At 38.4% G+C, this 71,731-nt stretch overlaps 5 protein-coding genes across 5 annotated transcripts in view; all 5 read right to left on the bottom strand.

Moving 5' to 3' along the window:
• Positions 1-1,926, bottom strand: part of LOC146639298 (adhesion G protein-coupled receptor G1-like) — a 14,280-nt gene extending 12,354 nt beyond the window's left edge. Inside the window, exons 1-4 of the mRNA XM_085351587.1 lie at positions 1,760-1,926; positions 1,381-1,435; positions 545-629; positions 274-402 (exon numbers count right to left, since the gene is read on the bottom strand). Of these exons, the coding sequence (XP_085207713.1) occupies positions 274-402; positions 545-629; positions 1,381-1,435; positions 1,760-1,817 (327 nt within the window). The 5' untranslated portion in view covers positions 1,818-1,926. The remainder of the gene's footprint in view (positions 1-273; positions 403-544; positions 630-1,380; positions 1,436-1,759) is intronic.
• Positions 1,927-5,615: 3,689 nt separating this feature from the next.
• Positions 5,616-9,710, bottom strand: LOC146639297 (adhesion G protein-coupled receptor G2-like). The gene is made up of 4 exons (XM_085351575.1): positions 9,566-9,710; positions 6,777-6,882; positions 5,817-6,145; positions 5,616-5,728 (listed from the first exon to the last, which is right to left on the bottom strand). The coding sequence occupies exons 1-4, from the start codon at positions 9,693-9,695 to the stop codon at positions 5,616-5,618; spliced, it is 678 nt and encodes a 225-aa protein (XP_085207701.1). The 5' UTR covers positions 9,696-9,710.
• Positions 9,711-17,053: 7,343 nt separating this feature from the next.
• Positions 17,054-22,766, bottom strand: LOC146639296 (adhesion G protein-coupled receptor G2-like). The gene is made up of 11 exons (XM_085351163.1): positions 22,683-22,766; positions 22,171-22,284; positions 21,392-21,517; positions 20,592-20,637; positions 20,338-20,432; positions 20,128-20,243; positions 19,560-19,828; positions 19,395-19,479; positions 19,043-19,172; positions 17,772-17,928; positions 17,054-17,148 (listed from the first exon to the last, which is right to left on the bottom strand). The coding sequence occupies exons 1-11, from the start codon at positions 22,764-22,766 to the stop codon at positions 17,054-17,056; spliced, it is 1,317 nt and encodes a 438-aa protein (XP_085207289.1).
• A 15,418-nt stretch (positions 22,767-38,184) lies between these two features.
• On the bottom strand, positions 38,185-50,404 carry LOC146639295 (adhesion G protein-coupled receptor G1-like). Its single transcript, XM_085351564.1, has 12 exons — positions 50,352-50,404; positions 50,022-50,163; positions 49,645-49,761; positions 45,230-45,355; positions 44,896-44,941; positions 44,686-44,780; positions 41,944-42,077; positions 41,356-41,624; positions 39,516-39,612; positions 39,092-39,221; positions 38,768-38,924; positions 38,185-38,294 (listed from the first exon to the last, which is right to left on the bottom strand). The coding sequence occupies exons 1-12, from the start codon at positions 50,402-50,404 to the stop codon at positions 38,185-38,187; spliced, it is 1,476 nt and encodes a 491-aa protein (XP_085207690.1).
• A 9,157-nt stretch (positions 50,405-59,561) lies between these two features.
• On the bottom strand, positions 59,562-67,088 carry LOC146639294 (adhesion G protein-coupled receptor G2-like). The gene is made up of 11 exons (XM_085351162.1): positions 66,954-67,088; positions 66,441-66,557; positions 65,572-65,694; positions 65,345-65,390; positions 65,069-65,163; positions 63,120-63,241; positions 62,741-63,009; positions 62,574-62,670; positions 61,289-61,418; positions 60,746-60,902; positions 59,562-59,656 (listed from the first exon to the last, which is right to left on the bottom strand). Exons 1-11 carry the CDS (start codon positions 67,086-67,088, stop codon positions 59,562-59,564), a joined length of 1,386 nt encoding a protein of 461 aa, XP_085207288.1.
• Between the last annotated feature and the right edge of the window lie 4,643 nt (positions 67,089-71,731).

The following is a 71,731-nucleotide window of genomic DNA, read 5'->3' as shown; positions in this document are numbered from 1 at the left end:
TCAGAATGCATTACTTTTCTGAAATAAACATTTTAAAGTCTAATAAAGTTGTTTGTACACTGGTTGAGGAATTTGTCATATAAGACAAATATAAGACAAACATTTTAGACTAAATTAAAGCAAACATTTCTCATTGTGGCCCTCAGTGAAAACAACTCTTTATTAAAGGAGCAACTTTTAATCATTTTTCATGATAAGCAACAGCTGATTGTGAAGAGACTCTGCTCGTGGGAATATTTAAGTTTTTTTTCTGTTGCTTTTAGCGTTACCAACCTTAAAATAACTGCTGTTTATTACAGAGGCCACCACCAGGACATCCACCTCAGGCACATTTCCTATGCTTCTCTGGAGAGCTGATGATGGGATGTGAACTCTATGTTCAAATGTAGGACTCACATCAACCTAAAAAGCATACACGAAAACATAACTTTAAAAAATGTGTTGGTTGTCAGTAATTAGAGTTCATTAATACAAAAATACAGAAATTCAGATCAAATGTAACTTTTTCACTTCTAAAAAGCACTTCAGCTCCAAATGACCTCACCTCTTGAAGCGAGTCTACTTTGAGTTGTTTGATGCCTGTCAAGGAGCGGCCTGTTTTGCAGGTCATAATTCGATCCTCGTAACAACTACCAACAGATATTTAACATAGTTCAGATATATAAACATGCAAACAGGGATATAACTGAGGATAAAAAAGACAAACTAATGCAAAGAGATGAGAAGTAAGATCAATTATTTCATAGTGGACCTTTCTCTGCTATTTGATTACTTCATTTGTTCATGGATATACATTTAAAGGAGAAAAAATGAAACTGCAAGAATTTGAGATGAACAGAAATAGATTCTGTTGTATTTGGTTTAAGCATCCTTCAGTGCTTTTCAATTTGCACAAAATAATGCTGAGCTGTGAAACTCTGACAATAATTAAATAATAATGTCCATATTATCACAGTATCACATTCTACAGCTTTGTCAATTCCAAGCAGCTAACAAAATCCAAAAAGAAAAATAAGAAAGAAATATAAAAAGTACAGTAAATCATCCAAATAATGTTTCTAGATAAATCAAGTATGTAACAAGTTTAAATACACGCCAACATACACAATACACTTAAACAATAATACAAAATTATGGTTATTCCAAAGTGTTACACTGTGTTCTTGTTTGAAACAGCAGTATTTGTTACAATGAGTATATGTTAGAGGCTGTATACTAATACTCTAATGATTCTTATTTGATGATGAAGCCATGTAAAACCACTGAAAAGCAGCCACTGTTGAAAACAATTAACAAGTACTGACAGCATTTATTCATTCATGTAGGACAATTTATTTTTCACAAACAGGAATGCGACATGTACAGTAGAAGCTGCATTACCCTATCCATGATGGGTCACTGTCTCGGCATTCTTTAAGAACATTTTCACAGAAGTCTGTCAAAGTAAAACACACAGAAAAGGAAAGACCAAAATTAGCATAATGAATACATTTAAACAAGACTGGAAGCTGATAAAACGTCTAAGTGGCATCTAACTCCAGAGACACATGAGAGACAAGATGTTATTTTACAAGTATTTGATCAGCACTTGATAAAATTGCAGGTAGTTTTGTGAAACTGGTTGACTTAGAGTCTTTAATAGCTATTGGTAACAAAGAAGCTGGGTAATTTTACTTTTTCAAGGATTCATGACTTTGAGATTCACTTCACAAGTATACTCCTTTCAACATAAGAGTGATAACATGGTAGGTTTACTCACCAATAGCTCGGGACATAGAAAAACAGAGGGCTGTTGTGATAAAAAGTATAATCCACATTGCGTCTCACTCATCAACAGATATAGATTTGCTGTAAGAGGTCCAGAGGGTATTTTTCTGTCTGGTTGACGTTTGCTGAATGAGGGGGAGTTTCATATCTACATATATCACATGCTTTAACAGATCTGTGGTTCACAGCTCAGAAAAGGAAATGACTCACATCAGGCAATTTCTTTCAGTGCTACCACAATAATCAAGTACTTTTAAGTACTAAAGAAGTGCTGATACTTACAGCTTGCTGAGGAAGTAAAACAGGAACTTGCGCCACACCAGTTCTACAGGTTGCAGCACACAGTAAAATAAGATGCAAATCTTTGAAAATAAAGTCTTTGGAGGTAACTGGACTGCTGTATTTTTCTATTCTTCCTGACCTGTTTCTCTTTACATAGTCTATTTCATTTCTAATCAGAATAGCTCATGTATTATTCCAAAAATTCCGTTAGTAGTGGTTTGCTTTAAACTTACCTTAGATCTAATGAGGTTTGGTGTGATGGACTTGTGGTATTACAGGTTTATCATTTTAAGTAGTGGCAAGGAAAGTTTTCTGTTCTTCCTCTGCTAGTGGGTAACCAGATCGACAAGAAGATGTGTCAGACACCTTCATAAAGACATGCACAAATTATTCAAAATTATATATCAGGTCTAAGAACTTCAACAGATGTCATGAAAAGTGTAGCACTCCACCCGTTATACTGAGTCTAAACCCTCTTACATCAGTTTAGACCCACTATTTTGGGTGTTGGATTAGTTATTGCATCAGATTCCACAATGGTTTTGGTATGGACAGGAATCAAGGAAACTAACCATAAACCCCTTGCCTGCATGTTACACTTAAACACTAATGAAAGAATTGATCCCAGACAACTTAAGCACAAGAACAGAACATTTACTGTACTTTGGTGCAGCATAAAAATGTACAAAAACACACATTTTTTATAAATTCAAATGATATCACAGTTACTTTAGAAAATGAAATATCCATCCATCCATCCATCCATCCATCCATCCATCCATTCGCTTCCGCTTATCCTTTTCAGGGTCGCAGGGGCGCTGGAGCCTATCCCAGCTGTCATAGGGCGAGAGGCGGGGTACACCCTGGACAGGTCGCCAGTCTGTCGCAGGGCCAACACACAGGGACAGACATTCATTCGCACATTCACACCTATAGTGACAATTTGGATTATCCAATTAACCTATCCCCACAAGAAAATGAAATAGATATTTTAAATTAAATAATACCATATGAAATATTATTAAGCAACACAGAAGCAGGTTATCACATCTTGGTGGTGTTGTGCCAAAATGTGATTGCCTGTCAAAAACTGATTTTCGGTATTTACCAAGAAGCGATGGCCCGTAGTTACACTGCTACCCCCCCCCCCACCCCCCCCCCCCCCCCCCCAAACAAAAAAAAAACAAAAAAGCAAACCACACTTGTTGGCCTATGCTATGTGAAATGTGTCAAATATATCCCTCATGAATGATATCAAGTCATCTTGAGCCACAAACAACATTCCTATCACAAGGTAGAAGCCACAATCAGTTTTTGGCAAAGTGCCTTTTAGTTTACTGTCCAGTTAAAAAGTCTCGTTGACATTAAAAAATGGCTTTTTAAGAGTAATCTGGCGAAGAGGACAACAGAAATTGCAACAAATATAGCAAGAGTTCTATAAAGATATTTTAAGTGGCCAAAAAGTACTGGACTGGTTATGTATGTACAGTAACATACATGCAGTCATAAAGATATAAAGTCATAACTGTTATTTTATTTTTATTTTTATGCATAACCCCTTTGTAAATCCTGTTCACTAAAGTCCCTTGACCAATATAAGTAAAGACACTGCACATAAAAATGGAAACACAGTGGCTCTGTCGGTGGCTGCTCACCAGTCCACTGAATCCAGTTCTCGGCTCCTCCTGAGGACACTGCGCTGTCTGTGCTACAGCGCGCCAGCAAGTCACTTTACAGCAGTCCATATCAGGGTCCGCTGATCAGACGAGTTGTCGCGACCAACCTTTAACCTTAGCAGTTGCAGTTGAAAACACCTTTCTACACTGTGGTGCGACTCTCGGAAATGTCACCTCACACTGTTAACGTCTGGTCACACACAAACAAAGCCAAGTATGTCGCACGTGTTGAACTGACACCCGTGTGTTTCTCCGCTATACGTTCTCTCCTTCTCAGTCTCCGCTCAAAACTAATATGCTACCTTCACAGATCTCTAGAACATTCGAAGTTGCATACGAGGGAATTATATTTTGTGATTCATATGATAGTTTTGTTGCTCTAATTAACTACATTTACCTTTGTGACGTATTAAAATGCATATTACATTTAGATTATATTTAGATCACATGGGTTTAACTGTGAATACCATATATTATTGTTGCATTTAATCCCATGGGAATTTTGAGTACTTACTCCGGAATTCTCATCTCTTACCTTTGGCCCCTTTGGCCAAACCTCAGAGAACTATTACAACCCACTGAGGTTGAGAAAAGAACTGAGGATTTAAACATGTAGAAGTTAAGAAAGTTGATTTCTCTAAAAAAATGTCAAACTGAAAACAGACCACTGTTGCACCCTTTATTTGAAGTCTGGCATAAATGGTGCATTAAATGCTGTAATAATAAAAATTGAGTCTCTCTGGACCACACCAGGAAAGGAAGAAAAGTTAAATCTCCATAAGGAGTTCATTGCAATGGATCTATTTTACTCTTTTTCCGGATCTTTTCCAGATGTTAATATTAGTTCACTAGCTCAGCTTTGCAAAATCCACAGTTCGGTAAATTGTTTATCATATGCATGGTATTACATATCTCAATGAATTCTGAATAAATCAGTCAGACCGACTTATCACACTGATGACATCACTATATTATAAATCGGTCTTATAAAGAATTGTTATCTATTTAACAGGGGGTTGTCCAAAGGTCACTGGGCTATTGGTGCATGTGCTGAAATGAAAGCACAGTTAACCTAACATTAACCTGGATGGATACAGAGATATTTTTCACTAGCATATTACATTTTGAAGAAATGGTCTAATTCTTCAGTGTGTCGTGTGAGAAAGTCTGAAAAGGGCAAAGTTAATCATGTGTTCAGGCCCATAGAAACTTAACAACACTTCAGTGGGGTGGTTGTGGTTCATGTGGTAGAGCAGATCAGCTACTGATTGGAAGGTTGGCGGTTTGATCCTTGGCTTCCCCAGTCTGCATGTCAAATATCCTTGGGCAAGATACTGACCCCAAGTTGCCCTCTGATATGTTAATTGGAGTGTGAATGTAGATTAGTTTGCACTTGAGCTTAGAAGTGCTTGGGTAAATGAGGCATGTTGTATAGAGTGCTTTATGTACTCCGGGAGAGTAGAAAAGCGCTATATAAGAATCAGTCCATTACCAGTCTACCATATATCATGTACAACTTTATTCAGAAGCATACATCAGAATATACTTTAATCTCTAAGGAAATTATGTGGGTTATAGTTGCTCCAAGACACTAACAGTAACAGACTAAAGTAATTAAATATGTTACAGAGTTTTTTTTTTTTTAAAAATTAAGAAATAGCTCTAATATATACAAATTGCTCAATTATACATATCAAGAATATTAGAGGTAAAATATATATGATTGACTAAACAGAAAAAAATAAATAAACAGAATATAAACAGAAAAAATATTAAATCATATAGACAATACAGACATACTATAAAGCAATAGTATTTAAAGTTTCAGTGTGTTTTTAAATCTAACATAACAGAAGATTACATGTAGAGCAGAAATGGTAGAGAGTAACTCTAATCAGATTTGATTTCTGTAGTTCTCACAGGAGCTGAAGATGTTCGGTCCTCCTTAGCCCTCTTTCTCTGCTTCTTTGCTGACAGACAAATCCACAGGAAGATAAAGAAACCTTATCAAGAAAACCAGAGAAACAAATGAACAGATCAGACACAAAATGCCCAAATCACTTGCACACAAACACAAACCACTAAACTGACCTTGTGTGGAGTTGAGGATACAGAAAAGGTAGAGAATGGGGTAGTTGATATATCCAGAACCCAGGAAGGCCAGGCCCCAGGTGGTACCCATCAGGCAGGTAAGACCAAACAATGTTAGGCCACTCTTACAGGATGCGTTAAGCCTCTCTCGGTCTCCCCACAATTTCCCCTTAGCTGTGGCTCCTGTCTTTAAGGTAGTCTGTAACACTTGTTTCATCTTACATATGCTAGAAGCCACTGCCATGAGAATGCCAGTGTTAAAGATAAAAACAAGGGTGAAATATACCAGGTTCAAGGAGTAGAAGAAGGTGTCGTCAGTGATCCAGCAGCTGTAAAACAGGCAGAGCTGTCAAAGTACAGTTTCAAAATCTGTGGCTGCATAGTCTGCCTACAGTCCAGCATACAAAGAACAGAAACAGTATAATTTCATAATGATATGAAACTTGGTTGTTGGTACTTTATGGTTTCAGCAGTACGCACTTCTTTGTAAGACAGATCTTACTTTAATAGGCAGGAACATCCTGTAAAGAACATTTTTTCCAGTGCGTTATTTAATTTATTTGCTATCCTGATTACAAACTACATAATGTTCAGCAGGTTTTTAAATATGTCTGTGTGGCATGAAAATTCTCACCGTGGCTACGTCTACACTAGCCTGGATAAATTTGAAAACTAAAATGTGTCATCGTTTTCGAAAAGGCTCCGGGTTCGTTGTCTACACTGCGACGTGAAAACTGCATTTTCAAATGTATCTGCTTTGGAGAGTGTTTTCAAAATGCTCCATTTGCCAGTGTGGATGGAAGGCCAAAACGCTTTCAAATAAAAACGTATTCATGTGGACATGGCCTGTGTCATGTGTAGCAGACAGGTTGCCCTGCAAACTCAGTCATGGTTTTGGATTCCTATTGCTAAAGGCGCATAGTGCTAGTTTATAGTCTTGCCAAAAGCAGGTTTACTTACATCGAACTAGTTTGGTTGGTGTCAGCCATGGTCATCTGTTTAACTCCATAAAACTGTTTGCAATCCATCACTCCTACAGAGACTGCCACAATTACAGCAGGAATACCTAAGAAGCACACAATAAGACACAGACACAGTTTAACACCAAGTTATTTACTATCAAAGAGGCACCCAGCATATGAAAGACTTCATTCATAAGTTTAGGGAAATCTGGCAGTCAAGTGAGTCTGAAGAAGTCAGACATATTTCTAAGAGATGTTGTTCAGTTTTAACAGTGTTCATTAATCATACAGTGAATGTAGAAGGAAATCTCAAAAGGGGTGGCTACTAGGGCTGGTATTGATATTCTTTAAGCTGGCATACACTGTGCGATTTTTTTCAGTCGCGTTATTCAGCTTCTGCTCAAACTTCACAATTGACTCAGAGGTGTTACATCCCCCAGGAGGATGTCTCTTCTCCCTACTAACTCTTTGTTTCGTCTAGGCTCCACCTCCTCTGTCCTGATTGGATGCTGCTCAGAGTCCGGCTAATTGTTAATCAGCAGAGCACTACTTAAGGCCTGTGGAGCTGTGCTTCTGTGCCCTCTGGCCATTTTGGTTGCCATACCTGTACAGGCTGGCATGCCTTTGTGATTTGTATGAGCATTGTTGTTTTCATGTTCAGACTGCTTGTAGGGGAGAGCTGCCTTTTGTTTTGACATCCCGTTTTCTCCTGTTTATGTGTTGTTAGGTAGGTTATGGTTATAGGTTGTATATTTTGTTTTCTTTGGAGTTAGGTAAGTTTCTTTTATTTTTACATCAGGGATGTTTTGTTTGTTATGTTGGCCATGGCTCTCCCTGAAGTTATACCTCAGTCTGAACCCAAATCTCATCACCAGCATTAAATAAACCTTTTAAAGTTACCATCTTGGCTCCTCCTTCACTATCCACCTTTATGTTCGTCCCTTCAACCCCCTAGACTAGCCAGGGGACGTAACACAGGGGTTAATCGTTCGTAGTTCACGATGCAGGTTCACACAGATTTCGCAGCTGCTCTGTTCCCAAGTTCTACTGCGTGACTGACAGCCTTGAGTTTGAAATCCGCTTCATAATCATGTCTCTTAACAGGTGTCATTTGTGGTCCTTATACACACACAATATGGCAATATTACGTTGAAGCACAGTACGTATCACTCTGCGAGGCTCCTGACTACGGTAGCCGTAATGCTCCGACAATTCCAGCAAGTGGTGCAGCAATGTAGCTTAACAAAGTCGTACTAAAACATTTTTGACAGATTTCTGAGTGCTGTGTACCACATAAAATCGGTCCGTGGTCAGTAAGCACAACCAGAATTTATAAATAAGGCGCACTATCGATTTTTGAGAAAATGAAAGGATTTTAGTGTAAGCTTATAGTCCGAAAAATACGGTATACGAGTTTGGTAAGGTGGTTTGTTTCGGGGCAGGAGGCTGGGAGACTTTGCGGTCTACAGCACGCAGTTTCACACAGTCTTCATTTTGCACTTTATGGCGCTGTTGTAAATGGTGAAAATACTATTAGTCCTCCAGCCTTTAGTCGGGATTAGGGGTGGGTTTTGATTATCGATTTATTGATTAAAATCGATTCTAGCTTGGATAGCGTGATATCGATTCATTAAAATGCTGAATCGAATTTTAAATATACATTTATTTTGCTCGAAACGCCTGAATCTCAGGTTAAACATCAAAAAACTTCAACAACCACCAAACAGCTAAAACAGTAAACGACAGCAGGTACAGGGATTCTGCACAAAGATGTAAACACAAAACGCGGACCCACCGACTGATCAGAATCAGTGAGATGTCGCCTTTCTCACCTGACAGCACGGGCATGGACACGCCGTCGGGGCTGAAAGCCGAAAGCTTTGTGTTTACGTCCTTTTTGCGCTCGATTCTGATGCTGCAGGTTTTTATCTCTCTCCAAACAATATTGACTGAACCAGCAGCAAAAGAAGATCGCTTCACATTTCGCTTCACATAAACATCGTCATGAATTCCCTCTGACTTTTGCTGTTTTGCTTCCACCATGATAAAATCATGCTTAGTGCAGAGCTCTCTCTCTCTCAGGAATTGTTTCCCGTCTAAAACGCTCTGTTTTCTGCATTATTCACTTGCTTCGCTCTCTAATAAAACCTCTGTAACTTTGCTCTGCTTCACTTCAGTAGCATCAGTTAATGTTCATATGCTGATTAATGGTTTTCTTGCAAGCAGTTGATCGTTGTTTACGTGCCTCACCCTCCCTCCCTCCCTCCCTCCTTGTTCTCAATTCTTTAACTTCCTCATTTCTATTTAGTGCATGGGGATCGGCCAGGCCTGGGAGCCATCGCCAGTCCCCTTCGAGGCCTTCCCCAAACCGCAGCTCAATTCGTGTCAAAGCATTCACTTTTACCTACCAGTACTTTGTCAAACCTAATATGAGGACGTGGGCCCAGCTAGTGAATTCAGTGAAGTAGAGAGGGGAGTCAGAGTAACGTAGCGTAGGCAAAAGTGGGAGAAAGAGAGGTAAACTTGCAGCTCCACAAGTATAATTATAACATAGCATAGACTATATCGATATAAACAATATTGTCACATCAAATATCTCTTATAAAAATATATCGATATATTTAAAAACTTGATATATCACCCAGCCCTAGTAGCTACCCATACTTTCACATTCAATAGTGATTGCAGCCATTGTCTACATGATCTCTGGTTCAGTGCAAGTTTCCTCATAAACCCTTTCCTCTTTTCTCATGTAGTAAATACCGTTGAAAATTTTGCAATACTCACCCCAACCCGCAAGTGAAAGTTTCAGTAGGTAGTGTTTGTAGTAGGTGTTAAACACCTTGATCAGCATTAGATAGAGGTGAAGTCCCTCTATGGCCATCCAGGTGAAACTGCAGAGCAAGGAGTAATGCATGAATGCTGCAACAAACACACACACGCCCTCTAGGTCCAGTGTAGCTCCCCACTCAGTCAGCAGGAAGGATGAATTGAGCAGAAACAAGGCCCCACTCAGGGATACGTGAATAGATAGTGAGTAGTCCAGTTTGTGGTTACTGAAGAGGAGACAAATAAAAAAACAATCAGATATGTGAAGTCCACAGACAAGCACATTATTATGCATGCTAATTTTATGATACATACCGACTGAAAGCATACATCAAAAGAGACAAAGCAGTAAAGAAAGCTGACAGACCGCAGCCTATGTAACTGATGTATGACAATATTTTCCAGTGGACTGCTGCAATTTGACCGCTTATCTGCAAAAGTGATGAAAATTGTCTGTAGTTTACATATTTACTTTTACCAATATCTAAAAACAAGTGAGAAAATTAGGAAATAGGGGATTTTCAGTCGCACCTAACCTCTGGAACCCATATTGAATAAAGATCTCTATAATTAGATTTATTTTTCTTATATCTTAAAACTGAAAGCGGCTAAAAACAAGAAGTTCATCAGGAACAACTTACCAGAAGAACAGCAAACGGTGTAGTATGGTCACAATAGCACGCAATGTCCTGTTCATCTGATTGGTTGAAGCTTTGAGTCTCACATCCATCAGTTTTCCAGGGTGAGCCTAAAAAATAAGTAAAACTTCGTTCTTTGTACTTGAACAGTTTCCTATTTTAAGTGCAGTAATCTATACATCCGTGCCTTTTCATTACTGCTTTCTTAACTTCACTTAAGCATATGCAAAATTTTTAAAAGGCAAGAGATAGAATGTGGGGCAGGCCGCCAGTCCATCACAGGCCTAACTGAGGATGCACATCCACAGATGTGGATCCACACATCCACATCTAGAGACGAAATACAATACAATACAACTTTTGTATAGTACATTTAAAACCAGAGATACACCAAAGTGCTTCACAAAATCCAATAAAACAGTAGCAAAATACAAAAGCAGATAAGCTAGCAGGTGGGAGGCATTGATTAACCAAGCATACAAGTACGCAGATAAGCAAGTAAGACTTAAAGATAAAATTGATAAAACAATATAAGCAAAAGAGGAAAATGGGAGGGCAAGAAAGTACACTTAAAAGGCATGCTCTAGGAAGCCGGGAAGGCTAAACTAAAAAGGTGGGTTTTCAATCGAGACTTGAAGGTCTGGCTTTAGTCAGACGAGCGAATAGCATGAGGGAGGTTGTTCCAGAGGTTAGGTGCGACTGAAGCGAAGGCACGGTCACCTCTGGTTTTCAGCTGTGACCTAGGATGCACCAAGAGAAATTGGTCAGATGATCTCAGTGTTCTACTGGGAATATACACACTGAGGAGATCAATAAAGTAGCTAGGTGCGATATCATTTACGGCTTTAGAGGTGAGCAGTAGGATTTTGAAATCAATGTGGTATTTAATTGGAAGCCAGTGGAAGCCAGAGAGAATTGGGGTGATAAACTCAAGCCTACCAGTACCAGTTAGAAGGCGAGCCGCGGCATTTTGGGCGAGTTTCAATCTATGAAGCAGGGCAGAACGGTGTGTTTGTAGTAGAAATGAGTGTAGTAGAAATGAGTGTACAAAGAGGTTAGAGTACTGAATAGAAACACCCCCCTCCCCAGGAAGAACATGCAGAAATAAAACAGGAAGCTCTCAACAAAAGATTAGATTAGAGGTTACAACGACTGCATCAAAATACAGTTATGCTTGTCTCTGCAGCAATGTTGCACTGTGTCTATTACACTACATGTCCTAATTCACGTACAAAGATCCATTTACTTACACCAAACTACAGGAGTTTTAAAACACCATGTTTATAAAGCCAATATAGCGTAAATAAATCAAGCCAGTAGTTAAAGATTCCCCAAATTGTCAGTTAACAAATAATTAGGTAAAAAAATATTAATGTGTCCAATCTCATTACTTTGGTGTTCATCTTGAAGTAACCAATAAAACTGATATATACTTACCATTTTCATCAAATTCATCAAAATAGTGACAGACTAACTGTGAGTCATTCTGTAAAATTAGAAAAATGTTAATAATGCAAAGTCAATTAAGCTTCTTAAACAGAATAAAACTAGTAAAAGAAAAGTTCTATAAAACTTATGATGATGATGAAATCAAGTCACATCTTTTTTCCCCTTTTTATGAGCCAGAACATTTAGTGTTGCACAATTTAGTGGTTCAGTGTATGATTAGGCAACAGACACCGAGATTATCAGACACAGTGATCTCAGTTGCTCCCTTAATCACAAGGAGGAACTGCATGTTTGATCTGACAGACTGTTATGCTAGATGCCTTTACTGCCACAGCATCAAAGGGACTTTTGACATGTTGGACAAATATGTAAACCATTACACCGTGGAACCATAATCCGATTACAAATTTTCAATAACTAAAAGAATAAACATTTCCGTACAAACAGACTTACATCCAGTTGACCTTTGTCTGTTTTAACTCTAAAGGTCATCTTGATTGGAGAAGCCAGATTTCTGAGGCGCTCTTCCCCCAGCACCTCTATCCTGAGAACCACTGATAAAATCTTTTCCTGATCAAACTAACAAAGGAATGTACAGTAAGAGAGGAAATAAAGACCATTATTATATGGTATAAATACAAATGTTTTATGTACATAATTTGTTTTAAATGGGGATAATGCTCATGACTGAGAATATAAAAAAGTTCATCAAAACATATTGAAATAGTATAAAAGATTTAGGATATACTTGGAAATGGTCGTGATACATGAAGCTGACCAAGCCAATAATCCTCTTCTCCTCTGGGATGGTCTTTAGAGCATCGACAGGCAGCCAAATCTTAGGGATGAATGAATGGTTCTGAGGGTGCAGCTAACAGTGGATGGGGAAAAAAAGTCCATTTATATCCTTCTGCAGAACAATTTAAGGGTAGTTTTAATGAAGCATACAGTATAAGTAACTAGATCAAAGACAATACTTTTAAACAACCACTGTCATGCTATCTGAGTCCATATTATTCCCTTGTGTTTTTCATCAACATCTGGCTTGTGTACCTGGGGAGCTTCTATTTCCACTATGGAATTCACTGGGGCCTTGCTGATGTTGATCACATTCAGAGACAAGTACTGCTGGTTGTAGGTACTGGACAATGCAGCCTCAGTCTGGGTGTTATTTATGAGGGTATGGATGGCCTTTCTTTCTTCACTGCAGAAATAAAATCCACATGTTTGCAAATGAAAGAACATCTTCTGCAATCAGATTTATACATTTGCATTAAATGAACTAGCATTTGGCAACCACAAATGCTAGTGTGACGTGAAGGCACGAAAATTTGTGCCAAGGTGACCCGACTGTCATTAAGATGTCTCAGTCTGACCCAAATTGATGGATCAACCATCCTGTGAGCAATTTTGGTCACAGGGCTAAAGATTAACAGTACTAAAGGGAAAAAATAGAACAAAGGAAAAAAAGACAAATACATGTGCCTACTCAACAGCATGTGCAGGAGTGCCTGCTGCAGGACTCCTACTTACTTTATAAAGGTCCACTTGAGTTTTTGATTATTATTGAAGAGGTTCAAACACGAGTTTCTTATGTTGAAGAGTGTTATCAAGTTTTTCTGTTTATAATCCAGTGAATCAATCAGTCGCAAGATGGAACTGTTCAGGCATGGGTACAGGTAGCAAGTGTGATCTGGAAAAGAGACACGAAAGAGATTAAGAAAAAGAGAGGACAAGTGGGAATGGCTGTGAATCAGCAGTTCGGCAGAACAATTTCTATCCTAATCAGACTAGATTTCAGCACACTTACATTTTCCCAGTTGATAAATTGTTCCATTTTCAGGTGTTGTTTCAGGCTTAACATCCAAGCAGTAAGACGTACCATTGAACCATGCCTTTTCTCCAGGGATGCATAGAAAGACGCAGGAAGTCTGACAGTGCATCTGACAGTCCACCGTACTTTGATGTTCAGTGATGTTTGCATTAGTTCCATTAATTTCAGTGGTGTAAGTAGAAATGGTGAGGCACACTGTGCACAGACACAGAAGACAAAAAAAAGATGTAACTCACATAAACTTACACATATTCAGTCAGGGTTAAGTTAAGAGCAACTATTCCAGAGAGACCAAGTAGTACACATATAGTGCTGTGAAAAAGTTTAAGCCCCCTCCCTGATTTCACAGTTTTTTTCATTTTTCAAGATTCAAAGTGTTTATTGTCACGTGTCCAAAGGGGGGGAAAAGGCATTTCTCTGTGCAATGAATTTTTTTCTTTGCTGTCCACCCTCAGATGCCGGTTAATATAGACAACAGAAATAGAACAGATAAAATACAAATAGTACAAAAGTACAGAAAAGGAGACAAAATATTGAAGTGTGAAACAGAGATGTGTGCAAAAGAGCTATAGCTTAATATGCAGCCTGATGTGCAAAACATTATTATTACTGGTCAAAAATAGGTCAGCTGTTCAAGAGTCTGATGGCAATGGGGAAGAAAGAGTTGTTGAGTATAGATGTTCTGGATATCAGACTTCTGAACCTCCATGCCAATGGCAGAAGTGTGAACAGCCCGTGTTGGGGGTGTGGGGGGTCTTTGGGGATGGAGGCAGCTCTCCTCTGGGCTCTGCGATGGTAAGTGCTCTGCAGTGACAGCAGTGATCTTCCAAGCAGTTGTTATCACTCTCTGCAGGTGTTTGCGGTCCATGGCAGTAGTGCTGCTGTACCATGCAGTGATGCAGCTTGTCAGTGTGCTCTCCACAATGCAGCTGCAGAACCTGCTGAGGATCTTGGCCGACATACCAAATTTTCCAGGTCCAGGTGAGGTCCTCAAAGATGTAGACGCTCAGGTACCTAAAGCTGCTCACCCTCTCCACTTCAAGGCCCCGGATAAACAACAGCTGGTGAGGCCAACAGAGGCTGGTGAGCGGCTGGTCACACCTAATGTGACCATATGTGAGAGGAGGCACATAGATTGATTGGTAAATAAGAGTATCGCTTTTATGCTCAGTTCTCCTTTTACCACAACAGATTGATACAGCATCCACATCATTGCAGCTGCAGCCCCAATCTGTCTCTCAATCTCCCGCTCCAATTTACTCATCAGTTCTGCAAAGAAAAAGGGCCAAAATTCCTCCACAGAGATGTGAAAAAACTGTTGCCAGTTAGAACAAATTTCCAGGCAAGTTATAGCAAAAACTGTAAATAGAGCTTGATTGCAGTTCTTGCTCCCTCTAAATCTCCTAGAACTTTAATGTTTTACATAGGAACAAGTAGTACAGCATCACAGCAACAGTCGCCACAAGGTGCTATATATTGTAAGATTATAAAATAATAGAATTTTTCTGAATCGTGTGTTACAAATTATCTTTGTGGTTGGTATAACAGCTTCATGTAAACATGAGGTCTTATACACGACAAGGCAGAAAAAATGGAAGAAAATATAAAATATGAGGTAAATTTAAAAAAATATTCCACAGAAATAAGTGGTGAGAACCAGAATTTTAAATCCAATTTGTATTTGTGTTATTTTTTGAAGACTGCACAAAAATGTTAGATAAATAAATAGATACATAAATAAATAATAAATAAATATAAATTCCAATAGTGAGCAAACAAAACAGACATTCATACCTTGGTCAGCCAGTGATTCGTGCAGCAGTAGCAAAAGAAGTACGGTCAACATTATTTATCCTGTGAATATGTGGAATAAATTTAAAACAAAATATAAAACAAAATGAATGTGTTTCAGAGAGTTTCAATCGGCTTTATTTAAAATCCATGTCAATAAACATTCACATATGAGGAAGGTAGTAGGAAGTAAGCTCGAATATGCATATTGGAAAGCATGTACTGATAACAATAATGCACTTGTCTGACTGTCTTCAAGTCCTTTAAAAAACATACAAATGTTATACCCTCAAGTTCTCTCTCATTTTAAGTATCCATTGACCATTTTGAGCATTTTCTGACCCTTTGCAAGTAATTTCTGAAGGTTGATGCCAATCACTGGGGAAATAATTGCTAAAGCCTCAGTCATACAGGTGTAGCCAAATGTCAATGATCTATTTTTTTCCCTCAAGACCAGCTATAGTGATCCTGTGAAAAGTGCAACACAAACTAGAAATTGGGACCATTTGCATTCATAGTAAAAGTTGCAGCTTTTGAAAGATTTTAGCTACTGTCCAAGGGTCAGTCTTCTCCATTCCTGGTTTGCATTGCAGTCTTTCAAGATTTAGTAATGCTTGACTAGTAGTTAGCAAGTGTTTGCCGAAATACATTACAAAACTAATAAAGATGTTAAGCATTTTTTCTAGCTAAAATTCACTTTTGAATGTATGTCTTTTTTGCATTTGATACAAAGCACACAAAGAAATAAATAATGAGAAAATAAAGAAAGACTTACCTTAACATTCAGTCAACATCTCTGAGGTGAGCACGATGGACCAGACAGTCACCAGTAATCTGCCTGAGTGACTATGTGTTTAATGTTTAAGAGGCGCTTCTGTGTGGTCTTTGGGAGGTATTTGTTTTAGGCAAATGTTCTTTATGGGGGCAATAATATGACTGCAGTTCTAAAAACTATTTTCAGTGGAGTTTGGAGTCTGACATCAGTCTTTTCTAAACTAGGTCTGTTAATAGAAATATTATGAAATATAACAAACAAGCAAAGCAAAAAAAATATCATTTTTTTATTATTCACACTGACACTGTAGCTTTTATAAGTTAGCAATGCATTGAGCATGTTCAGATGTACAAACTGGCACAGAAAAGTTCAAAACATAAAATAACTAACACAATTTCTAATAATCTCAAAGCTGGATTATAAGGAAACATGCCGTAAATTCACAATGGTGTAATCAACATAACTATATCAAAATGTCTCAAAGCACTAAACCAGTGGAGGGTGAACTGCATTTAAAAGCAAGATCTGCTCTGTGTGCAATCGAAAAAAAAGAGGACAGGTGACTTCAAGGGAAAAATATCAATAATCGATGATTGTCCTCTTGACAATCCAGTCGGACATGGAATCTAGTCATTCTAGATTCTCTTCAGTATGGCAACTTTTACTCTCAAAAGCTTAAATAGGATGCTGTCATCCTATTTAAGCTTTATTTTGGAATGATAACCCCTTTTCCACAAAGATTTATATAAACAAGAAAATTTCAAATAAAGCAGCAGAACTGTCAAAATCTTCATACTATTACATTTATTTTCATCATTTAGAATCAGCTCCTGCCAGTTATGGTAAATTGCCGGGCATATAAAATCCAGAAGTAAAACAAAATCGTTACTGTCAGATTTCAGCATTATGTTGCACATTTCACCAGCACACCTTTTGGTATTTTTCCAGTTGTCTTTAATCTAGTTGCTTTTACTACGTGTTTCAATGCTCGTCTGTTTAGCAGAGTTTTGGGACTTTCTCACTGACATCACAAACCACAGGAAGATGAAGAAACCTGTGTGGCACAAAGAAGAGTGTGTTAGGCAAAGGATCAGAGTGAGTCCAGGAAGTGTGAGGAGTGTGCAATTAATTCAAATAAACTGATAAGTCAACTGTGTTAGGTTACTGTTCATTTATACACACGAAAAGTCAAAATCTACTGCATACAATAATGTATTTCGAAGTAATGTCTATGAAATGGATAGCATGTGCACTTTAACAAGTGGCCTTGTTGGAAAATTTTGTTCAGTTTCAAACAAACAAGCTTTATTCATCACATACACAATCATACACAGAACAACATGCAATAATAACACTGATAATAATACTACTACTAATAATACATTTTACTTGGAAGCGCCTTTCAAGACACCCAAGGACACTTTACAATAAAATAGAACACAGCCTGGGAGCATAGCAGCTAAAAGCTCTGCTTCCCATGGTGGTGAGACGGGAAGAATTAAATGTTTTTGTGTCCGAGTTGCAGACAGGCTGCAGATGTAGCTGCGCCATTCCAGGGCTTGGTTTTCAATATGGGTGGTCTAGCCAGGACCCTTACTGGATACTGGGTGGGAATCAATAAGCTAATCCTCATTATTCCCTTTGACAGAAACACACATAGCAGTAGACTGTACAGACCTTGCAATGAGTTCAGGATGCAGAAGAGGTAGAGGCTAGGAGTGGTCAGCTGTCCAAATGAGAAGAAAGCCAGGCCCCAGGTAAGGCCAAGCAGTGCGCAGACTCCCAACAAGCGACAAATACTTTTGATGACTTTGGTATGGATAATCTGCCCAAGCTGATTTACCAGAATGAAACATGACACAGCAGGTTAAAAAAAACACAGATGACCACAAAATGTTTTCAAAATTGCTTGTGTTCTCCAGATGCACTTGTTCATTTATAGAGTCTGATTTTAATAGAAATGTTTTAAGCTTTAAAAACACATTTTAAAATATTACCAGTAAATAACTTTCTTCAGAATATTTAAAATTAGACAACCATTCCAATAACTTGGTTCACAATGGCAGGAATAGGTCAGAATTGTTCCCGGTCCGCGTTGGACCCAGGGCTGTCATTTTAGCACCAATTTTGTTCATAATTTCTATGGACAGGCATAGCCAAGTGCTGGAAGGCTTTCACATGGGTGATCTCAGAATTTCATCTGTGCTTTTCACAGATAATATGGTTCTGTTGGCTTTATCGGGTGGTGGCCTCTAGCTTGCACTGGAGTGGTTCATAACCAAGTGTGAAGCAGTAGGAATGAGAATCAGTAGCTCCAAGTCTGAGGCCATGCCCCTCAACCTGGAGTGCCCACCCTGGGTTACAGATGAGATAATTAGTGAAGTAAAGAAGTTATATTATATTTCGAGTTCTTGTTTTCAATTGAGAATTGTGGGACAGTCGACAGATGGATTAGTGCTGCAGCAGTAGTGATGCGGGCGCTGTACCGGCTCGTCATTGTAAAAAGAGAGCTGAGCGTAAAAGAAAAGCACTCAGTTTACTGGTCGAACTACATCCTTTCCCTCGCCTACGGTCATGAGCTCTGGGTAGTGACTGAAAGAGATCACAGATTCAAATGGCAGAAATGAGCTTTCTAAGTTTTTTCTCAGGGTGGCTGGTCTCTCCCTTAGACATAGGGTGAGGAGCTTAGCCATTTGGGAGGGGCTCAGTGTAAAGCTGCTACTCCTCCACATGGAAAGGAGCCAGTTATGGTGATAGGGGAATCTGACAGGATGCCTCCTGGGTGTTCCAGGCATGTCCCACCTGGAGGAGGTCCCGGGCAGATCCATTTTAAATTGAAAAATGAGGAATAATGTTGGCAAGACCAGTTGGTCTGGGGTTTCCAAGGGACAGGCTGACATGGAGGATTTAGAAATGAAGTAATTTAAAGATTTTTTTGACAAATTTACCTTTTTTTTTTGTCCAACAGAGAAAACACGTTTGACTGTCACTGCAAACATTAACATGTTAAAGAGAAACACAAAGGGGAACAGTCCCGTTGTAGTCACCATTTTCACCATTTGATTGTTTATAAAGCATCTAAAGAGAAAGAACAGAAACAGATGATAATTTAATGTCTCACACTGAAAAGCCAGAAAAGCATTCTGTAACAGAAATGTAGGACATGCAGTGTATTTTAAACAAATTAGACACATTTTCCTCCCTGACATGCAAATACATAGAAATTTTGATGCACATGCAAATCACCTTATAAATGTGAAGTAAGGTTAGATTTTACATGCATGCAAATTTGTTTCTTACACTGCAGTTTCAGGGGAGATAGAGATGTAGCCATAAAACTCTCTGTCTATGATCACCACCAATGACACAATGACTGCAGGAACACCTGAAACACACAAACTGATCAGTCAGACAAAGGTTTGCAGACTGGTGAAGACAACTTCCTGTTTAAAGTGCTCCACTTACCCCATCCCACCACACAGACTTTGAGCAGGTATCTGCTGACATAGGTGTCAAAAACTTTTACAAAGAGAAGGTAGAGGTGGAATCCCTCCAAGGCCATCCAGCTGAAAGCAGCCAGCAGGGAGTAGTGAAGGGCAAGAGCCATGTAAAAACAAAGCCATGTGGTGGACTCTGCTGCCACCATGTGACTGGGCAGGAAGTGCAGATTGAGGAGAATCAGAGCAATTACAAGGTTAATGTGGACCTTCATAGAGATATCTTCTCTGAGTTTTCTGTCAGAGAGGGGAGAAGGTATCTGTGGTAAGTGATAACTTTTGTGTAAAGTTAATGGTCATATCATGTTTGTAGGGAAATTAAGTGGAAGAATAAAAAAAATACTTGATGAGAGAAATGAAATAAAAAAGAAAAGAGAAGGAATGTAAGAGAGGATGACTGCATTCCTTTTTAAATTAATGAAAAGAAGAAGACCAGCAAAAAGGTAAAAGGAAAGGGGAGCAGAAACTAAAGATACTGATACTGATTCCACATATTGAAGATGTGAAAGGGGGGATGATGAAGGTGGGAATAATACCTATTTGTGATGAAGAGCAATACAGCAATGACCAGGGCACAAAGTGAAAGACTACAGCCAGTTATAGTAATGTATGATAAAATCTTCTGGTCTTTAAGTGAGATGGAAGTACATACCTGAGGAGAATACATACACATTGTTACAGTTAGAGATGTAGCATGGATAAATGGTTTTAAAGCCCCTTTTTATCATGAAAAAGGTAAATTCTACCATGATCACAGCAAAGTATGTGAAGTGGTCACAGGAACAGGTAACATTACCCTGACCACGTGTCCACAGGGTAAGGCAGCCCTCCTTACTGAAATCTGGTAAGTCAAACAAACAGGACCATTATGCATGAGTTGCTGTGATAGCTGAATGACATCACCACAAATTCCTGATGCTGAGTGAAACCACAATTGAGAAATACAAACACAAACAATGTATTATAGATTACTATTGAATAGTGACGCTTGGTTACTTACTCTTTGCTGTGAAATTTAAAAACTGGCAGGATGGCTCTTGGGTTTCCTATGGCACAAAAAATATTGTGTGTTTATATATGCGTGTCTGTTCATGCGTTCATTTAGGCATGGTCAAGAAAAGTACTTAAAGTAAGAAAGTGAACAGTAGCTCTTTGGAGAATATGTTTCTACCACCTGTGTTTATGGAAACCCAACTGAACCTTGTGCTATGATAATGTAATAATAAAACAATATTAGTAGATGGGAATAAAAACTTCATTCAGTCTCTATTTAATGCAGTTCTAATGAAAAACCAGGGTCCACTTGCAAGGTGTCCTTACTGAAGTCGTTGGTGAGTGCATATCTTTTTTCTAACATTTATATCCCCCCAAAAATTGCTTCTGTTCATCTGAATGTAACATTTTCAGTGGTACAAACGTTTCATCATTCATCAAAGTGACTTCTTCAGCCCAGATTGAAGAAGGTTTCCCGAACGTTACGAAGAGAACATTCTCATAAGGAAAAAACCAGCACCGCTGACCAAAAACGGGCTGTGAGGTTTGTTTCTTGATCACTAATATGCAAATTGCGATGACCATTGATCAGTATCCACTGATCAGTGGCCATGAGCACCATTCATACAGCTTTGGGGAATAGCTGCAATCACAGCATTGTGAGATGGCGATCATTTTACATCTTATGCAATACAGCATACATACATGTGTTTTAACAACTAATAAACCTGATATGTTGTTTTAACAATGATATAAAGGTATAGAAAGTAAGACTGGAGTAAAATATTGAATTACATCAGGAGTTACATTTATTGTTGTGGTGAAATTCATGGTGATGTTGAAGCGCTCTTGTAGTCCTGATATTTTCTTGCCCTGCACACTTAGGCCAACCAGTCGTTGATCATAAACTTCATGGAAGGTTCCAACCATGCTCTGCAATACAACACAAGTTCATCAAGTTGGCTTGTAGAAAGTTTTTCTTTACTTGCTTTGCTGTCTACCATTTCTCCCCTCTTTTCTCTATCAGTCTGTCTGTGTTTGTGGACATATTCTGTTTTTTGTGCAACATTAATTGTAAATAAACTCATTGTACTAAACCTGCAAGTCGTGTCTATGTAGTTTGATAAGTTGTCTTTTAGTAGATTTATTAGCTTGCTAAAGTTAAATAAAAAAATTGCAACAAAAGTGCTGATCCAATATTCAGAATTTTTTAATAAATTGACTTTTATTCATTCAATTTGATGTGGTTTGTTCTCATGTGGTTAAAAGAAAGTAAAGGTGCTATATGGTGGAGTTTTTTCCCCCCTAATCAGTGTATTTGGATGTATAGGAGAACTGCAAACATGAGCTATAAACTAAACCACATTAAAAGATAATTCCAGTTTTAAAACTAATCATGTTCAAAAACCAAGTAAGGCAATACCAAAAACGCTAATGTAAGTTAATATTAACATTATATTTTTGCTAAAAAATCTTACTGGCCAAACCAAAGTAAGTGGGAGTTTAAATTTACATAGTAAGTATACATGGGTAGGACTATTTGCTCATGTCTTTTTTATAATACATAACAAAGTATAGTCTCTCACGCTGGCTGTTTCAGCAAACTTAAGCATGGAAAAGATAATCTTGTTCCCCCCTCCTCCAACTTCTCTTGGTAGTCGAACGTGTACTCTCCTGTTGGCGACTGGCGTCAATCCTGCCTATATTATTGAAAGATAGAGAAGCATTGCATGTGAATACTTCAGCTGAGAGTGATGAGATCGATTTTTAGGTTGTGTTTACATGACAAACAGTGACCTGACAGTCATGCTAGAGGAAAAGGTGGATTATCCGAACATTTATTAAATTATTATTATTTTATAATTATTATTTATTAAAAATTATTAAATTCATTCTAACAAAATTTCATGGCAATGTATCTGTGATACGATGATGTGAAGATTTTTGCTAAAAATTATTCTGCACAACAAAGGCATTAGAGCTGCACAAGAACAATGTTAATTGGGCTTAATACAAAATCATGGATCAACATATTATGTATTATGTCAAAATCATTATATTTTATTATGTGTATTATGTATTCTTTTTTCTTTCATACCTCACTGTCACTGGCGAAAATTTCAAGGTTGTCAGAGGTACGATTGGGTTTGAACAGGAGAACAACTAAATCAGGGAAATGCATTGATATGGCCCCTTCCACTTTTGTTTGCTCAAGAATATTTTCTAGGATTTCCAATGTTCTTGTAGGGAGAGGGGGAGATAAAGAAGAAAATATTAACATGAATCCTTTGTATTTGCATCTTTTGAGTATTTACGCATCACAGAATACGTATCTTGAACGTGATTTTAATCTTAATTCTCAGCGAATTCTTTACGTTTGGCTGTGATATACATGCTTGATCAAAGACTAAGAAATCAGTCATAAACAAACAGAAACAGAAATATTCAGACAAGCATAAATATGACCAAAAAATGTAAACATTTACTTAATGGGGTCTTCTTTGGTGCCATTTTGCACAGGGTTCCACACATTCTGAAAACAGCAGCTAGCTGTTAAAGGAATAAAGAAAACATATCATACTAAGCTTAAAAGGTCAATTAAAGGTACCACATATTCAATGGTATTAAAGATTCAGTTCACAAAAAAAATTGTTTATTCTACCATCATTTTATGCCACAGATTATATAAAAAAGTGATTTGCAAAAAATATCAGAGAGAAGATATTGAAAGCTTTTAATTTACGAAAAAAATTTAGGATCATACACAATTTTCTACATGTGTCATCGCTACATGTTCTAGATTTTCAAAAGGTTCAAATCACCACTTAGTGAACAATCAGTTCTTCAGAAAAATGACATCATGATTCTATGATTCCCACGATCCCTTGGGCCTCTGTATGAGTTTAGTAGTAGGGTCTAACGTTTTTTGTCTTTGGATTTCTCTGATCAATTAAACATTTAAAATTATAATATGTAACTTTATTACTTTATTTTCTTACCCATTAATACCTGTCACGGCCAGGGGAATCAGCGTCCAGCTGATCAGAGGTTTTTTCTATCTTTCTTTCCAAACGTCCACTCTCTCTCTCTCACCTCTTCTCTATCGCCGGGGCGGAACTCTTTGTAGGTTCACGCCCTCGGCCCACGCTCTCGGTGAGAGGAAACACCTGAGCCTAATCAGGGTGGCATGCATTTAAGCCAGGAGGTGACTGCTGTTCTTCGCTGGATTGTTGTCTGCCACGCGTTAATGAAAGTGAAGTCTACAGCTAAGCTAAGTCAAGTGTTTGAAAGTGAACTGTGTAACTCAGGGGTCCCCAATCCCAGTCCACGAGGGCCGGTGTCCCTGCAGGTTTTAGATGAGTCCTTGATCCATCACAGCTGATTTAAATGGATAAATTACCTTCTCAACATGTCTTGAAATTCTCCAGAGGCCTGGTAATGAACTAATCATGTGATTCAGGTGTGCCTACTCAGGGTGAGATCTAAAACCTGGACCCCTGGACACCACGTGACTAACCCCTTGGATTTCCCTTGAGCCCCGTCCCTGACTTAATTGTATATAGCACTGCCTTGCACTGCCTGTAAAGACACAAGGTGGATTCTGTAAATAAATTATTCTGTACAGCTGATTTTGGAGTCCCGCACTTGAGTCCTCCCTGTTGAACAATAACACAATAACGATCCAGCCAGCACGGACTCAGCGGACTCAACACCCCCCGCAGCCCGTCCTCACCCCGGAAGCAATCTTGGAACGCCACGAACAAATGCTGAAGCACATTAACATTAAAATCTCCCCGAACCTTCCTGAAATACCTTTGTGGCAGCCTGAGTATTTGAAACGTTAAAAACGGTTTTCAGAATTATTGGTGAAGCTGTTTTAATGTGGTTGTGCCCCCACACATCACCTTGCTTTTGTTGTTGTGACAATAATTTGACATCATAGTGCAGCACTAAGGTTGATACTTCTTTAAACTAACATGTGTGGAGTGTAATTGCTGTTTATAAGGTATAAATGTGACCAAATAACAAAGATAATGCACATTAGTTGTGATGAGTAACGTGGGTGTGCTAACTAAATGACGTTATTCCTACGTTTGACTTTTTAACCGTGTTGTTCCATATGAAATATATTCACAGAAATTCACTGGATTCAGTAAATGTTATTATAAATGTTTTGGTAGAGACCAGGCTACATATCTTATGTTATGAACTTTTTATTTTATTGTCTATTAGTTATCCTGCTTACCAAAAACTGATTACCAAAGGTTCATTACAAGTAATGCCTTACAAAAGTAATGCAGGGCAGTAATAGAAGCCGGCAGTGACACAGAACTGCTATGTTTTAGAGTGATACACCCCAATGTGCACCTGGACGAACATCACCTTCCATCAGTATGTAACACCTTCAGTTGAGCCATAAGGCTGCGGTGAGAGTACTGACAGGGACTAGAAAGAAAGACCATATTTCTCCCATATATCCTTCTGTTTATTGGCTCCTTGTTTAATACAATCCCTCTCCTCACATACAAGGAATAACTAAGCAACACATTAAGTTAAAGATCTCACTTTACTCTTAAACAGTTTGGTTACCTCTGCTTTCTAAAGTTTATTAGATTAAAGACAGAAAAACACATCAAATCCCCAAACTACTGAATAACAACTTGAAGAACCCAAAAAAGACCTCAAAATGTTGATCTGAAACCAAAATCCTAAGACCTCGATCTGATTGAGAATCCACATGCACTGGAGCAAGAACTATAAACAGCTGCACCGCAGATGCCTCTACTACATCCCAGTATCATACACCACAGAACACCCACAGGAATATTGTCATTGTCAAACTGTGGCAATACAGCTTTATGGAAATCCTGATGGTGTGTCTCTATTTGCCATACATCGTTACTGGATTCAAGGTATTTATAGCAACCTGTATTATGATAAAAAGGTATGGCAATTTTTATAACATCTTAATATAACTGTCAAGAAAATGTTAAAGAAAAACATGTACGCACTTACTCATGTTTTCACCACACTTTTTAGCACAGGCTGCACAGGTGCCAATTTCTGAAACACAATTCTGAGAGAGCATGTCCAGAGAAACAAAAAGCACCAACCACCAGACTGCTGACCACTTCATCCTGTGAAGTTTAGAACAAAAACCAGCACTATTATTTCTCATCTTTAACAACAAAAAAAAAGAACTACATAATAAAATGATTAAGATCACAATCCTACCTCTGCATGTTGCTGAGAAAGAAAACAATCTGAAAAGAGATGAGTTGATGTAACTGCAGGAAAAAAGCAAATAAATATTCTTCCTGGCTTGGAATAGGATCATGAAATGAGAAAACCGCATGTAAATAACATTCTGACACAGAAAGAGGAAGCATAACCTGATAGAAAGCTAAATGTACTCCCACTCCTCTTTTGCCACTAACTCCATATCACATACAGACTAATATGATTAAAATATTAAACGAAATTTGAATCTATTCAGTTAGTTATGCAGAAACTGTATAGATTTTATATAGCTGTACGTCCTGCTGGAATTCCCAACACAAGAGTGGATGCAGGATAAATGACTTGGTTTGGAGATATTTACATATATTTAGATATTTAGGTGGCGACTGTGGCTCAGGGGGTTGGGAAGCACATCTGTAACTGGAAGGTTGCCGGTTCGATCCCCGGGCTCTCTGTCCTGGTCGTTGTGTCCTTTACCCTACTGGTGTTGGCCAGAGGGGCCGATGGCACGATATGGCAGCCTCGCTTCTGTCAGTCTGCCCCAGGGCAGGTGTGACTACAACTGTAGCTGCCTCCACCAGTGTGTGAATGTGAGAGTGAATGAATAGTGGCATTGTAAAGCACTTTGGGTACCTTGAAAAACGCTATATAAATCCAATCCATTATTATTACATGTTTCAGCAACTTGTCCTTACAGGTATACCGAATGTAAGGAGTTTATTCTCCATGCAGTTTACCATACCAGTACGCTACTACATTTGTGTGAATGTGTGTGTGAATGGGTGGATGACTGGATGTGTAAAGCGCTTTGGGGTCCTTAGGGACCCCAATAATGGTTGTTACGTTGTAACACCCATTATTTCTGAGTGTGATTTCAGGTTTTGTTGAGATACAATAAATGCCATTGATTCAAAGCATATTGGCAAGACAAAAAGATGAAACAAAAAATAGTGAAGAGGAACTTACAAATCTTGGATCCAAGTCTGTAGCCTGTGTAGTTGCAGTATTTGTTAAGGAGGCCATTGCAGTGGGACTTTAGCGGTGGTAAACAATTTACTTGATTTTATGAAATGCCATCGAAAAAATTATATCAACTATTATTGAGATTTTTGTGAGAGGGTCAAGAATATATTACATATAGTGAATAACTGCATTTCTGCTGTTACCGTTTGCTTTGAATCTACATTGAATAAAGTAGATTATGTGTAAACCTTCCCTTTCAGCATTTAGCCACAAATGGTATAAAAATACAGATAGAATGTGAGTCGTGTCCATTACATAAAGGCCTTGTCTGAACTGACACACTTTTAGCAGTGAAAGTATATTCACAAGTTAAAAAGTGTGAAGCAATTAGGACCTTTTACAACAGAGGAGGAAGCTACAGTTAACTACACTTCAATGAGGAGAAATTATTTGAAAGAACTTGAATTACTGAGATACAGGGTTTGATTAATAGATTTTATGGTGTACAGACTCTCAACCATCATGGCAGAATAGGAAAGGAATAAAATAATACAGAGTAAATAAAATATATTTATTTATTAACATTGCAGTGGTTTGGGCATATGATTAGGATGCCTCCTGGACACCTCTTAGCCAAGTGTTTTGGGCATGTCCTTCGGGGACAGATCCAGGACTCACTGGAAAGATTATATCTCTTGGCTGGTTTGAGAATGACTCAGCAGCAGAAAATGGCCTGTATTTGTATAGCGCTTTCTAGTCCCTAAGGACCCCAAAGTGCTTTACACAGCCTGTCATCCACCCATTCACACACTGGTGATTGCAAGCTACATTATAGCCACAGCCACCCTGGGGCTCACTGACAGAGGCGAGGCTGCCGGACACTGGCGCCACCGGGCCCTCTGACCACCACCAGTAGGCAACTTGTCTTGCCCAAGGACACAATGACCGAGACTGTTGGAGCCAGGGCTCGAACCGGCAACCTTCCGATTACAAGGTGAACTCCCAACTCTTGAACCACGATCGCCCCAAAAAAAGCGTGGTTGGATTACAATACCTTTATTGTGTTTAAAGGAAATAAGAACACTCACTGTTTTTAGTTACACTGCATTTTATCAACATTAAAATCATGTTAATTTTGTGGTTATGCCTTCCAGGTGTACCTATCTTCCTTCTAGTACTAATCCCTACATTTGGTAAATTTACATATTTTTTCCACTGGAAAGAAGGAAATGCCACCCACCCCTGCACCATCTGTTTACGGAAACCTGTTCTTGTTCTGTTTTTGGAAACCTGTTCTTGTCTTGTTTTATTTGTATGAAAGTGATGCAGCAGCATAAGAACTTGCTATCTTGCTTTAACCCTTCTTCCTTGCAATGTTGCAGTGGTGGCAAAGGTACAGAAATTCTGTACTTAAGTGCAAGTAAAGATACTAGTGTTAAAAAATACTCTAGTAAAAGTTGAAGTACTAATTTAACTTCTTTACTCAGGAAAAGGTAAAAATGTACAGGCTCTGAAATGTACTCAAGGTAAGAAAGTAAAAAGTACCTCCTTGGAGGACATTTCTACCAGCTAAAATGATAAAATAAAGCTGTTTTGATGATTTTTTATATACAAATTGCAAATTATGTGCTCAATAAAAGCTGACACTCCACACTCTAAAAAGTAATTCAGAGGCTTAATCACTATAAATATATATATATATATATATACTATAAATATATATACAGTGGGGCAAAAAAGTATTTAGTCAGCCACCGATTGTGCAAGTTCCCCCACTTAAAATGATGACAGAGGTCAGTAATTTGCACCAGAGGTACACTTCAACTGTGAGAGACAGAATGTGAAAAAAAAATCCATGAATTCACATGGTAGGATTTGTAAAGAATTTATTCGTAAATTAGGGTGGAAAATAAGTATTTGGTCACCTCAAACAAGGAAAATCTCTGGCTCTCACAGACCTGTAACGTCTTCTGTAAGAAGCTTTTCTGTCCCCCACTCGTTACCTGTATGAATGGCACCTGTTTGAACTCATCATCTGTATAAAAGACACCTGTCCACAGCCTCAAACAGTCAGACTCCAAACTCCGCCATGGCCAAGACCAAAGAGCTTTCGAAGGACACCAGGAAAAGTATTGTAGACCTGCACCAGACTGGGAAGAGTGAATCTACAATAGGCAAGCAGCTTGGTGTGAAAAAAATCAACTGTGGGAGCAATCATCAGAAAATGGAAGACATACAAGACCACTGATAATCTCCCTCGATCTGGGGCTCCACGCAAGATCTCATCCCGTGGGGTCAAAATGATCATGAGAACGGTGAGCAAAGATCCCAGAACCACACGGGGGGACCTGGTGAATGACCTGCAGAGAGCTGGGACCAAAGTAACAAAGGTCACCATCAGTAACACACTACAACGGCAGGGAATCAAATCCCGCAGTGCCAGACGTGTTCCGCTGCTGAAGCCAGTGCATGTCCAGGCCCGTCTGAAGTTTGCCAGAGAGCACATGGATGATACAGCAGAGGATTGGGAGAATGTCATGTGGTCAGATGAAACCAAAGTAGAACTTTTTGGTATAAACTCAACTCGTCGTGTTTGGAGGAAGAAGAATACTGAGTTGCATCCCAAGAACACCATACCTACTGTGAAGCATGGGGGTGGAAACATCATGCTATGGGGCTGTTTTTCTGCCAAGGGGACAGGACGACTGATCCGTGTTAAGGACAGAATGAATGGGGCCATGTATCGTGAGATTTTGAGCCAAAACCTCCTTCCATCAGTGAGAACTTTGAAGATGAAACGAGGCTGGGTCTTCCAACATGACAATGATCCAAAACACACCGCCCGGGCAACAAAGGAGTGGCTCCGTAAGAAGCATTTGAAAGTCCTGGAGTGGCCTAGCCAGTCTCCAGACCTCAACCCCATAGAAAATCTGTGGCGGGAGTTGAAAGTCCGTGTTGCTCAGCGACAGCCCCAAAACATCACTGCTCTCGAGAAGATCTGCATGGAGGAATGGGCCAAAATCTACCATCTACACTGCAGACTTCTCCCACAATTCCACCCAGTGCTTCCTGCAGAAGTTCTCTGATGACTCTGCAATAGTCGGCCTCATCACTGATGGGGACGACAAGGAGTACAGAGGTCTGACCCAAGACTTTGTGGACTGGTGCCAGCTGAACTACCTCCAGATCAACGCCAGTAAAACCAAGGAACTGGTGGTAGACTTCCGCAAGCATTCTCCACTGCAACCACTGAACATCCAAGGTATGGACATTGAGGCTGTGGACAGCTACAGGTACCTTGGTGTTCATCTGAACAATAGACTGGACTGGACTCATAACTCAGACGCCCTCTACAGGAAAGGGCAGAGCAGGCTGTACCTGCTGCGGAGACTCAGGTCGTTTGGAGTGGAGGGCCCACTCCTGAAGAAATTCTATGACTCTGTTGTGGCTTCTGCTATCTTTTATGGCGTGGTCTGCTGGGGCGGCAGCATCTCTGCTGGGGACAGGAAGAGACTGAACAGGGTGATCCGAAGGGCCAGCTCTGTTCTAGGATGCCCTCTGGACCCAGTGGAGGTGGTGAGTGACAGGAGAACGGCAGCTAAGCTGTCATCCCTGATGGACAACATCTCCCACCCCATGCAGCAGACTGTGACAGCACTGAGCAGCTCCTTCAGTGGGAGACTGCGGCACCCACGGTGTGGGACGGAGAGATTTCGCAGGTCTTTCCTCCCCACTGCTGTCAGACTCCATAATAAAGACTTTAACTGATCAAGCACACACATCCATACATATGCAATAATACTAAGTGCAATAATCCTTTCTGTCATCGTTGTATTTTTACTCAGTTGTATATAGTATTTGTATTTGTATTCTATTTTTATCTTATTGTATATTTATTTTATTTTATTCTACTGTATATAGTATTTTATTCTATTCTGTACAGTTGTGTACTGTATTTATTCTTATTGTATTCTAATTTTTGCCTCATAACTTTTGCACTGTCCACTTCCTGCTGTGACAAAACAAATTTCCCAAGTGTGGGACTAATAAAGGTTATCTTATCTTATCTTATCTTAAATACCAGCTACTGTGTGTGCAAACCTGGTAAAGACCTATAGTAAACGTTTGACCTCTGTTATTGCCAACAAAGGTTATGTTACAAAGTATTGAGTTGTATTTTTGTTATTGACCAAATACTTATTTTCCACCCTAATTTACGAATAAATTCTTTACAAATCCTACCATGTGGATTCATGGATTTTTTTTTCACATTCTGTCTCTCACAGTTGAAGTGTACCTCTGGTGCAAATTACTGACCTCTGTCATCATTTTAAGTGGGGGAACTTGCACAATCGGTGGCTGACTAAATACTTTTTTGCCCCACTGTACATCCAACTTATATAATCACCAGAGGTGGGACCAAGTCATTGTTTTGCAAGTCTCAAGTAAGTCTCAAGTCTTTATCCTCAAGTCTCAAGTCAAGTCTCAAGTAATGTCAGGCAAGTCAGAGTCGAGTCTCAAGTCACTGGTGTAAAAGTCCGAGTCAAGTCACAAGTCTGAAACTTTGAATTTCAAGTCCTTTCGAGTCTTTAAAAAAAAAAAGAAGAAAAAATAATGTTGCAGTTATGCTAAATGTAAATATTAGACCATGTAATTTTAAAATCTGTGTTTTTCTCAACACATGACAAAATAGTGAACTTAGAAAATATACACAAATTGTGAAATTGCACCTCTTTAAAATGCAGCTCAATTAAACCTAGCTCCAAGAATAATTTTCACCGACAGTTCTGAGATAAGCTGCATGTTATTCTTGGATGCGGTTGTAGGACCAGCTTTAAAATCGCATGACAAAAATATCATACACATTAAAAAAAACTGTATCACCAACGTAGCCTGGACAACATTTGCTAGTTAGATGAAGTCAGCTATCTCATCTTAGCATATTTATATGCATATTTATAATCATACGGTTCTTGGAGTGAGTGCATACACTCATGAAGTTTAGTAACTTCCGGTCACTGCAACAAGCCCAGGTACAGTTTACCGCCGGATGGGTGCAGGACCTTGAAATGCACCGTGTAGAACGAAAGACCATCGTACGTATCATAAGTTTACCAGTCTCACAAATCGTCGTCATAAATACATAATCGTACTGGGCAATTAGTGATACAAAAAACCTGTTTTATCCTGTGAATAAAAGTATATGTTTTTGTCAATGTACCATAATAACAGAAGCGAAACGCAATATTGTGTCAGGACAATTCACTATTTATGCACAATAAACAAAGGAGCATAGCGCGACAATTTCTGTTCAGCGCCAGACTTGCTTGTAACCTATATCACTAATTATGTTATGAAAATGACGTAGTAAGTACTAAAAAACACTGACCTTCGTGTAAATGCTTGGAGCAGACTAACCTGTGAGCTGGAGTGTTCTGGGACGTTATATTTGGTCTTTGAATGGCTGCAATCCAGACCATCCGTCGCGTCTTTGTTACTTCGGAAACATGGCTCGAACAATTTCTCTTCAACGACGTAATCCGATAACAACCGATCTCTTTACCCGTCGGCTTCCCGTGGCTGTCATGCGACCGGCTATTGCAGTTAATAATACAACAGCTTCTTGACATTTTTGTGTTTCTTTTTATCGCTGTGTGACTGATTTTAATTGAAAGCCTGCGTGCGCTAGTACCGCTTGCCACGAGTTCCCAGAATCCTTTGCGGTTCTACCCGTGAATGACGTCACATTTTCAATCTCTATATAATATGCATGTTAAATTTTATATTTGGGGTAAAATATCAAGTCTTTTCAAGTAAACCGGTTCAAGTCCAATTCAAGTCCCAAGTCATTGGTGTAAAAGTCCAAGTCAAGTCACAAGTCTTAGAACATTTTTTCAAGTCAAGTCTAAAGTCATAAAATTAATGACTCGAGTCTGACTCGAGTCCAAGTCATGTGACTCGAGTCCACACCTCTGATAATCACTATATATAAGTTGGGTGAGCTTGATAAAATCTATGAATATCCTTTTAGTAATTATTTGAGTTTGATAATTTGAAATAAACGTCTGAAATGTTAGCGTATGTGTTTGTGTAAAATTAAGGTATTTATTTACATTTATCTCAGACAAAAAATTCAGTATGTGGTTCACAGAATACCTTCTTTGCATGTACTTAATATTTTTGTTTAAAACTGAATCAAAATATTTGTGAAATAGGTATCTATACTCATCACTATATTGTACTAAAATCATTAATTATTCAAATCAATATTATTTATTGTCAGCAACTATAACTGAAAAGTGTAAGTAAAACACGATAACGTAGAGTAATTGAGTACCTTGTCACCTTGTTGTTGAATTGTGCTATACAAATAAACTTGCCTTGCCTTGCCTTGCCTTACCATGAGCCTTTTTCATTGTTTTGTTCATTTAGTTCTTTGAATACTCTGAGCCTTTGTGTTTGCTCTCCTGGTTTGCCATTTATCCTTCACGTATGTAAGGCTTTGAGCTAAAAAGGGAAAAGGCTCTTGTCTTTTTAGTGCTTGTTTATTTTGAGGTAAAAACACTCTGCAAAACACACTCATTTCAGCAGGTTTGACATTTTTTATTTAGATTTTATTAAAAAGGTCATGGTTGTTATTTCCTGGTGTACGTACGTTCCTGTATAAATGTGTATTAATTTACATTTTGTCTGTTACTGAAAAAACAAAAACAACCTCTGCATCACTGTGATTCTCTTTCTGTTTGGTAGCATATTTCAGTCAGAATGAAATGTGAAAATGTTGACCAACTCTTTTATTTTATGTTTTATAATAATGTTCTATTAAGAGCATTTAAAATGAAATTTACATGACTGAAATATTTCTTCACTGATCAACGCCAAAGTACTACACAAAGTTATATTTATTCGCTTCATTGCAGTATTTAAAAATCACTACAATACAACTGTATTACTCTGTTATAGAATCATTCAAATAAAAAAAGGAGATTCATGAAGACACATGTTTACATTTAGTTGTAAATCTAAACAGTGCACTACAATCAATAGAAATTACTGAATGCTTTTCCAAAAGCAGTTCTCAAAAATACAACTCAAAATATTATTTTACTATTCATTATCATATTTTTATAGTGCAACTACAATGCAAAGTTGGTAGGCATCTAATTTTGACTATAGCTAATTACAGCACTTTTAAAAACTTCATATGTAGTCTCTGACCTTGTTTGTTTTAATGTTGGAGAATATAATCTTGTTCATTAAAAACGCCAAAAACAACATGTAAAAAACACTTGGGGAAAAAAGAGGAAGTGTAACCTGATACAAACTTTGAGTACTTGGAGTACTGTAGTCCTGGCCTACCCCACCTTAGGCCTGACCATGCAATGTTAGGGAGCAATTCCTAAATTAGGAATGTCATCACCTATAAAGGCTGGTGCAGAAGAACTGCTTACAAGCTCTCTCTTCTCCTTGATCAGCAATATTGTGTTTGTCTTTTTATAGTTTCTGTTCAACAATTTTCATTTTCTTTGTATTTATTTATTTTTACTTTGAGACAAAAACTAAAGTTAAAACACCCTTGGGAGATTTTAATAAAGAAAAAATGAATTATTTTATCTCACATGGTATTTCTGTAAACAGCTTTACATCCTATGTATAAACCTGGTTTTGTACATTGTGTTTTTCACTAGTGTCAACAAATTGAATTTAGGGTGACCAATTGGTTGTCTTTAACCAATTGGGGCAGTCTTCCACTCAAGCTTTTTAATCAATCTTGTTTTCTGCCCAGTGCCCAGTCCCTGTAAGCCAGAATATGGCATTATTTTTGTGCCACTCTGACCGCACGTATAAAAAAAATAGAGTCCATGTAAAAAAAATTAGCAGGTCCAAGTGTTGCATTTTGAGGAGAAATTTATTTTGAGCGAAGAAAAGCTAAATTTGAGTGAACAAAATGCATTGCTGCGTGCAAAAAATGTATTTCAATGTTTGCTATTATCCATACACACACACAATAGCAGCCCCTTTCACATCTCCGAAAACATTAGAGCACATTTGTAAATATGTGATGTCTTGATAAATCGAGCAGACATTTGAAGTTTACACAGCACCATTCTCGCATGAAAATATCTTAGAAGTTTATTTTGTGACCCAGAAAGAGTAATATTTCAAACTCTGCCACTCTGTGTTCCTCCGCCACTGCCTCATTTGAGTTTTGGACGAAATGCATTCTGGGATAATGCATTTCGTCATTTCGAGCTCACTGGAGACCAAAACAGACAATCATATTTTTTTGCATCCAAGTCTGTGATTGGGTGGTTTTGTGGCACAAATATAACGGTGTAGAGAAAGAGTTGAGCGCGCACGGGCAGAAATGTTGAGAACGCGAGCAGCACAAAAATAACGCCATACCAGAAGGGAAAAAGACAGAACACACACATATAAAGAATGCTCTTAAAACATGTGGTTATGCCAATTGAGCTTTCATCAAATCAGCAAAGATGCACAGAAAAGAAGATCAAACTCAACCAGGGAGGATCAGAAGGACAAAAGGAACAATATTCTCATCCCCTATGCAGCAGGTACTGTATATCAGAGAAACTCAGGAGAGTCTTCTCCAAGCACTAATTCCCAGTGTACTTCAGACCCAGCCAAAAATTTAGACAAAAACTGGTTCATCTCAAACACAAACTCCCAAACACAAAACTTAGTAACATAGTGTGTGTTATGCAATGCAGCGAGGAATGCTCAGACCTCTACATTGGAAAAACCAAACAGCCGCTTTATAAACACATAGCACAACATAGAAGAGCCACCTTAATGGGACAAGACACAGCTGTTCATCTTTATATAGAGGTCAAAGGTCACTCTTTCGAGGATGCCAATGTTCATTTTGGACAGAGAAGACAGATGTTTTGAAAGAGGACTGAAAGTCCACTGTGAACAACCATCTTTGAACAGAGGCGGTGCTTTATGACACCAAATGTCTGCCATCTATAATCCAGTTCTGAGATCTCATCCTAGACACCTTACACCCACTCACATCCTGGGCCATCTGACCACAGGAAATCACATGATAGGGTGGGGTTTGGACCCGTATGAAATACGGCCGTGGAGTAGAAACCCTGAAGACCTACCGCTATTGATGTAGCCTGACATATTTTCGTACCTTGTCTGTGGAGTCACCGCTTACAAGTCGTCATTCAAACAAAGGTGAGTCAGCTTGAGTACTGCGTTTGATTTTCCCCCGAACATTCAAATTAGTGCAGCATAAATTCATTCACGAGGGGGAAATTACAGTGAGAACATGTGGAGGTTCTGTTAGAGGGATAACATAGTGAGTTCAGTGCATTGATGTGACATTGTCCTGAAGGATTTAGTTATTCTTTATGGTTAAAGAAATTGAAATAATTTATTGTTATAAAAAATTCTAATTATACATATTGCTTCCATGTTTGTGTCCTGTGTCACTAAAATACATTTTATTTTAGTTTTATACATTGATTAATGACCTGCAGAATCTCCTTATCATATTAAGTGATTCATAATTGTCACTTTATGCTTTCTCCATCTTGAAAGTGATGACATCCTTGCATTACATACTTTAGGTTAATTTTCTGCAGGCAGGTTTCTGAAAGAGAACAGGCAGATTTAGAATTTAACATGCATTCCGTCCCCTTAATGTAGATGGGTGGATGTAGGTCAGCATTCCTCCTGTAGTCCACGATGAGCTCCTTGGTCTTCTCAGTGTTAAGCAGTAGGTTGTTTGTGTCGCACCACTCAGCCAGACGATCCACCTCCTCCCTCATCGTTGTCCTTGATGAGGCCAATCACCGTGGTGTCATCTGCAAACTTAATGATGATGCTAAAACCACTGGTAGGTCTGCAGTGGTGAGTGAAGAGGGAGTAGAGGAAAGGGCTCATCACACAGCCTTGTGGTGTTCATTGTGATTGTAGATGAGCAGCAGTTATCCAGCTGGATATGTTGGGGGCAGTTGGTCAGGAAGTCCAGTAACCATTTGCACATGAGGGAACTGATGCCCAGGTCTGTCAGTTTCCTGATGAGTTGTGAGGGGAGGATTGTATTGAATGCTGAACTGAAGTCTATAAACAGCATTCTGGCGTAGGTGTTGTTGTTGTCCAGGTGTGATAGGACAGAGTGCAGTGCGATGGAGACTGCATCCTCTGAGTTCCTGTTCTGACAGTATGCAAATTGGTGGGGGTCCACGGTGGGGTGGGAGACAGGATTTGAAGTGTGCTAGGACTAGCAGCACTTTGTGATGATGGGGGTGAGGGCTACTGGGCGGTAGTCATATAGACACTTATTCCAGTGTTTATAAAAGCTTGACATATATCTTGTGTCACCATGTGTTATAACTTTCAAAGCTGTTACTGTTAAATATCTTGACTCACTCAAACAGCACATCAGTGAGTGAGTTTTTCTTCAGCCACCCTTTTCATTCACTACGTGTTTATACACGTCTCTGCATTTAATCATTAGTTATTATGCTCATAGGGTGTCATATGATTGTTGGGCTTTTCTCTGTTTACTGTATTATTGTAGGAGCTTTATTTCTTGGCATCTGGTTACCGTAGGCTGAGTTTAATGTCCGGACAATTTTAGAGTAAGTGATGCTTTTAGAGACCTGAATGTGGTTAAACCAACTCCCTATCATCAACTACACCAATGACCTGAGGCAGAAACACCGATGTGTACAGAAAGAGTATAGTTTAAACTTGGACTATCTTTTGATAAAAGCTATTTACTTTAGCCACTTACATAACACTCATATTTAAATTTCAGCCTGTTAAAGAAGGTTCTGTCTTTATAGCTGCAGTTGGAAATGTTAATTTTACATGTTCAATAGTTCAAAACATCAGGCAGCAATATGTCTGCATTCATAAACACAGATTCTAGTGAAATGTGAATGTATGCAACTCACAATGTGTGCAAATAGAGGTTCAAATATACATGATTTTATTGAAAGGATTCATATATTTTATTTTATATATGTGATAAGAAGATATAGGAAAGATATTTCAAATATCACATGAAATAGGATATAAGTATACAGCAAAACACAACAGTGATGGTGTAATCTGCATGACAATATCAAAATTACTCAGGCTACTGAAACCAATGGCAGTTGGTTCACACACAAAATGAATGAAGATGCATCATATCAGCATTTATAACTTTCACTCCCAGAAGTGCCCTATTTTACACTGGATGTAGAGTCTGTTATAATCACAAAGCATCAAACATAACATTTAAATAGTGCCTTTAAAAATTTCACAAATATCACATTCATTTAAATAATTTAAAAATCAGTCGCTGTAAACAACCTAAAGCAGAAATAATAATATCAGACAAAAATTCCAACAACTCAGTTCCTGAGCTGTTAGTTTTTGTTAAGCTTTCTGTTGGGGGAAGTTGCTTCACTGCTTATCTTAGGGGCAGAGCTTTTACCCTTTCTCAGTGACTTCACAAACCACAGGAAGATGAAGAACCCTGCACAGCATACAGGGGGAGAAACGGTGAAATAGGTTTAGGCTGTGTACAAGAAGTAAAAATCATGCAAACGAAACTGATATTCAACTCTTTCAGACATTACTGTTTCATACAGAGTATATAACAGTAATGTCAAAAATCTGCTCCAAGTATAAGGATGTATATTAATATTATGCATCACTCATTCAATCCCAACACTGTAACATTCCCAAACTGGCCTATAAAAAAGTTTACGTTCCTATTATTAACTGTTTATGAGCATAAACAGGTTTCATAAACCTAAAATAAGACCCCAACATATGATTTTGTAAAAAATACCATATATAGCATAAACAGCAGCCAAATGGCTGTTGTTTAATGCATTGTTACCCTGGCGCTGCATATGCATGTTTTTAAAATGCCAGCTTCAGCACTCACAGTGACCGAAGTCGTTAAAGAAGTGAGATAAATGAATAGGAGCAAACTATACTGACCTTGCAGGGAGTTCAGAACACAGAAGAGGTAGAGGGCAACAGTGGTCAGGTAACCAAATGAGAAGAAAACCAGGCCCCAAGTAATCCCGAGCAGAACGCTGACACCCAGCAGGGCGCAAATTGCTTTCCTGACCTGTTTATGGTGAAGCTGCCCAAACTAATTTGTCAAATACACAATGACATATGACACAGCAGGTTATTGACAATCTGAAGCTAACAGAGGCCTTGAATTGTGTATGAACAAAAGCTGTTCTTCAGTGTCTAATTATTGGAAATATCAATGGTTAATGTTCATTTAAAAAAGATTGCAAGAATAACTCATACCTCTTTGTTATACCCAACATTCAAAACACGCTTGACTGTCACCATAAACATGGTCATGTTAAAGAGGAACACCATGGTGAACAGTCCAGTGGTAGTGACCACCTTCACTATTTCATTAGATATATAGCATCTACAAAGAAAGGAAATAGACAGTGATTTCATCTTACCCGTTTATATTTTTGTTGAGTGTATATAGATGACTGAGTGTCTCAGCATTGCTTAATATTTTTTTCCACTTGTTAATTTATAGTTTATTTATTTATATAGCACATTTAATTACAACAGGAGCGTTGAGCAAAGTGCTGTACAAGACAATTTAAAACATTGAAATATATATTGAATTTCTAATACACATCCAAAACAGTTAATAAGTCAACATTAATTATAATTCCTAATTTCATACCCTTTAAAAGGTTTTCCTTACATTTTAGTGTCATCATGGTTTGACTTGTCTAGAAGGACATGGCCATAAAAGCTTCTGTCTATGATCACCACCACTGACACAATCACTGCAGGAACACCTGAAACACAAGAATTGATTAGTCACTCTGAAGTTTGCTGACTAATAACCAGTGATGCGAATAATGGCATCACAAGTAACGGCGTTACTAACGGCGTTACGTTTTTAAGTTACAAGTAATCTAATTACTGATTACTATTTCTATCGTTACAACGCAGTTACGGTTACTAACAAGAAAATGCTGTGCTGTTGCGTTACTATTTTTCAACAAACAGACAGCTGAAGCTGTGTTCAGCTTAATGCACATAAGTAATCTGGGCACTACAGCTTTCAGCAGCTGTGCGCGCTCCAGCGGATGGCAATCACAATCACTTTTTGGCACAACACCTGGAGCTTACATATATTGTAATATATCTATATCATGGCTAAAGCACTTCTGGATGCATGCAAACTGCATTTCGTTGCCCTGTACCTGTGCATGTGCAATGACAATAAAGTTGAATTCTATTCTATTCTATTCTATTCTATAAGGGGGCAAACTTTCGCATGAGTGCTGCTGTTTGACTAAGGAGGAATAAAGTAATTGTGGTAAGCTAATCATATGACCACTTCAAGATGACAAAGCAACAAGGTGATATATACCAGTTGTGTTGATAGGCCACGTAAAACCAGAGTCATGATAATCAATATATACGCGGCGTTTTTTCCTCAATAGTTTCGTCACGTTTACTGTCTAAGGACAGCGCTAGCAAGCACTCTCTGCTTATGACCAAAAAATAAAACAGAAAACAGTTGGTGAAAAAATGCACCATGTCGACCAATCAAAAATGATATGGCAACATGACATTTGGTTGTTTAGGAAGAGGGGGAAGTTTAAGGAGTGACCGCGAGAAAGAGCGAGAGAGAAACAGCAGAAAACGAGAGAGAGCGAGTTTTGAGATGTGAGAGATTTGTGACCTTCAGCATGTTTGGAGTGTGTAGTTAATGTGTTGTCTTGTGTAGTTAGTGTGTAGTGTTGTAGATAGTTTTGTGTTGTGTGTCAGAACAATGAGGCGCCAGGTAAAAAAAGGAGTGATACACCTGCTGCTGTCAGACCTGCAGGTATCAGGCTGTAATGTTCTCCTTTATAGTGGAGAGAAATTATTTTTTGGAGTGGCACAAATAATTTGTGTGGAATCTTATTTAATGCAGAACAGCTGATTGTTATGTCAACAGTTTGAAATGTTTTTTTTTTTTTTTTTTTTAAAAAGAGGGTAAAAGGTAAATTGCAGCAGATAACTTTGTTGTTGGCAAAACTTGTGCATAGGATTTTAAAATTGATCATTTATATTTGCATTTAAAGTTCTGAAACATGATTCATTAAACATGTCTGTGGTTGCTGCAGTAAAAAATATAACTTTCTACTCAGATTTTATGTTTTTTTTGTCTGATTTTAGATCAACTGTGTTAATACAGAATGTCAAAATGAAAACACAACTGTAAATTCAGACGTGAGGTTGTGCTGAAAAGAATGATACCAGACAAAGTAAAGTAAATCGTTTTTAAAGGTTAAATGTAGAGGTAAAATCAAAAGTGGTTTAAAATGGCCAATTATACCCTGGACCCCAGAGGGTTAAACCTTTTTTTAAAGTGACTTAATAGTTACTTTTCATGTAATTAATTACTTTTAGGATCTTGTAACTCAGTAACTGAGTCAGTTACATTTTTGAAGAAGTAACTAGTAACTATAATTAATTACTTTTTCAAAGTAACTTGCCCAACACTGCTAATAACCACCGCTTCCTGTTTGAAGGATTCCACTTACCCCATCCCACCACACTGAGTTTGAAAATGTATCTGCTGACAGAAATGTTGAAGATTTTAACTAGGAGAAGGTAGAGGTGGAACCCCTCCAAGGCCATCCAGGTGAAAGTGGCCAACAGGGAGTAGTGAAGGGCAAGAGCCATGTAGAAACAGAGCCAAGTGGAGGGGTGTGCTGCCACTGCCTGACTGGGCAGGAAGTGCAGGTTGAGGAGGATCAGGGCGATGACGAGATTGATGTGGATGTTCATAGAAAGATCTTCTCTGAGTGTCCTGTTGGACAGAGAAGAAGGGATTTGTTGTAAATAACTTTCTATCGGTCATATCTTAACTTTATATTAAAATTTTACAAAAGAATGAAAAAAGATGACCTTTGCAAAACACAGATGGTGGGGAAAAAATTGACAAAAAAGGAAAAAAAAAATGGGAAGGAGCAAAAAAAGAAACACATTGGTGCACAAATGTGCCAGAAAATGGAAGTAAATATATAGTAAATAATAATAAATACAAGGTGGAATTTACTCATTTCAGATCCTGAAAAGGGAAAAAATAATTAGAGTTTGGAAAATACAACCAGAGAAGAATAAATTACCTGTTTGTGATGAAAAGTAAAACGGTGATGACCAGGGCAACAAGAGAAAAGCTACAGCCAATTATTGTAATGTATGATAGTATTTCCATGTCTTTTTTTGAAAGAACAGCATCCCCCCCAGACGAAGCAGAAACCTGTAGAGAAATACATATTCATGCTATCTTGTCACATTATTAGCAGGACGGATATATTTTAAGTTTTACTCATCCTGTATATACAAGATATACAAATCCTCAACTTCATGGTACATTTTTTTAAGATGACATTTAACAGTTTTTAATTCACCAGATGTTTACCTTTACTATCTCTAAATACTTTGCATGGAACTTTACAATTACTCTGTTTTTTCTGTCTTTGTTTTTTTGTGCCATTTCTGCCATCTAGTGGTAGAAGTATGCTGTGGAGGTTAATTACAGTCTTTTGCTTAACAAGAGAGGATTTGTGTATAATGGTGTATTTCTATTAGAGATGGCACGATACCACTTTTTCATGTCCGATACCAATATCATAAATTTGGATATCTGCCGATACCGATATGAATCCGATATAGTGTGTTTTTTAATCAATAAAAAATATTTTTTTAATATCTTGCTGCTTTTTGTATAAGTTCATACTCAAGTTAAAAAAAACACTAAAGCTATTCTGTTATACCTGTAAGCAAAAAATGCACTGCACCCAACATATTTCATAGTTCAGCAATACTGATCAATCTAATAAACTTAATCCTACTCAATCCTCCCTATTCTGGTATTTTAAAGAATAAACAACCTAACTAATAGGGCTCTAACACTCCCAGCAAAAAAAAAAAAAAAAAAAAATTGATGGGACAAAAGATCGGCCGGGCGTTTTGACTAGAGACCGGCCCACCATTATAGGAAAAACCATAAAGCCTTTGAATGAAAGCAAACACTGTTGTGACAGTGATGTACACTGTTTTCATGGTATATATGTATCAATCTACCAATCATTTGTTGTAATATTCAGATAATTATTTTTTAAAAGCGAGACATTTTAAATGAGAATAAGAAAGAAAGGTATTTCTTTGTGCCCCCCCCGTTAATGCCCTACCTGGCCCCCCTGGCAAAACTCTGCTAGACCCGCCCCTGCACAGTTACCAGCTGTCAGCTACATAGAAAATGATCCTGGTGTTATTTGTCTCTCAGAAACAGTTCAAAACTTCCCTTCAACTCATTCTTGTCACCTATAAGGTAAGCCTGTTTCTCCCTCACCTGTTCAGCTCTGATGATTCAGTAAGGACATCTCCTGGTTTCATCTTGGATGATCTGATATCCTCGTGTTGGTGTTGTTCCCAGACCATCATGAAAATGTTGTTCCAGGTTCAACATTGCAAGTGACCAATCACATTGTTGTGACGTTATTCTTTTGCGCGCCAAGCCATTCGTGCATTTATGAAATTCCAATGTTGCAAGGACAATATCAATTCTGCTTACTGTTTATTAAAGGGTTAAGGTTAGGGTTAGGGTCAGGGTCCGTTGATCGGCGGACAGAGGCGGTGTCTCGCAGCTACAGTTTTTTGTTTTACGCCGGTTTTTCCCGAAGTCGCAAAAGTATGACGTCACAACATTCTGATTGGTCACTTGCAATGTTGATCCTGGAACAACATTTAGTATGATGATCTGGGAACAACACCAACACGAGGATATGCTTTCATCTTCATGTTTCCCTCTCACCACATATCCAAACCGATATCATGACCAGCAGCTTTTACAGCTGTGGCTCCAGCAAACATCAGCTGATACTAGAAATTAATATTAAATAAATTCTAACAAGAGCTGACCAAGCTTAAACATGCTGCTGTTGTTTAACGCGACATCCGGTGGTTTCCTCTTTCTGGCGCAAAGTGGATGATAAATAAACAAGAGAGAAAAGCCGATCAGCTGATCATTGATCAGTTTCATGATTGAACAGGAGAGGGAGGGAGAGAGAATGAGAGAAGAGGCAGCTGTGCAGCAAAGACACAGAATAAATTCAGCTTTGTGTCTTTTTCATTGTAGCTGAAGTCCAGGACAAACTGTGTTCCTTTTCAGCTCAGTAACATCATAGCATGCCGCCCAGCTGTATAGAAACTCCTCGTCCTAGTACTGAGGATGAAAAAGTCAGCATAATGAAAATAAACTACCCTTAAACTTGGTTTATATCTGACCCAGATAGACTGCAGGTCATAACTTCTTACCTGAAGTTCAGCTCACCTGACACTCAGACCGGCGGCCGCCTTGGCTCTCTCTTCCTCCTGCGTCCCCTTTCCCTCATCCACCAGCTGGCTGCCACCTTGCTAATATTACTGAATCTGTGGAAGCTCCGCGATGCCACCACACGTAGTAACAAATAATGATCTAAATCCCAGTAACGATTAACACGTTCCTGATTTTGGCATAATAACTAGTTACTGTGCTTGTTACAACAATAATAACGTAGTTACTGTAACGCGTTACTTAATAACGCGTTAGTCCCAACACTGTTTATAAAGAACACAGGGCTGAATTTAGCAATAGATCTCAAATATGACACTACACATACTACATCCAGAAATGGATCTGCCACCTTTAGAGCAAATTGGATGGAAAATTTTATAGAAATCCAAGATGCAGATGGCAAATGAAGAGATGGATTAACTTCTTTGTGCAATTTTATGACTGTATTTTGTTGAAGAAAGGTTCCTTAGTTCTCAAGATATGGCATGACATTTTGTATACTGAAACACAAACAAACAAACAATCCTACCATGAGCACACCGAAGTATGTGAAATGGTCACAGGAACATGTGACATTACTCTGATCATGTGTCCAAATGGTGTGGCATCCATCTGTACTAAAATCTGAAGTCAAAGTCAAAGAGATGAATGAGATGCTGCCACATTTCAATTACATCAGCTCATTCAGAAATCTATAATGGTGAGTGAAACCAGAGAAATGTCATGCTTGGTTACTCACTGTTTGTTGAAAAATTTAAGAAATGACAGGAGGGTCTCTGGGTTTGCTAAGACAAAAAGAAACAAACAAACAAACAAACAAAATGTATGTTTATATCTGGTTAATATTATACATCTATATATTTCTACTTATGTTTACTGATAAAATCTACACTTCTACTTTTACATGTAACTAAATATTAACTAGATTAAATATTATTACTCTCTCTAAAATACTACATTTTTACAGTAATCTTTAATACATCAAAATACACAGTTATTTTGTGTTGTGTTAAATAACAATGATATAAAACTATTGAGAAAAATAGTGGAATAAACAATTAGATTGTAATTACAATTATATTCTGGTTAAATTTCATGGTGATGTTGACAGGTTGCCGAAGTCCCGATATGTTCTTGCCCTTCACACTCAGGATTATCATTCGTCTATCATAAACTTCAAATAAGGCTCCAGGATCACTCTACAATGCAAAACGTTGGTCAGTTGGTTTGACTGTTTCTCCAATACAATTTATGTAATATTTTCTCACTGTCCTGACTGTCTGAAAGGAAAAAAAGCAACCCAGTGAGACAGTTAATGCGTAGTGAAAGTCATTTACATCTTAGTAAAAACATTATTTCCTGATGTACCTGCCTGGTTATCTCTAAATCTGTATTATTTACATTTTTGATTTACATTTTGCAAACGGCAAACTACTTACAGAACACTGTGGTTGAGTACCCCTTCCTCTTTCTAAAACATTTTGGTCTGCATAATATATGAACATGGTGACCAACTTTTACTGTTCTGAACATTTTATCTTATTTTTTTAAGAATCAATCCGTGCACTTTTAGCTTTTTAACTCAATTAAATTCAATTTTATTTATATAGCGCCAAATCACAACAACATTCACCTCAAGGCGCTTTATATTGTACAGTAGACCGTACGATAATAGATACAGAGAAAAACCCAACAATCATATGACCCCCTATGAGCAAGCACTTTGGCGACAGTGGAAAGGAAAAACTCCCTTTTAACAGGAAGAAACCTCCGGCAGAACCAGGCTCAGGGAGGGGTGGGGCCATCTGCTACGACTTGTTGGGGTGAGAGAAGGAAGACAGGATGAAAGACATGCTTTAGAAAGGATGAAAGACATGCTGTAGAAGAGAGCCAGATATTAATAACAGGTATGATTCAATGCAGAGAGGTCTATTAACACATTGTGAGTGAGAAAGGTGACTGGAAAGGAAAAACTCAATGCATCATGGGAATCCCCCGGCAGCCTATGTCTATTGCAGCACAACTAAGGGAGGATTCAGGGTCACCTGGTCCAGCCCTAACTATATGCTTTAGCAAAAAGGAAAGTTTGAAGCCTAGTCTTGAAAGTAGAGATAGTGTCTGTCTCCTGAATCCAAACTGGAAGCTGGTTCCACAGAAGAGGGGCCTGAAAACTGAAGGCTCTGCCTTCCATTCTACTTTTAAATACTCTAGGAACAAGTGCTATGGTACTACAAGGTCATTAAGATATGATGGGGCCTGATTATTTAAGACCTTGTATGTGAGGAGCAGGATTTTGAATTCAATTCTGGATTTAACAGGAAGTCAATGAAGGGAAGCCAAAACAGGAGAAATATGCTCTATCTTTCTAGTCCCTGTCAGGACTCTTGCTGCAGCATTTTGGATTAACTGAAGGCTTTTTAGCAAGGTTTTGAGCATCCTGATAAAAATGAATTACAGTCGTCCAGCCTGGAAGTAATAAATGCATGAACTAGTTTTTCAGCGTCACTCTGAGACAGGATATTTCTAATTTTAGAGATGTTGCACAAATGGAAGAAAGCAGTCTTACATATTTGTTTAATATGTGTGTTGAAGGACATGTTGTGGTAGAAAAATGACTCCAAGGTTCCTCACAGTGTTACTGGAGGCCAATGTAATGCCATCCAGAGTAAGAATCTGGTTAGATACCATATTTCTAAGCTTTTCAGGGCCGAGTACAATAACCTCAGTTTTATCTGAGTTAAGAAGCAGAAAGTTAGCGGCCATCCAGCTCTTTATGTCTTTAACACATTCCTGCAGTTGAACTAATTGGTGTGTGTTAACTTCCTTCATGGACAGATAGTGTTGGGTGTCATCAGCGTAGCAGTGAAAATTTATGCTATGTCTTCTAATGATACTGCCTAAGGGAAGCATGTATAATGTAAACAGAATTGGTCCTAGCACTGAACCCTGTGGAACTCCATAATTAACCTCAGTGTGTGAAGAGGACTCTCCATTTACATGTACAAACTGGAGTCTATTAGATAGATATGATAAAAACCACTGCAGCGCAGTACCTGTAATACCTACAGGCTTTTACCTGGCTTGAGTAAAGGTTTAACTACAGCCAGCTTGAAGGCCAGTGGTACATAGCCGATTATTAGAGATAGGTTGATCATATTTAAGATTGAAGCATTAATTAATGGCAGGACTTATTTGAGCAGTTTTGTAGGAATGGGGTCTAAAAGACACGTTGATGGTTTGGAGGAAGTAATTATTGAAGTTAACTCAGAAAGATCAATTGGAGAAAAAGACTCCAAATTAATATCAATGGTACTGAAAGTAGCTGTAGATAATATTACAGCTGTGGGATGATTATTGGTAATTTTTCATGAAGTCATTACTAGTTAACGTTAAAGGGATTGTTGGCTCAATAGAGCTCTGACTTTTTTGTCAGCCTGGCTTCAGTGCTGAAGAGAAACCTGGGGTTGTTCTTATTTTCTTCAATCAGTGACGAATAGTAAGATGTTCTGGCTTTGCGGAGGGCTTTCTTATAAAGCAGCAAACTATTTCTCCAGGCTACATGATGATCCTCTAAATTTGTGACACGCCATTTTCTCTCCAGCTTACGAGTTAGCTGCTTTAGGGTACGCGTTTGAGAATTATACCACGGAGTCAGGTACTTCTGATTTGAGGCCTTAGTTTTCACATGGAGCTACACTATCCAGAGTCGTGAGGAGGTAAAATTATTAACAAGATAATTAACCAATTATTCATGTAAAAAAAATGCAGTGGAACCCCGATTTACGAATACCCCATTTAACAAAAAATTCAATTTACGAAGGCACTGAACAGCAATATTTCTGCCCGTGGTACGGCAAAATGCCCTTGTAACGAAATCCACTGGCTCTGATTGGCTGAGCCTACAATGCCCACAATGCCTTCCGAATCATGTGACATCCCCTTAGCTTTCGTAATTGCACTTCGCTGTTCCACTTGAGCGACATATTGTTGTTCTAGTTAGCTTTTAGCCTATAGCCTATCGTTCAGCATCGCCTCACTCAAAAGGCGCGATATATATATATATATATATGTACACTGAACAAAAATATAAACGCAACACTTTTGTTTTTGCTCCCATTCCCCATGGGATGGACGTAGAGACCTAAAATTCATTCCAGATACACAATATAACCATCCCTCCCAAACAGTGGTCACAAATCAGTCCAAATGTGTGGTAGTGGGCACATCTGCTATATTGAGATAATCCATCCCACCTCACAGGTGTGCCACATCAGGATGCTGATCTGACATCATGAGTAGTGCACAGGTGTACCTCAGACTGCCCACAACAAAAGGCCACCCTGGAATGTGCAGTTTTTTGCGCTATTGGGGGTCTGGGGACCCAGAACCGGTCAGTATCTGGTGTGACCACCATTTGCCTCATGCAGTGCAACACATCGTCGCATGGAGTCTATCAGATTGTCAATTGTGGCCTGTGGAATGTTGGTCCACTCCACTTCAATGGCTGTGCGAGGTTGTTGGATATTCGTGGGAACTGGTACACGCTGTCGTATATGCCGGTCAAGCACATCCCGAACATGCTCAATGGGTGACATGTCCGGTGAGTATGCTGGCCATGCAAGAACTGGGACATTCTCAGCTGCCATCTGCCCTGAACAATGTGAACCATGATTCATCCGTGAAGCGCACACCTCTCCAACGTGCCAGACGCCATCGAATGTGAGCATTTGCCCACACAAGTCTGTTACGGCGACGAGCTGGAGTCAGGTCAAGACCCCGATGAGGACGACGGGCATGCAGTTGAGCGTCCCTCAGACGGTTTCTGACAGTTTGTGCAGAAATTGTTTGGTTGTGCAAACCAATTGTTCCAGCAGCTGTCTGGGTGGCTGGTCTCAGACGATCTTGGAGGTGAACCTGCTGGATGTGGAGGTCCTGGGCTGGTGTGGTTACACGAGGTCTGCGGTTGTGAGGCCGGTTGGATGTGCTGCCATATTCTCTGAAACGCCTGTGGAGACGGCTTATGGTTGAGAAATGAACATTCAATGCACGGGCGACAGATCTGGTTGACATTCCTGCTGTCAGCATGCCAATTGCACGCTCCCTCATTGCTTGTGGCATCTGTGGCATTTTGCTGTGAGACAAAACTGCACATTCCTGGGTGGCCTTTTGTTGTGGGCAGTCTGAGGTACACCTGTGCACTACTCATGATGTCAGATCAGCATCCTGATGTGGCACACCTGTGAGGTGGGATGGATTATCTCAAAATAGCAGATGTGCCCACTACCACACATTTGGACTGATTTGTGACCACTGTTTGGGAGGGATGGTTATATTGTGTATCTGGAATGAATTTTAGGTCTCTACGTCCATCCCATGGGGAATGGGAGCAAAAACAAAAGTGTTGCGTTTATATTTTTGTTCAGTGTATATGTGTGTGTGTGTGTGTGTTTCACCTCTCATTCGAGAACCTAGTAGTGTAGTTTCTGACCTTGTTTGTTTCAGGGAGCTTAAGGTTGGAGAACACAATCATGTTCGTTGGTCCAAGGTTCAGTTCTTCCGGGAGTTCAACACTGACTGTCGTATTGGAGACATTCTTCAAGCCTGCCTATTATATTGTAACAAACAGAAAGAGAAGCTTTATGTCTGTTTTAGATATTTTTAAAAAATATTTGTGACAAATACAAGGAAATAATATTACTTGTTTGTGGTGAAAAGCTGAATGCTAAGGCATAGCTGTACATAATTTAGAGCTATTTTATTTAGATGTTGCTGAGATATTTCTGCATAGACCACAGTGGTGATGTTGATATTATTGGAAATCTGGAAGTAAGTAAAAAAGCCAATGAGATTTTGACTTTTTCTTACTTGGCTGTCACTGGCATGAAGTGTAACGCTTTTGAAGGGAGCAGTCGGTATAAACAGGAGAGCCACAATATTTCCAAATGATATCGATATAGTCGCATTTATATTTATGTTCTCAAGAGTCTTTTCTATGTTCTCCAAGTCCCTTGTGGAAAAAGACAAAAAAAAAAAGATCATGTGCCATTTTGATTTATACTCTTTCATTAATTCCATAACATAGAGTAACTTAGCTTTAAATCAGAATTTAATCACATTTCTATGCAGCTTTTTTCAAATTACTTATGAATTAATAAGAAAAGAAATCTTTTCTGTGAAAAGACTGAAAATATTTACTTGATAGTGTTTGCATAGCCTCCAGTTCCTGAAAGGTTGACTTTATAGTTCATACATTTCTCAGCATCAGGGCTCGCTGTAGAGTAGAATGAAATAAAAATATTAAGACCCCTTTTAACAAGTTAAGAACCACACAAGTCCCCAGAATATTCCAAAGTTCAGCTCAAAGGGCTACTTACAAGCATTTTGTTTTACACTTTTTAACATTTCACATGCATTCATACTCCGTGGAACAACTTGGGTTTTAGTATCATTCCCAATAATACTTGGGCTTGCAGATCGAGTGTCTGCACCCAACACTCACTGTGCTGGCATACCTGTCAGCGGAACCAGACACATCACTAACTCCAGCTGCTAGAGCTGGCAAAATCAATCTTGCAAAGACTCCAATAAAGCCCACTGGATAGCTTTGGAAAATGTTAAGTAGAAGAGAAATTTCAGACATTTAATTGTATTTTCATAACTTTTACATCTTTTTCTACTGATTAGGATGCCCCCCATAGCCATTAATGCTACACTAAAGTAAATAACTTATCGAGTTAAATTTCACTGGTTTTCACTGGTCCAGCCCACATAAGATCAAAGCAGCTCTTTTGCGCTGGCTGTATATTTGAGCCCTGGAGATGTGCTCTTTCAGTATCTGTAGCTTTTAATGCAAGTGAGTTGCAGCAACCCACTTACTTTAAGAAGGGCAGTCTTACTTAGACATGAACAATAAAGTCTGTTAAATTTCTCGATAAATTATCACAGGTGAGAAATATCTGATTTTGCTAAAGCAGCTCCAAGGATGAGGGTCTGCTATGCATTGAGTATAGTTGAGGGTGGGGAGTCTTGCAACGTTATGGAACATATGAGTTCTGTAGACTATTTTGATGTCTTTACAGTATTTATAGCACCTTGATCTGTTAACATTTTTAACAAGCATAAAATTTCTACCCTGTGGGAAATCTTTCATTGTTCATATTCAAAACCAACCCCATATAAACGGGTAATAAACACGCTGGTCAATAGTGTGGATGGCCTACTTTGTTTATCATAAGCAAGAAATAGACAGTCCTGCTTAAGTACTAGCAGGGGGAGATACTATATTTAAAGGCATCAAGTCACTAGTGAACAAGAAAGGCATGAGGCTCATTCCTTGCTCCTTCTATACCAGAAATATTTACACTGGATGGCTAAAAGAGACATGTTAGCAATGTTAGCAATGTCTATTTTTGCCATAACTATTTTCATGTTGACTTGAAATAGAATATCACCCTGTTAAACGTGTATCCATTTCATGCTTAGCAGAAGCAAAACATGACATCCGACGGTGGACCAGTGCGGCTATTACATGTTTTGCTGTGATATAAACAAAGTTAAAAATGTATATTATCTCACTTACCTTTTACAGAAATGTTTGTAAAGTTCTGAGAGGAAACGTCAAGATACACAAAAAACACCAGACAAAATAAGATCAACCACTTCATCCTGTAGGGTTAAGAAGATTTATTTAGATTAAAAAATAAACAAGCAAACAAAACCTCTCTGCTTTACATTCAAATTATATACGTCTCTAAAACAATTCATGAGACATAATAATGAAATGGGTTAAGTTATTTACATTAACATTATTCGTGCATGTGTGTATATGTGTGTATCATTAAAAAAGCATAGCCTACCTTTCGTCTGTTGCTGAGTTGCTGTACAAATGATTTCATCTGAAAAGAATACAGGAAGCCACAACAGCAAAAAAAACAAATGAGTAAGCATATTCAGCTGTAATGTTTGCGTTTACAGCTTATTTTGAGGTTGGCATGACAATATGTAAATGACACTGTCAAAAAGAAAGAGGCAGTGTCAACTGACAAAAGGCTACAGTATCTGAATTTACATTCTTCTGTGCCACTAAGTCTGTAGTAAAAATATGTGGACATTAAAAGTGTTAAACTAAATACAGGAAAATGCACATATATTCTGTCCATATATTCAGCACAAAGTTATGGTTTTCGAAGTCCCCCACCTAAAATGATGACAGAGGTCAGTAATTTGCACCAGAGGTACACTTCAACTGTGAGAGACAGAATGTGAAAAAAAAAAATCCATGAATCCACATGGTAGGATTTGTAAAGAATTTATTCGTAAATCAGGGTGGAAAATAAGTATTTGGTCAATAACAAAAATACAACTCAATACTTTGTAACATAACCTTTGTTGGCAATAACAGAGGTCAAACGTTTACTATAGGTCTTTACCAGGTTTGCACACACAGTAGCTGGTATTTTGGCCCATTCCTCCATGCAGATCTTCTCGAGAGCAGTGATGTTTTGGGGCTGTCGCCGAGCAACACGGACTTTCAACTCCCGCCACAGATTTTCTGTGGGGTTGAGGTCTGGAGACTGGCTAGGCCACTCCAGGACTTTCAAATGCTTCTTACAGAGCCACTCCTTTGTTGCCCGGGCGGTGTGTTTTGGATCATTGTCATGTTGGAAGACCCAGCCTCGTTTCATCTTCAAAGTTCTCACTGATGGAAGGAGGTTTTGGCTCAAAATCTCACGATACATGGCCCCATTCATTCTGTCCTTAACACAGATCAGTCGTCCTGTCCCCTTGGCAGAAAAACAGCCCCATAGCATGATGTTTCCACCCCCATGCTTCACAGTAGGTATGGTGTTCTTGGGATGCAACTCAGTATTCTTCTTCCTGCAAACACGACGAGTTAAGTTTATACCAAAAAGTTCTACTTTGGTTTCATCTGACCACATGACATTCTCCCAATCCTCTGCTGTATCATCCATGTGCTCTCTGGCAAACTTCAGACGGGCCTGGACATGCACTGGCTTCAGCAGCGGAACACGTCTGGCACTGCGGGATTTGATTCCCTGCCGTTGTAGTGTGTTACTGATGGTGACCTTTGTTACTTTGGTCCCAGCTCTCTGCAGGTCATTCACCAGGTCCCCCCGTGTGGTTCTGGGATCTTTGCTCACCGTTCTCATGATCATTTTGACCCCACGGGATGAGATCTTCACAGACTTGGATCCAAAACATCTGATTGTCTGTTTTGGTCTCCAATCAGCTTGAAATGACGAAAAGCAATATCCCAGAATGCATTTCATCCAAAACTCAAACGAGGCAGTGGCGGAGGAACACAGATTGGTGGGGTTTGAAATATTACTCTTTCTGGATCACAAAACTTTTAAGTTATTTTCATGCGAGAATGGTGCTGTGTAAACTTCAAATATCTGCTTGATTTATCATATCACATATTTGTAAAAGCGCTCTAACATTTTTGGAGATGCCTGTTACCCACTAGCTTACCGGGTGGTCAAGGCGCAGCTCCCAGCACATTGTTTTCAAACCCCCCATGGTCTTCCACTACTCGAGTTAAACATATAGTATATAAGTCACTTAGATCAGCGGTCCCCAACCTTTTTTGCGTCACGGAATGTCAGACAATATTTTCAAGGACCAGCCTTAACATTTCACAGATAAATACAACAAAATAAAATGATACGACCAAAACAAAAACTGTGGTATTGTGTAAATATAATAATCAATACAAATTCACTGTGTAAATGTGTAACTTTATTAGCAGTGTCCTTCTGAAATGTGCCAACAACTTTGAGAGTGACATCCTCCTCTCTGCCCCTTAATGCTCTTTGGTCGATATGGTAACGCAAAAATATTTATTTCAAAATAAGACACACAACACAAAACAAATGTAAAGTAAATGAAAATATATAATTCACCATACGCTAAATCAATGAGAGCCCTGTGCTTGTTTCTCTGCAACAAATGTAATGATGGATAATGGGGGACAATCACACCCAAAGTGTGCTGTAATATCCCCTGATGTAAAATGTTCTGTTCTTATTTAAACAGCTGACTCTGAATTAAGTCGAACATAAAAAATATTTAAATTGAGGAGGAAAACTTTTCATAATATGACGGGTGAAATTCAAAACAGACTTACAGTTCTCCAAGACTTCAGATTTAAATTAAACGGTCCAGGTATAAACAAAACATTACCATTTAGAAGTTATCTAAGTGACTTATATATTGTGTTTAACCCAAGTAGTGAAAGAAACGAAAAGGGTTTTTAAAACAAAGTGCCGGGAGTCCGCGCCTTCACCACCCAATCAGCCAGGGCTGGACTGGGACAAAAAATCAGCCAACTACACCACCAGGTATTACAGGAAAAACCTTAAAGCCTTTGAACTGAAACAAACGCTGTTGTGACAGTTATGTACACTGTCTTGTTGGTACTATATGTATGATGTATCACCTTCATGTTTCCCTCTCACCAGATATCCAAACCGATATCGTGGCCAGCAGCTTTTACAGCTGTGGCTCCAGCAAACATCAGCTGATACTAGAAAGTCATTTTAAATATATTCTAACAACAGCTGATCAAGCTTAAACATCCGCTGGTTTCCTCTTTCTGGCGCAAAGAGAGACGGGACTTTCAGCAGAAAAGCCGATCAGCTGATCATTGATCAGTTTCATGATTGAAGTAGCAACAGGAGAGGGAGGGGAGAGAATGAGAGAAGAGGCAGCTGTGCAGCAAAGACACAGAATAACTCCAGTTTTGTGTCCTTTTTTCATTCTAGCTGAAGTACGGGACAAATTGCTTCCTTTTCACCTCAATGCAGATGTATTGTAATTGGTCCAGCTCAGAGTTGATCATGACCAATTGGCTAATCCACCACCTTTCATTGTATAAACTGTTACAAAAACAAACAAACAAACAAACAAACATAAAAATGAAAAATCACCATCGGCCCACTGGTCAAATGCCTGGTATGCCCAATGGCCAGTCCAGCTATGCGGTCAGCTGGTGGGTAACAGGCATCTCCGAAAACGTTAGAGCACTTTTGCAAATATGTGATGTCTTGAAAAATCAAGCAGATATTTGAAGTTTACACAGCACCATTCTCACATGAAAATATCTTAAAAATTTACTTTGTGACCCAGAAAGAGTAATATTTCAAACTCTGCCACTCTGTGTTTTGTACTGAGTTTTGGACGAAATGCATTCTGGGATATTGCTTTTCGTCATTTCGAGCTGATTGGAGACCAAAACAGACAATCAGACTTTTTTGCATCCAAGTCTGTGATTGGCTGGTTTTATGGCACAAATATAATGGTGTACAGAAAGAGCTGAACATGTACGGGCAGAAATGTTGAGAGCGCGAGCAATACATTGCGAGCTAGCGCAAATGCAAAAGTGAGAGGTGCTGCTATTGTGTGTGTGTATGGATAACAGCAAACACTGAAATACATTTTTTTGCACGCAGCAATGAATTTTGTTCGCTCAAAATAAATTTCTCCTCAAAATACAACACTTGCACCTGAATTTTTTTTTTTTTACCTGCGCTCAGAATAGTAGCACAAAAATAATGCCATCGCTAGATGCCTTATTGTAACCATGGTTTTAGGGTGGACACAAAGAAGATAAGAGGATATAAGAACAATTTACAGTGCTGCTTCAGTATGGAATTATTTCTACATGAAAGCTTAGCATGAGAAAAAACATTTTATTTTATTTACATTTTATTAGTGGTCCCCGTGGTAATTGGAGGAGTTAGGGCAGTGACCGCAATCTTGGTGATCATTACCAGCACATCCCACAAACGGCATCTGAGATCTATATGCAGAACAGTGCAGTCATAGGAGTAGCAAAGTTAATGCATGGGACCCTCAAGCTCCCAGGCCTCTGGTAGAGGACCTGAGCTAACTACTGCATTATTTAAACATGACACACACACACACACACACACACACACACACGTATATGATACAATAATACAGTAGCATCAAAATGGAATGTTTCATAGTTCAGTGATGTGTGCAGTAACAGTACAACAAAGTTCACAACTCAGTATTGCTTTAAAACAACATTATAATTGAATATGGGCTGTATGGTGGGGAGTCCAAAGTATTTAAACCCTAGTGGGTGGTATCCTTAAGGGGATCATTGACCCGCTATTAATCATGTGTCTCACATGAGCTAAGGTGTCAAAAGAGGGGACTCTCCACATCCAGCTTTTAAAGGAACTGTACAGCTCTTGGATGCAAGGTGAATATCCGAGAATCATCTTCAAGAATCGTCTTCAAGATTCACCTTGCATATTTATCACTACATACATCTACTTTCAGTACTAGTAGTAGTATTTATAGTTCCTTTGAGCAATCACTTCCTTCAAACCATCAACATGCCCATTATACCTGATTCCTACAAGACTCCCCCAAAAAGTCCTAGACTATATTCACTGTTTGAAGGCACTATTGGCCTTCAAACAAATAGTAATTAAATCATTACTTAAAAAGTCATCACTTTACCCAGCTTCTGTGGTACAGACACCCGCCTAAATTTACGATTACGTTTAAACTTTCCTTTTGGACAAAGCATATACAGTTGTATGGCAAAGTGTTTGCCCACCTGATTTACTTTTTTTTGTATGTTTGTAACAATGATGTTTCAGATCATTAAACAAAATTTTAATATTATTCAAAGATACTACAAGTAAATACATAATGCAGTTTCTAAACGATAGTTTTTATTATTAAGGGGAAATTAATCCAGACCTACATTGCCCTGTGCAAAAAAAAAGTGATTTCCTCTTAAACCCACTAACTGGTTGGGCCACCTTTAGCAGTAAAAACTGTAAACAAGTATTTGCAATAACTGGTAATGAGTCTTTTACAGTGCTGTTGAGGAATTATGGCCCACTGATTTTTGCAGAATTGTTGTGATTCAGCCACAGTGGTAACTTAACCTCCATGAGGTCTCTGGATGTTAAAATCAAACTAGTTACCAGTCATCAGTTACACCAGCCAAGTGACACAGACGCACAGATGTATAGAGAAGTACAGTTTGACTTGGAGTTAGGAATGGGGATTGAGAACTGGTTCTTGTAGAGAACTGGTTCCCAGAAGCTCAGTTCCTTGGAGTCAATAGCCTGCTTTCCTATCGATTCCACTTGCACTTGCACAACAATCATCTGATTTCAGCTGAGTTTGTGTGCTGGAGGAGGAAAATGCTGGCTCAGTTTGCAGCGTGAATATTGACAATACTTTTACTTTTATTGTACAAAAACGAGAGTGTAATGGTGAAGTGAAGACTACATCCAGGACAGAAACAACTGCATTATACTGATAACTGAACTTCTTTCTTTGCGAGCACGTGCATAGCCAGAGTGCTAACTCTAAGCTAGCCAAAAACACAGAGTTATGTTAAAGCTGAGTAGATGCCGATCCCAGCTCAGCAGTCAGACTCTGAACTTCTAACAGCTAACAAAAACAATGATGAGCAGTCAGGCTGCAACCTCCATTTCTACCTGTTCATATTTCAACACAGAATCACTGTGTGCTGTCAAATTTGTGTTTATACCTAAATAATAAGAGAAAGATCATATCTGACTTCATTAAGATGGGATTTGTGTTGGTGTGTGGGACTGTAGCCTGTAGGTTTATATTATTAACTGATAATTATGAGACAGTGTGTTTCAGATCAGAGTTACAAACCAAATAATTCCGTAAGATAAGATAATATAATATAAACCTTATCCCATAAGTGGCAAATTTTCTTGATAACGTACTGCATTACTTTTTAGAAAGGTTTTCTGTGTTACATGTGTAATACATTACTTATTTCTTTTGAGCAATGACCCCAACACTGATCACAACAGATGATAAATACCTCCAACTTTTACAAACATTTGACCACTCAGCATGTAATTAATTTGCACAAATGTGTCTTTGATATGTTGCTTAGAGATGGTGGTGACTCTCAAATCAGAGTCAATGAGAACCCAATGAGACTTGGTATCAAATTGATAGCAATAATGGAATTGCTAAAATGATCTCAATTACCATCCCTACTTGAAAAGCTTTTTTAAAAGTCAGGCTTTTTCATTTACCACTTGCAAAATCAGTATTCACATGGCAGTCTTTTAAAGGTTTGTCTTTATAGTTGCAGCTGGAAATAGTATCTTTACATGTAAAATAGTTTAAAACATCAGCAAGCAATATAATGACTGCAATCATAAATAAACATTTCAGTGAAATGTTGTAAATCAGGTATGTCAACTCAAATTTACTCACACAAAGATGCCACACTGGAAAAAATGGCCCTCCAAAAACAAGAAAAAAAAACTTAATACAAAAATAGAATGAAGCTGCACAATTTCCAGTTTTTATTGTTTATATTGACATGATAGCCTCTGGTAAACTCAGATACAGATACATGCTTAGATAAGCAAAATAGTACTGAAAGTATTCACAAATGCATTTTATATATGTAAGAAGACACACCTGAAGATATATTTAAAAATCTCACATAAAATATGATATGCAGTAATTATCTAGATAACAATACCAGAATATCAGAATTACAAATGTCAGAGCTCTACACAACTAAAACTAAGATCAGATCCTTATGCATTGTATAAAAGTAGAATAGATGACTTGACAGACAATGAACCAGGACCAATCAGGACAGAAAGATCAGGTCAGATCAGGATTTTCTGCAGAAATTATTCTCTCAGTTTCACCATTTCACAATTTTCACAGAATTGCCCTTCATAGAAGAAAAGAAACTTGAATAAACATCTTATCTAAACATAATATCTTGGAAAGATAAATCCCTCATCCCATTTCATTACACATGGTACATGGTTATACATGCAGACAATCTAAAGCCAAAATTATAATGTGAAATTAGGCAGTTCCCTGACTTTTATGCTGATAATATTCAGCTCTACTGCTCAGAAGAGCAGTAGAGCTGAACAGTTTGGAAGTCCATAAACTGTCCTTTTAAAAACTGACTTTAAAGCTTTGAATCATGACGCTCCTGCCTATATTTCTGATCTCTTAGAACCTCCCACTCCTTCTCGCAGCCTGAGATCATCTAATCAAAGGCTGTTGGTAGTTCCCCAAACACGTTTTAAAACCAGAGTTGATAGATCTTTTAGAGTGGTGGCCCCCAGGTTGTGGAATTCTCTCCCTCCGGAATTTTATTTATTCTTTTAAACATCATCTTAAGACTCACTTATTTAGATTAGCTTTTAATTAGATTTGTACTGTATGTTTGATTGTACTGTTTTATGTTTATGTGTTTTATATTATTGTGAAGCACTTTGTGGTTTTTATCCTGTGAAGATTGCTATATAAATCAATAAAGTAAAGTAAAGTAAAGTAAATTCCATGAACACACTTCTCGAACTCTTGTTATTTGCTGTTGATCATCTTACTGGAGGAAGTTGCTTCAGCTGATTTTTTAAGCTTTCTTAATGAACATACAAACCACAGGAAGATGAAAAAACCTGCAAGGCAAACAGAAGAGAGAGCAAGAGAGAGTTAAATAGAGGAGGTTTGGACAGTGAGCCAGACATACAAATCATGCAATAAACCTGATATTTCAACAGTGTCAGATTGCTGTTTATCCATAGATGGTAAAAAACAAAAACAAACAAACAAAACACACCCCAACAGAAACAGTTGTATTGAAATCTGCTAAAAATAGAACCATCTATTTGATAGTACAGTGGCTTGGAAAAGTATTCGCCCCCCTTGAACTTTTCCACATTTTGTCACATTACAGCCACAAACATGAATCAATTTTATTGGAATTCCACGTGAAAGACCAAGTTTTTTCATTTATCTTTAGGCATGAAAATGATTTTTGTACTTCTATGTGCATTTTTAACTTCATTTTTTTAAACATGTAATTTTTTCCTTTTTCTTTTTTTAACATGGCAGGGTATGGAGTGACGTGACACATCAGTGTCCAGTGTAGTGGTTAATGTGCACGTAAACCATCAACAATGACACAAATACAAGAAAACAGCCTTCGAATAGCTGTCCACTGTAGTCACTAGTATGCATGAAAGGGTTAAATATGCATTTTCTGGTCATTTCAACTTTTATTTCAACCATCTATTTTCACAGCCACATATCTAATTTAGATTCACTGGGGGACTGGATTTTATCTGAGCTTTGACAGGTAGGGTATGCCCCGAACTGCTTGCCAGTCCATCACAGGACTAATATAAAAGTCTTTTTTATAATGTCATACAGTATTCTTGCAAAAGACCCATCATACCCAACTGATGTGACCACAACGGAATCCTAACCCATATTTTGGGAGTCACTAGTGGTTATTTCATATTAAAACCACCAAATCTGAAAAAGGTTCAGATCTGATCCTGTAGAATCGGCTGATTTAAATGAAGTCATGCATAAATACGTTTGGCCTTTTAAAAACTGCGATGAAATTAAGTTTACATTCATTTCACTTGTTAAAATCCACAATTATTTTCTGTTATTTTGGTTAGATTTAGTAGTAATTTTTGATTGAACACACACAAACACACACACAGAAGAACTAAATGAATGAAACACAATATACAGACCTTGCAGTGAGTTCAGGAGACAGAAAAGGTAGAGGGAAATGTTGGTCAGGTTACTGAACGAGAAGAAGACCAGGCCCCAGGTAATGCCGAGCAGAGCGCAGACACCGAGGAGGGGAAAAATTGCTTGCTTGGCGTTTTTGTGGCGAAGCTGTCCAAAAACAAAATGACACAAGACACAGCAGATTAGAGACAAAATCTGAAACTAACAGAGGCCTTCACATGTGTTTTAAAGGTAATGACAGGAATTCTTCAGTATTTTTTTTTTTGTTGTTATTTATTTTTTATAGACACTGTAATGGAAATTAGGTTTTAGGTACTGAAATATTACTGGAATGTAAACAGTTTATTTAAAAATCCACATTGAACCATTTCTCATGCAAAGAAATGAAAATTATCTCGAAAAACCAGCAGTCCTTGTTGTTAAGACCAGTTCATTGTTGGCGGGCTTATCAAAGGATACAATTTTGTGGAAGGATTTGGAAATTACTATAAATATCAAAGGTTGAAGTTTATTTAAAAAAGGATTACAAGAATAACTCATACCTCTTTGTTATACCCAACATTCAAAACACGTTTGACTGTCACCATAAACATGATCATGTTAAAGAGGAACACCATGGTGAACAGTCCAGTAGTAGTGACCGCCTTCACTGTTTCATTAGATATATAGCATCTACAAAGAAAGAAAACAGACAGTGATTTCATCTCACACAGTTATATGTTTATATATATATATAGTGCTTTCGGTTCGGTATGCATATGTATTGAACAATACAAAATTTTTAATTTTTTTTATCAACGTTTCTTCTGATGATGCTGTCTGTGTTGAGAGCTCAGTGGATCTGCGTTCGACTACTCCGCCTAGGCTGCACTGTCGAGCGCAGATCCACTGAGCGCAGGGCAAGCTAGCAAGACAGAAGCTAAGCTCGTTGCAACATGGCAAATTTAATCTCCCCCACCCTCATTCAGATCTGGCGTTTGGAACTATTTTGGTCTTCATGTGACGTATGACCCTGAAGGTAAGCGCGTCATGGACAAAAGTAAAACAGTATGTCGGATGTGCCACGCAATGCTCAATTACATGGGTGGGAACTACTGCGTTAGTGCAGTTTGCTCGTTAACGTGTTGATGCCGTCTAGCCCCACGCACGGGGCGATCCGCGGTAGCTCGTTAACGGAGATTTGCTGTGTTGTGGCGTTAATGTCATTTCAACGAGATTAACCTGAAAGCACTAGTGGGAACACAATGAATATGACTGCACATTTATGCCGACATCATCCTAGTGCAAAGACAAGTGGAAGCAGACAAAAACAACAAGCACGCATGCTACAAATTTTACCCGAGTCATTTAGACAGTCGTTAGCACATGATTCTCCTCATGGGGACCTGATATGTTTAATATGCTGCTGAGAATATAGCTCAGAAGAAGCGTATAGTATAGCTTTTATTTTGGAAAGAGCCATTTCTCTGTAACAAACTCTCTTTTCCAAAGATGAGTGATTTCTCGATCAGATAGATTTATTATTTTATCCCTTTGTTGTTTCAGCAACATTAAATTTAAAAACTGTACTTTTGACTTAAAATATATATTTATAATTTTAATAAATGACAAATTAAAAAAGCATGAACATTTTTTTTATCGAAAAAATATCAAACCGAACCGTGAATTTTGTGTATCGTTGCACCCCTAATATATATATATATATATATATATATATATATATATATATATATATATATATATATATATATATATATATAGAGAGAGAGAGAGAGAGAGAGAGAGAGAGAGAGATGAATGACTCTGTGTAATAAATATTTTCCTCACATTTTCATGTCATCATAGTTTGATCTGTCTAGAGGGACATGGCCATAAAAGCCTCTGTCTGTGATAACCACCACTGACACAATGACTGCAGGAACACCTGAAACACAAAAAATGATTAGTCACGCACAAGATTGCTGACTGCTTCCTGTTTGAAGGATTCCACTTACCCCATCCCACCACACTGAGTTTGAGAATGTATCTGCTGACAGAAATGTTAAAGATTTTGACTAAGAGAAGGTAGAGGTGGAACCCCTCCAAGGCCATCCAGGTGAAAGTGGCCAACAGGGAGTAGTGAAGGGCAAGAGCCATGTAGAAACAGAGCCAAGTGGAGGGGTGTGCTGCCACTGCCTGACTGGGCAGGAAGTGCAGGTTGAGGAGGATCAGGGCGATGACGAGATTGATGTGGATGTTCATAGAAACATCTTTTCTGAGCGTCCTGTTGGATAGAGAAGAAGGGATCTATTGTAAATGACAACTTTCTTTGTCATATTTGATTGAAAAATATGTTGATGGGGAAAAAAACAAAAACAAAAAACCACAAATTACCTGTTTGTGATGAAGAGTAAAACGGTGATGATCAGAGTAAAGAGAGACACGCTACAGCCAATCACAGAAATGTATGCTAATATCTCAATTTCTTTTTTTGAGACGTGCACAGAAGGAGACGTCTGTGGAGCAAATATACTTTCACATTATTTGTTCACATTATTAGTGGCACAAAATTGAGGTTTTTAGATGTTTTAAGTTTAGTGAATCCTAAAAATGGGGCGGTTATTTATTTAAGATAGTTTTTTTAAATGTATTCATTTTACAAAATGTTTAAGTTTAGCCTTTTTAACTTTAATAACAATATTTCAGACCTAACTGCTTTTTTTACAATTGGCAAGTTAACTGGCATATTAAATCACCTCTGCTGTTTTTAACAGAAAGCTAATTAAATGTTACTGTATCCGTTATAATAAACTCACAACTTTTATTCCAGTAGCTGGTGTGTAGGGGTCATTAGCTTGTTGCCTGACCCAAGCTTTAGCTGTCAGACAGAGTGCCTCACATTTGACACTGTAATGCATAGGTACACCGTGAATGCAGTCAGCTCAATGACTGCAAGGTACCACATCATTCCACGCTTGAGTATGAGCTGCGTGGACCTTTTCCATGTTTGGTATTCTTGTACGTTGCCTCCATTTTGTTCTTGCCTGTCTGAAGGACACTGGACCTCATTTACTAATATTTGCATATAAATGTTCTTACCCTGGCTAGGGCTGCCACAAACGATTATTTTGATAGTCGACTAGTCACCGATTATTTTTGCGATTAGTCGACTAATCAGATCATGCATCCATTGGACGTAAAACCTACAGCTTATTGCACCAGCAGCATCTGCTCTTATATAACTATCATTAGCTTACAGCTTTAAGTGTTTAAGGTATGTGCTAACTAAAAAAGACAAGATGTTAGTTTATTACATTTTAATGAAATTTGCAGATTGTTTCGGTGGAGTTTAATAAACTCAGCCGTCTGCTCCTTGCTATCTAAAATATAACAGGACACCGGAGTATATTCTCGAGCATCTCACACTTGTGATGATCAGCTGTCTGCTTGACGTTTATTCAGCTGTGTAAAAACTGTAACTTTAATCTCAGCCAAACCGATTTACTCAGGAACAAATAAAATACAAAAAAAAGCAAAACAATAACATTTTTAAGTTATCTAAGTGACTCATATATGTTTAACCTGAGTAGCGAAAGACAGCGGTGGGTTTGAAAACTGTTTGCTGGGAGGCCAGTGTTCTCACCGGCGCTAGTGAGCCTTGCCCCCGGCTAGCTATCGAGCTAGTGGGTAACAGACGTCTCCGAAAACGTCGGAGTGTTTTTGAAAATATGTGGTGTCTTGATAAACTGAGCAGATATTTAAAGTTTACACAGCTACATTCTCGCCTGAATATATGTTAAACGTTTATTTTGTGACCCAGAAAGAATAATACCAGTAATATTCAAACTAACTAGCTGCTGCCATTGTTGGAAACTGAGCTGGGCTGCGCTATGAATTCTGGGACATAGCTTCTTCTTCTTCGGGGTTAATGGCAGCTGGCATCCTTGTACATGCAGTGCTGCCATCTTCTGTTTCGGTCCGTTATTACACGCTTAAATCCTACTACTTATTCCTGCGTCTTTTGTGATCTTACAAAGCTTCAAACGACGCGTCGACTATTAAATTAGTCGGCGACGATTTTGATAGTCGACGTAATCGTAACTAGTCGACTAATCGTGGCAGCCCTAACCCTGGCAAACCTTCATAGCAAGCAATACTTGTTTAGTGTTTTCCTAAACTTTTGGATTTAACAAGCCTAACTGAGGCATGACAAAACTGTGATGTAATTCTTTTTAAAACTCTCCTTCTTATTTATTTATTTAAAAGATTTCTTAAATTACTGGCATAATTTTATGCCTTTTTTTGTTCATTATACTTTGTATATTAAAAAAGAATAAATCTACCATGAGCACGCCGAAGTATGTGAAATGGTCACAGGAACAGGTGACATTACTCTGACCATCAGTCCACCGAGTGCGACAGCCATCCGTACTGAAATCTGGTAAGTGAAACAAAAACAACTATTATCCATGAGATGCTGTCACCTCTTAATTATATCAGTTCACTCAGAAATCTGTAATGTTGAGTGAAACTAGAAACCCAGATGACTACAAATTTAAAAAAGACATAGTTATGGTACATATTACTTTTTATGAGAGACATCATGCTTGGTTACTCACTGTTTGTTGAAAAATTAAAGAACTGACAGGAGGGTTCCTGGGTTTTCTATGGCAAAAATAAACAGACATATAACAAAATAACTATTTTATATCTGTTTAGTGTTATGCATCTATATTTTTTTACTAACTTTTAGTAATAATAATAATTTACACAGACTTCCATAATATTCAGGATTATATATCAATATGCAAGAGTGGAACAAGTGATGAAATGAAATTATAATTACATTTATATCCTTAAAGTTTATGGTGATGTTGACAGGATCCTTAAGACCTGATATTCGCTTGCCCTGCACACTCAGGATAACCAGTCTTCGATCATATACATCATATAACACTCCCGCATCAGTCTAGAATGCAACACATACACCAGTTCATTTAAAAGTTTGTTCATAATGATTTTACGTAAGATTTTTATAAAATTCTAACTGCAAAAGGGGAAAGCAACTCAGAGATAATGTCGCACTGTTTTGAATCTGTCATTTACATCTTAGTAAAAACAAGAGGTTTGTCTTTTCCCATGTACTACTACTCTACCCCCTAAATTCAAATGTTTCTAAATTTGTATTGCTTTACATTTTGATTTACATAATACCAAAAGATCAACTTCTTGTGCATCACTGTGTTTGAGTAACTCTTCCTCTTTTTTCAAAACATAATTCAGCCTGCATGATGTGTAACACAACCCTTAACCCATTTACTTTTTTTCCTTTGTAATAATAATAAAGCAAATTATGTACAAAAATACTGAAAGGAATTCTGAATGAGTGTGAACTTGGCTAAAACTTGGCCAATGATATACAATCAATCACAAAAAAAATCTATGTGAATTTGCAGTTGGAGTTACGTGCAGAAATAAACTATAAACACTACAACAGTAAAAGATAAATCAGGTTTAAAAATGGTACCTGCTCACAAATCAAATAACAAGATAGCTCCCCAATACCCAGTCGAATCAAGTATCCATGGGATTCATTGGAACAAGCTTGATTTAGAACTCAAAACATATTTCATATTGACTGTGAGAAAATTGTGGAGAATTTTATACACAACAGAAGAAACAAAGTATTTTACAGAAGCCCATATGCTGCCCTACCCCATTTGTTTCAGGCAACTTAAACAAGGAGAACACAATCTTGTCCTGTTGTCCAATATCCAGAGTGCTTGGTAGCTGAACATGCACTTTGCTCTTGGGGACCTGACTCAATCCTGCCTATATCATTCCCAGAAACAGAGGGAGAAATATTGCATTTGAATACATGAAATAGTATGATAGAACTGTCACAGCTACTGCACAGTTGATGGTATTTAAAAGGCTTTTTGAAGTATTAATAGCAAGGAAATTTAGAAATGGAAATTTGTTCAGTGATGTAATAATTGATAAGAAAATAATATGACCTGCAAATTGTGCTCAAGGCAATGTCAATCAAAGCAGTAATCAGTAAAAGTCATCATCTGAGATCAAAGTGTGTGTACACATTGTTTAAATATCGTCTAACAGTTGTTCAGATATTTCAGCCCAAGCCAAAGAAATGATTGGACGTGGTTAGTATTGCTCCCAAAAAGTGAAAACAGCAGTGTCAATCCTTTCTGTCTTTTGGGTTTTTACCTCATTGTCACTGGCATAAATTTCAAGGCCTGTAAAGGAACCAGTGGGTTTGAAGAGGAGAGCCACAAAATTGCCTGAAGATATATTTATGACTCCTTTTACTGGAGTTTCTTCTAGAATTTTTTCTAGGCTCATCAAGGCTCTGGTGGAAAAGGACAAGAATAGTTCATCACAAGTATTATATTAGTTTACACCCTGTCATCGATTCAATAACACAAAAATATTCTTAATATTACCAAATTCTTCATTTTTAATGTAAAGTGTTTTACAAATTGCACTCACCCACCACACAAATGTTCAAACACCAAATTCTGACAAACTGAAAAAAAAAATCATGTATTTAGGGTAAATAAAATGCTTACTCAGCAAGGTTTGTTTGGGTTGAACCATCCAGGATGTTTGTTGTATACCTCATACAGCAGCTGGCTGTAAAGTAATTAAAGGAAACAATTTAAATAAATTTTTCATGGGGGTATTACGTTTCAGCTCAAAATAGACATTATTCATTGTATCATGAACTTTTAGCCATAGACTACTTTGTGCAAAAGAAGTAAATGGACTGGTTCTGGTTCTGGTTCTTCTCACCTACCTAATGGAATAGTCCAGGGGTGAGTGGACTATTTAAGCGGGTGAACGCAGGTGTTCAGGAAGGAAGGACCAGGTCAGTGTAGCTGTATGGAGTTTGACCTTAATTTCCGTTGATTTAAGTTTAGTTATGTTTATTTGAACTGAGTTAATTATGGAGTTGAGTTTTTTTTTAAATTTATTTTTGTAAATATGGTTTGGTCACAAAATGGTGAATAAATCACTCGCTACACTGGACAGCATCTGTCTCCTGCACTTCTTTGGCCGCTTAAGTCAAGTTCTACCACATTTGGTGGCAGCAGCAGTGGGTTTCCAGGCCAATTAATGAGTGGAGAAGATGTCTACCCAAGCAAAGAGAGGGCTTGTTCCAGAATGTGAAGCAGGTGATTTACAAGATGGCAGCGACCAACAAGGGGCAGTAAGTGGCTATATTGATGGACAAGAGAATGTGGCTGAATTGTCCAAACGTTTGCGAACTCTCATGCAACAGCAGGCTGAACTCGATGCTAAACTGGAGCAAGAGCACAAGCACCAGGAGGATAGATGCAGGCAAATCCGGCATCAGTTTGCCCAGGTTCAACAGCAGGTGCAGCAGGGCAACCAATAGCGTCAGTTGCTTGAAGTTCAAGCATCTACATCTGCGTCTTCAAGAGGACCTACTCCAGAACCATCTTCCAGCACACAAGAATCAAATAAGTTTGACTTGGAGCCAGTACATCAACCCAGTGAAGCACAGCTTTCAACACTGATGAGACATTCAGACTGGAAGGTGCCAAAAATTCAACCTGACAGTGAAGGTAAGGACATTGAACATTATTTGATCACATTTGAAAGAATTACTAATTGCCACGAGATCAGTGGGCTCTTCACCTAGCACCACTGCTAACTGGGAAAGCTTGTTCCGCCTATGTAGCTATGGATATTGATGACACTATGGACTATGCAAAAGTAAAGTGTGCTGTCTTGCAGAAGTATGAAATAAGTTTTGACACCTATCGAATGAGGTTTTGTTCTAGTACTTTTGGAGAAGAGGGAACCCCAAAGACGAACGATCAAATTGGATATTCCATTGTTATGGAACAGTTTCTCAAGGTTCTGAATCCTGATATGCAGATGTGGTTTAAGGAACATATCCTAAAGACTTCCAAGCACGCAGCAGAACTGGCTGAAGCTTTCTTAGCAGCTTGTCGACCATCAAAAGACTTCATTCAAGCTAGGTTTTTTTTTCCAACATGCCATCGAACGAGTTAGGTGGTGGAACTGACTTAAACGCTAAGCACACATGACAGAACTGGTATAACTCAGATCCTGCCAGATCTGAGACAAAAAATAAAACCAATAAAACATGTCATTTGTGTGGTCAAATAGGTCATCTTAAAGCTCAGTGTACAAAGATGTCTGTTAGTAAAAATTACATTTGTTCTGCTAGACAAACTGAAGTCAGTGAGAATCACAAAAATGAATTTGAATGTCAGCAACATGAGCCATCAATTGGGGTACTTGTTTTTTTTTTGTTTTTTTGTTTGTTTGTTTGTTTTTTTGCCTGTCCCATTTGGTTCTTTTGCCATCAGAATTGTTGTCTAAGGCAAAGAAAGATGCCCAATGAATTTACTTTACCAAATGGACCACCCCAGCCTTGCCGTATTGGTCTATTTGATTCACCTTTGCTTTTATTGTTTATTTTAATTTCATTTGCTGAACACGGGACAGACTTGACTGGGGAAAAGAAAAGGGAGAAAGAAAGAGGGAAAGAAAAAGAGCGGGGAAGAGGGACGGTGATAAAGGGCAAAAACCAACAAAACAAACAGACAAAAAAATATATATATCAATGACCTGGATCACCTGTTGAGAAAGAAAAAAGAGAAAACAAGCAAAGAAAAAGAGAGCAATATAATAAACAGCGGAGCTCATGGGCAGTGACGTGCCCGTGAGCTCCGCTGGCAGCCAGCTGTGCCAGAGTGACCGAACCTCAGGCCGAGAGAGCCCCAGGCTCCAGGCCCCGACAAGCAGCCACCAGGAGTGAGCCGATGGGTACCTGGATGCCCATCCATCCACCCTTGTCTGAGGGCGTCTGCCACTGGCAGCGAAAGTGGTGGGGGGAGATAGGCCTCCACAGTGAATGTGTGCTGTATTCATGGTGATAAGGTATCGTACCCAATTGCTGAGGTTGCAATTGAAGTTGAAGGCCAGTGTTACACTCTTTCAGTGGGAGTGCTGCAAACTCTGCCTTATCAAGTGGTGTTGGGCCGTGATCTTCCAATATTTACAGAGCTAATAACCAAGCATTCATGTCAGGCTGAAGCAGTTGAAAGTTTGTTAGCGGTCACAAGGTCAAAAGCAAAGGAGCAACAGGTTAATTCTTTGGGTTTGGATGAATTGCCTTTTGCAAATGAGGATGCGCCATTGGACGAGTCTAGCACTCATTCTAAACCAAAAAAGAGCACGTGACAGAGAAGACATGAAAAGGTGAAGAGAACAAGAGTAGCTGAACACATTTTATATCCTTTGAAGTCCGAGGCTCTCCCTAGTGCTAGTGAGGTTGCTTGGCTACAGAAAGAGGATTTAACACTTGAACCATTGTTCTCTAAATGTGTTCCAGAGGCAACTAAAGTTGAGGGAAGGAAGGAAGTGTTTGTGGTTAAGGAAGATTTGGTTACCACAACCAGGGCTAACACAGAGAGAAAGACAACCCTTCACACTCACATTTTTACCTATGCCTAATTTAGACTCACCAATTAACCTAGGCCAATGCATATATTTGGACTGTGGATGAAAACCAGAGTAACTGGAAAGAACCCACCAAAGCATGGAAGAACAAGCAAATGCCACACAGAAAGGTCCCACAGTGAATTCAAAACCTGGGGTTTCTGCTGTGAAGCGACAATGCTAAGCATTGCACCACGCTGCCACCCTAATAAATAAAGAATATTTATGAAATTCATCTAAAACTTGTCCCTGTCTCTTCTCAGTTTACTTAAGATAAAGTTAAGAGAAATGCATTAAACCACTTACAGAATGTTTCATTACAAACTGAACTGCAATAATTGCCACAGGAAGCTCCTGATACACAGCTCCAGGAGAAGCTTCCATGAGATACAAAAGACAACAGCCACCAAAGCATGCAACATGTTATCCTGGGGAAATGGAGAGAATCAGTTTAGAACAACAACAACAACAACAACAACAACAAAACACCACTTATTCATTTATAGTTACATGTTTTTTATCAAGGTGAATAGGCCTTGTGATAAACTTCATCATCATCAGTCCAATGTGAAGAGCATCGGTTTATATAACTATTACCCCAATTTCAATTATAGCTGGGCCACTGTGTTAAATGTAAATGTAAACAAAATGCAGTGATTTGTATTATAAATATACATTTGATTATAAATATGAACCCATATTTTATTCACAATAGAACGCACACAAAACATCTAACAATTTTAAGCTCAACATTTTAAGAAAAAAAATAAGGTAATTTTGAGTTTGATGGCAGGAACCCTTCTCAAATAGTTGGGACAGGCTCGGGTGCAAGGTGCAAGATGCTAGAATGCCATAAAGTGGCAAGCATAGTATACAGGAACATTTGTGCCGAGCATGACCTGAAGGCCCCAGGGTCAAAATGGGACGAGCTTCCCTAGTGTGGTTGAAAATGACCAAGCTATGATCCACCGCACCGCAGCAATTTCCTAATGTTGTAAACCTGCTCAACATTTGGCAATAAAACCCTTTCTGATTCTGATTCTGATTCTATATATAAGATGTTATTGTTTATATTGAAAATTTGATGCAATTGCCTTCTAACATCAAACAGGCAAAGAATTGGCGTGTTAATTAAAAAAAGAAAACATTAGGAATAGTGAGGCAGGGTACTTTTGCATTTGTGTTTCAATAAGATTGCACAGTTTCCCCTTACTGCACATGTCAGTAAGAGAATTAGCAAAATATTTATCTGAATGTATCCTTATTTAAATGAAAAATGTTTTGGATGTGGAATACTCATCCAATGGAATGGAATATATGAAAATAACAATAGCAACAACTACAATAATCATAATGATAATGATTATTATATTCATAGAAAAATATGTTTAGAAAAAACATGCATGTAGAAACCCCCACAATCTTACTGCCATGTACCTTTGCAAAAATCATCAATAGGCAACTTTTAGTCCTGATATTCATATTTA

This window comes from Diplotaxodon limnothrissa, linkage group LG1 (genome assembly GCF_057381915.1).
Source record: "Diplotaxodon limnothrissa isolate DT_005_m linkage group LG1, D_limnothrissa_male_GT1.1, whole genome shotgun sequence".
In the NCBI taxonomy this organism is placed as follows: Eukaryota; Metazoa; Chordata; class Actinopteri; order Cichliformes; family Cichlidae; genus Diplotaxodon; species Diplotaxodon limnothrissa.
Note: the sequence above shows the minus strand (reverse complement) of the source record. Positions and strands in the feature narration are given on the sequence as shown.

What these genes read in the sequence shown, in the direction of transcription:
- LOC146639297 (XM_085351575.1), bottom strand. Translation starts at nt 9,695, where the DNA reads ATGCATTACTCCTTGCTCTGCAGTTTCACCTGGATGGCCATAGAGGGA. An exon ending in ACCAACCAAACTAGTTCGAT is followed by an intron (nt 6,146 to 6,776) that starts GTAAGTAAACCT and finishes CCTGTTTTACAG; the next exon opens with CTGCTGGATCACTGACGACA. An exon ending in TATCCTCAACTCCACACAAG is followed by an intron (nt 5,729 to 5,816) that starts GTCAGTTTAGTG and finishes TTTCTTGATAAG; the next exon opens with GTTTCTTTATCTTCCTGTGG.
- LOC146639296 (XM_085351163.1), bottom strand. Translation starts at nt 22,766, where the DNA reads ATGCATTTCCCTGATTTAGTTGTTCTCCTGTTCAAACCCAATCGTACC. An exon ending in CATACTTTGCTGTGATCATG is followed by an intron (nt 20,244 to 20,337) that starts GTAGAATTTACC and finishes TATTCTCCTCAG; the next exon opens with GTATGTACTTCCATCTCACT. An exon ending in ATCTCCCCTGAAACTGCAGT is followed by an intron (nt 19,173 to 19,394) that starts GTAAGAAACAAA and finishes CTTTCTCTTTAG; the next exon opens with ATGCTTTATAAACAATCAAA.
- LOC146639295 (XM_085351564.1), bottom strand. Translation starts at nt 50,404, where the DNA reads ATGAACTATAAAGTCAACCTTTCAGGAACTGGAGGCTATGCAAACACT. An exon ending in CTTAAATTTTTCAACAAACA is followed by an intron (nt 44,781 to 44,895) that starts GTGAGTAACCAA and finishes CTTTGACTTCAG; the next exon opens with ATTTTAGTACAGATGGATGC. An exon ending in AACCATGATGACACTAAAAT is followed by an intron (nt 39,222 to 39,515) that starts GTAAGGAAAACC and finishes CTTTCTTTGTAG; the next exon opens with ATGCTATATATCTAATGAAA.
- LOC146639294 (XM_085351162.1), bottom strand. Translation starts at nt 67,088, where the DNA reads ATGAGCCTAGAAAAAATTCTAGAAGAAACTCCAGTAAAAGGAGTCATA. An exon ending in CATACTTCGGCGTGCTCATG is followed by an intron (nt 63,242 to 65,068) that starts GTAGATTTATTC and finishes TTTGCTCCACAG; the next exon opens with ACGTCTCCTTCTGTGCACGT. An exon ending in ACTCAGTGTGGTGGGATGGG is followed by an intron (nt 62,671 to 62,740) that starts GTAAGTGGAATC and finishes TTTGTGTTTCAG; the next exon opens with GTGTTCCTGCAGTCATTGTG.